This window comes from Saccostrea echinata, unplaced genomic scaffold (assembly GCF_033153115.1).
Source record: "Saccostrea echinata isolate AGI-Se365-2 ecotype Australia unplaced genomic scaffold, CSIRO_AGI_Sech_v1 ptg000016l, whole genome shotgun sequence".
NCBI lineage: Eukaryota > Metazoa > Mollusca > Bivalvia > Ostreida > Ostreidae > Saccostrea > Saccostrea echinata.
Genome location: NW_026889765.1, coordinates 24,956,917 through 25,029,005, shown reverse-complemented (window position 1 = coordinate 25,029,005; position 72,089 = coordinate 24,956,917). Strand labels below are relative to the sequence as shown.

Genomic DNA, 72,089 nt, shown 5'->3' with positions numbered 1-72,089 from the left:
ACATTGTTGCCTCAGAGAAATCTTAGTGATTATCATTTCTAAAAGTTCATCTTTTCAATGAAAGGAAGAGAGAGATCGTTGCTGACCAAAAGAAAAACCAGAAGAACTATTTAGAATACTTGTATTTGTGTGTGCAAATCATTATTTTACACTGTTGCTTGAGACTAAGCATCATTAATTTGCAGTTTTTGCTCTTTATGCATCATAAACTATTGGATGAAGTAGTTATCAAATTCTGCTATAAACAATTACACAGTGTTATCAACAGCTGTCACATAAAATTACAAAATTTCGGATTTTTTGTTGCGATTAGGAATATGGTGATACTCGTGTACGTGATCATAAGCCATATAATAAAATTCAAAGAATTATTACCATTTAAAATAATTGTATATATATCCACTTATTCTTTTAAATATATATTTTCTTGAGGTTTTTGTCATCTTGCAAGAGTTATTGACAACTTACATGTAACCATATAACAGGAAACGTTCTTTTATGTTGTTTGTGTATAGGATGTAGGCTCTAATTTTCCCTTTTATTTCTGTTATTGATATATAACAAAAATTGGCTTACTCTTCATTGAATATTCAAATATTGCAAATTAGAGTATTAGACATGAATGGTATTACATAAATTTGAGAGGCGATATCGGTCCTAAATGAAAAAAATACAGTTCTATTATGTATTTGTATTATCATTATCTTACATCTATATATATGGAATATATACAGCATGAGAAAAATGGATTCTTACTGTTCAGTCTGCCCAAATTCATTCATCTATTTAATGTGCATGTACGTAATTCATTCTTGAGCACATTGAAATTTTGACATGCAATTTTGTATTTATTCCTCTTTAACGTTTAGGCGTTAAACTTCAAAGGATTCAGGCTAGAACCTATCCATGAATAACTTACGTATTACCCGGGTCCTCCAATTACTGAATGGCTTAGATATGAATTCCAGTCATATTAGACTCTGTTGAAAAGAAAACATAAAGAATAACTTCTAAAAATTCTCCAGAAGACTTAAAGTATATGTCGAACATCACGGTACAAGCACGCAACTATTTTGAAATCAAATCAACATCGATACACCAAGTTCGAAATAAAACATTCAAATCCTACACACAGCTACCTTTGCTGAATACCTCAGGGATTGTTTTATCAGCAGAAGAAGGCTATCTTCAGCACATTTGGACACACATTAATCATAGCCTCGCTGGGGCATATTGTAGAAGCCCGAACTAAGCGGTTAGTCATTAAAACAATACTCGGTACTTTTATATCTCGTAGTCTTAAAATAGAAAAATTCAGAATATTCAATTTTGCACGGTAAAAAGGAAAGGTTATTTTAATTTTTTTTAGATATTGAGAATAGATGGTCATAAATTTGAGAAATTCCATTTCTTAGAGAGAAAAAACTGAACATATCTGATATTCTAAACAGTTGCATCAAATCAGAGGCTGCATGAAATAAAGAAGTGTTTTCAGAGATTTATATTCTTAGCACCTGCATTGCAAAGTTTACATGTAGATTAATTTTTTATAGCATTCTAAATTAAGGATATTCATCATAAAAAAAATAATAATAATTACAATTCATGATCTTTGTCTTTAGCTAGGTTTGTTAATTTTAATTCTCAAGAATTTTTAGGAAATGTCACTTCAAATTACAATTTCATCAATTATCAACTAAACATCCTTTACAATAAATTCATTTCGGTAAAATAAATCATTCATTTCTTTTCGACTTTGGCTAATCGTCAATTTCTTCGAAATTGGCAGTGGATGATGTTAGTCGTTTAAAAGAGTGTTGTCTATTTTTTTTAAATGATGTAATGGTATAGTTATTCTTAAATTTATCTTTAATTGTGTATTTTGTATCATCTTTATTACTAGCAAATGTCAGGTAATTCTTCAAGAAATCCTGATAAACTAATTAAAAAAATCGTACGTGATAAATGCATTGGCAATTCCAAGCATTTATGAAACACTTCAAAAAATCGAAACACACATGTTGTATAAGTGGTAGCAAGATCATCTCTTTGAATAATCCTGCGTGACATTGAGTGGATCATATACCTTATAAAAAGAAATGAACGGAATGAAATGATACGGACTCAAAAGTTTAATCAAAATGATTAAGCTGAGTATCCTGTCCATAACTGTATTTCTATTGTTTACAATATACTGTAACAAGAATAGTGTGGCAGGTAAAAGTACATATGATAGCATTATTACATGTATTGTGGACTCTGTAATTTGCAAATTTGTTTGATTTATTCATAAGAGAAAATAGTTCTTTGCAATTATTCTAAGCAATGTGAAAGGAACATTTCATTTGGGAGCAGTAAGCTAATATGAATCAGATATGCTACCACCGATTTTTTAGAGAGCAGTATGGTTACAAACACAAAACTGATGTAGGATATTTACAAATAAAAGTCTTCACTTCACTTCAACATAACTTTCCTGTAGCAACCCCCTGAAAAGCAATATAATAATTTCTTTTTGCTTAAAAAAATATCTTTAGGAGATGATTCTCCTTGCTGGCGATTGAACGGGCGGTGCCAGTATACCAGTGAAAAATGCCATAAGTACAATAGCGCCCCCTTGTGTGGTGGACCTAACAACAGACAGTGCTGTGTCAGTGGTAAGAATGTTTGTATAACAGTGGTAGTTACCATTGGTAAATTCTATCTTAAAATTTGACTAGTTATATTTTTCTCTAGTACTGTCATTAGCAACAAATAAATATATATATCGTCGTCATGAAATTTTTCATTTTTATAATTTCCATAGGTGTAACTTTATGTTATAATAATGTCATTTTACTGATCTGATAGATGATCATCTACAACAACTATTATTCAGCTATTTACAGAACAGTATTAATTTTACCTAAAACAAGCTGTTGTAGAGACTTGTAGAATATACATGCGTGTTTTTATATGGCGTGCTTCCATTAAATTAATTGTCTTGAAACTTTTTAGTATATAAATTATGGAGTGCATAACCCTTGCTTTCCTTAGGAGCAGACCGACTCTGCTGGAACAAGTACCGCTTTGGATTTTGTCAAAATACCAGTGGACGCTGTCCTGGTGGTTAAAGTGTATGATGGCGCGAACTTGTGCGAACTCTAGACAGTGCTGTAGAAGTATCATCTAAACATTAATGAACTGTATAAACTGGCTAATAAAATGTTGAAAGCTCCAGATTTATATTAAGTCTTACAAATAAAGATAAAAGAAAAGAAAGGTCATGGAACATTTGAATATTTTAAAAAAGAAAATGTACTATTGTTTCCCTCAAACTTCTGATGAAGTTAAGTTTTAGATTTTTGTAAATTATATTGTTCGGAAGTTATGTCCACTATCAGAGGGTCATTAGATCTTACAAAGAGTTTTAATGTAGTGACATCAGTGTACCAAGTAACTTCCGATTAAGAGAACTTAATGTCTCCAATTGCTGGTTCAAATTAAGGTACAACTATCATTTGCTCCATCTGAAAAAGGGAAAATTGTTACAATCAATTTTTGAGTCTCCTCAAAATTTCCTCTTAACGTAACACCTGTTCAAAAGCTTCGATGATATCGATCCAGCGTAAAAATGTTTATATATATATATATATATATATATATATATATATATATATATATATATATATATATATATATATATATATATATATATATATATATATATAAACAGTACCAACCAGACCCAACCTGACACCCAAGCAGTCCCAGAAAGCAGTCCCCCGGACTGCTTTGGGACTGCTGCTCTGGGACTGCTCTGTGACCGCTCTGGGACTAACCTAGCAATCCCAGGGACTGCTTTCTAGGACTGCTTTGTTCAATGAAAATTATTCTGAGTGACAGCCCCGCCCCTTTTGTATTCTGAATTTGCAGGTTTCATTTTGAACAGTAGTTTTATTTACTTTCAGCAGAGAAGTTGTATAAGTAAAGTAAATTAACAAGGATTTTCCAAAAAATTAACAAGAACATTTAGCTACTGAAGGATATACGTCAAGCGCCGATTTTGCACCATTGCATTGTAAAATGAATTAGAAAAATTAATTAAATGTTGGTAATAATAAAAAGGTTGTTTTGCCAGTTAAAAAAAAAACAGAAGTCAGAAAATGATTTTTTAATCTGTGTATTTAACGTAAATGCAGGTGTTTGAAACTTAACAATTTATTTAATTAATTAAAGCTGTTAAATTATGTACTGAAAGTTTACATTATTCTATGTCCTAAAGGAAGAAACAATCACGGCATTAAAGTTTTCAAAGTTTTTAAAGTATTCAAAGCTATATGCTGTACTGGAATGTTATTATTTTAAAAGTGTAAAGTCAGCTAAGATAAAAAATTCAATGCCGATTTTTTTACTGCTTCAAAATAAAACCTAGTAATTAATTCAAATAAAGACAATCTTTTTCTATGAAATAATCTTCCGTCATATAAACAACGTAAGCAATTATTCGTTGATTTTTCTCTCGGATTAATTTTAAGTTTTACTAAATATAAAATTATATTTCTAAATAAATATGGTTGAAAATATCGAAAGAATGAATCGTTTAAACGTCCAAATCTGGTCCCCGGATAATTTACAAAAAAAATAAATTAAAGATTTTCTACATATTTTTGCCTCAATCTTTCCATCAAACATTGTAGTTTATTATTTTCAATTTCAATTTTTACTTCCATGTACTGTAATTTGGTATTTATTTGATTAATATAGCAGAGGTACGTTGTTTACATAAATTTCTCATAGACTTTAGGCCACACCCCCATTTTCCAAGCCAATTTTTTATATGAGCAGCAGGGATGTTTCAAGTTATCGGAAATACGGTCAATGTAAAGAGTTTATCTAGTCACTTACATTCATGAAAGAAATTGAAACAGTCTTGCGCTCATTTATTATTTCACAAAAAGGTGCAAAATCACAGGTGCTTGTCTCCATAGTAAAGGCACCTTGTTTACAAATTTCAACCGGCATATGATCTCATGAATAACAAAGCACTGAACACGTGACTCAAATCTATTCACTTTCGCGCTTTGATCACACCTATGCGACATCGTGTACGGATGTGTGCGAGCTATCGATGATCAAATCATTTTCAAATGGGTAATTAAAATTCTGGGAGAAATTTTTTTTGATTAAGATGTGTTAAGATTTTTGATTTACTTGTTACTAAACGCTATTTCAGTCGATTTTGTTTGATTTTATTTTCGGTATCCATCACTATTGTAGGCCTGTTGCATAGAGAGTTTGTTAAAATCAAAAAGTACACGAGTGGATTTCAACAATTATGAATTCCTAAATGAGGAAGATCATATTAACTTGTCTGGCATGAATAAACAGGATTTTGTTCAAAGCAATGCAATCTGGACTGTACAAGGAACACTGACACTGATGTTTCATTATCCACCAGCGATGATACTGACGTTCAACTGACGTTTTAATTTTCATTTTCTTAACGATTTATTTTTTGTACACACAGTGTAGTTTTTATCATAATTCAACCGCCTACGTGTTTTTGTTGAAGCACTCGGATTTAAATAATATATATATGCTCTGAAATAAATTCAAATTATACACATAAATAAAATTAGATTAAACGGATTAATTTTTTTTAACGTATGAAAAATAGTGTATCCTGCGTTATACGCTCGGTTTACAGATTCTATTGTGTATTTAATGTATAAACATATTTTTAACGAAATTTTAGTAAATCAAATATAACTCGTAAGATAAGCAGAAAAAAGCCTGCCAAATAATTTAATTAAGAATCTATGCTTATATTTTCTCGGTCTCTAGCAAGAAATAAGAGGGTTTTTACGTGTCAGCTATTCATAAAACTTAGTACATCTCGAACACACACTAATGTATTCACACTAATCGCTCACTTGATAGACGCTCCGCCTTCTCATTCAAATAATACAATGACCTACATAGCTGTAATGACTAAGCCGGGATTTTACAGTGAAGTATACGATTTTATCAAATCAATATCATGAGATTGTCTATATTGAAAGTTTCTTTCCCAAAAAATCTTTTATGAGTATCTATAAGACTATGCTTGAAGATTTTAGCTATACTATGAGAATGTTATGATTTGAAAAGGTAAAATTCTGCATTTAAAAAGGGACGAGAAAGCAGTGTTATGAAGATTCATTCTTTATTTCTTATTTCTTTTTGTGTACGTTTGACGAAAAACAAGATACACTTAACAACTGCATTGTCTCGCCGATCAAAAGCCGTACACGGTGTATAAAATGTGTAAACACCTGGCTAGTTTTCAATAGCCTATGGGCATGAATAGCAGACGGCCCACGCGTGTTATTTTGGTATCTGTGTTATACATCACTGACCATGCTGGTCAACAATCTTATGACATTTATTTCGTTCTTTAGACTGCAAAACCATTGTTTTAAAAATTATGGTATAAATGTATTTCAGGATTATTTAATTTCTAAAATATCTGAGATTGTCACTTGCATGATTTACATGTGCACACATCTGGTGTAAGGGCTCAGGAAATATTTTAGTGAAATTGTTTTACATTGCGTAAAGATTCTTACAAAAATGATATCGACAAGTCAATGAAAATGATAGCCAGAATATACAGTGTATTAGTAAGCAAAATTTGATTAAGAATTAACTGTCATCAGATTCATGATACACATGTGTATTTTCTCAAGATTCAACGTCAATAGAAACGTAATCCATGTATAAGGAGTAATAATTGTAGGATATATTTCAAAGTCATTAAATTTTAGTCTAAAAATAAGCCGTTATTTTGTTTTAACACATGATTAAATTTTTATAAAAATATAAGGGAACCATTACATGTATCAATAAATAAAATTTAATAAACAATGATTTAATTTGGTTTCAAATTAATATGCTACAGATCTACTCGGAATGTGAATATTTCTTCCTCTATCACCAAGACCTTTTTTCTGTAAAAGAAAAGAGTATACTTATATTCATAATAAATGTGATGATTTAAGTTTTCTATCATCAAATCCTCTTATTTAATTAAAAAAACGTTTTGAAATAGGTTGACTGATTGTATATTATTTTACTTCCAAATCGATTTTTTTTCACTCGCACAGATACGTCACCGTGCACATACATGTACCTTTAAAGAGGTTCAAAAATTAATGTACTCTCTAACTAATATATAACTTTCCATTTGTGGTAACATTTTTATATCTCCAAATTGCAATTAAGGGTAATTTCGATCAGAAATGTTGTGTATTCAAATTTATGGAAACCATATTTTGCTAAGAATGAAAGGGGTAATGTACTTAACAATACAGAGTTGTTGTATACTGAAAAACTGACCCAATTGAAATAAAAAATGTTCTTACGCTTTGTTCTCTTGATTTCTTTTTATATGCTGGTGCATGATGAAAAATAAAGAATTGAAATCAAAATGCTTTCCTAGAGTTCCATTCAAAGAATTCAGTCAACTTTGCCATGAATTATAGATTATTAAAACGGCGACGCGTATATAAATAAAACATATGAAAGGATGAAATTGGATTATTGTTTGAGAAGAATGCATTGATCAATAAGATAAGGCTTTCAGTGTCTTGCATTTTTGTAAGACAGCCTGTTACTCGCTTTATTAATCTATTTGAACATCAAATGAACGTAAACAAGATATTATTTTACTGAAAAATTGTTTCTATATAAAGATTAGTATTCGCCTTTACTTTTGCCGTTAATTTTTACATTTTTATTATTTCTTATCATATTCATATTATAGTTTTATATCTTTTATTTATTTATAAATGACTTCTTGTATTGACCTTCCTAGTCCGGGATAGAGAAAAAAGAAAGAAAACTCCTCCCATATTAACATGAAGGTAAAGAATGATAGAAATGCTAATCATGTATCTGCAAACACTGAAACAATTTTAAAAAAGATTTATCCTCTTTGATTTATATTTAAAGCTTTAAACAAAACTCTAATTCAACTTTACATACATGGACTCTGAATTAAATAAAGTTAAGTCCGTATTACAAAGGGATGATTGCATACATGATTACTTAATTGTTTTTAGTTTTTCAGAGTAGAGTTTAATATATAAACTTTAAACGCCCATAACTAGCACCCGAATGCGCTAGCATCTGGTGCTAGTATCCAGGTAAGTATTTGAAATTTGGGAGTTCTGAGAGCTAGCTGTTAGCAAAATTGCGACATTCTCAGTTTTCTCGACGATTTTTTGTACAATCATGCATGAAATATTCTGAAAAATTTCAACTGCATTTTAAGATATGGACATTCGCATGACTCTGATGAGGTATTGGCTATCATATTTTCTTGTTTACAAAAACGCTATGATTGTGTAACAATCAACTGAATTTTCACCTAAGCTTCTGAAATTTGTCTTTCTATGCTTAGTTGAAACCGGAAAAAAGACTTTCTTTGTATTAAGCTTAATTTGATTGAAAAAAAAATCCTTAAATAAATAAATTTATAATTCAATAATAAAAATAATAACTAAATATTTGTAATATAAGACAAAATATAATAGTGGCACTAAATGTTCCTTTTCAAAATAGGAAAATAATTAGGTTTACTAAGGGTAGCCACATCTCTAAAACTGTACATGTATTGACACTGTGGATGAAATCGTAAGTGTATCTTTATCATATCAAAAATTAACGATAGAATATCTATCCAAACTGTGTTTTATGACTCTAAATTGCTATTATGTTTTTATAATCCATAAGTTTTAAGATACTTAAGTCGACTGAGACATATATTTCAGATACAATTATTCTAAGATTCTATAAGCTTATATTTGTTCATTTATATTTACGTATGTAGTTTTGTGTGTGTGTGTGTGGGGGGGGGGGGGGTGGTCACAGTACACACAAACGTTATAATTTTTGGAATATTGGAAACATTCTAACTTGTGTTTTACACTAAACATGTACATGTTTCAATATCACTCAATGTAATTTAATTATCATAAAATTGATATTGTTTTTCAAATTTCCAAATAAATCATACCATTTGTGTATTAAACAAGTGATTTAGAGGAGCTGTGTATTTTTGATTTTGTTTAGTGGTTTCTTCGCCAATTCGATCGCGAAATGACAGCGAAATTTAGCACTTCGCTTAAGTCTCGCGCAACGTTAAATTTGAAATGATGGAGAACCCTGGCTCCGGGGCAATAAAATTTCACTTTCCCCTTATACATTCCTTTAATAAACATATGATAAAAGTGAGACTGAGATCAAAAGTGAGCTCATCTAACTTTTATGGCCCTGGACGTTGACGCGTTGCGGCGAACAAGAATTCAACCTGGGCCTCCCAATCACTAGGCTGTCATGACCGGTCGAGAAATCTTTCATCTTAGTCCCCGAACAACGTTATCTTAGAGAAATCTTAATGAATTTCATTTCATAAATAAAAAAGAAAACAAATTGATTTTGCGATGAAGGCAGTGTTAAAAATTTCCCTACAACCTACTGTATCAGATTACTGTTGACCAAAAGAATAACTAAAAGGACTATTTAGAAGGATATGTGTGTACAAATCATTACTTTGCAATGATGCTGGAGACATAGCTTCATCAGTTTACAGTTTTTGTTATTTCTGCATTATTATCTATTTGATGAAGTAGATATTGAATTTTGCTTTAAACAATTGCACTGTGTTATCAACAGCTGTAACGTGGAATTTAGAATATGTTGATACTGGTGTACGTGATAATAAGCCATATTCTGAAAGTCAAACAATTATTTTTGTTTTTTCGCCATTAATAAAAATAATTTGTATAAGCTTTTCAACATATTCTTATATTTCTAGAAGTTTTAGTCGTTTTGCTAGTGGTTGTTATTTCTTAACAGTATAAAGTAAACGTATTTATTAATGTCGCTAGTACGGTATATAGGATATAGGGTCCACTTATTTTTTTTTTTCTGTTATTGATGGATGAAACTGAATTGTCATGCACTGAATTAAATTTCAAATATTAGAGTACCCTGACAGTAGTGGTACAACATAAAATTTAGAGGTAATTCGGGCCTGAAAGAAAACAAGTTACATCTTAAATATGTATTGTTCATCATTCATTAACATCTCTATAAGTGTGAATAAAGATACAATAGGAGAAAAATGGATGTGTAATGTTCAATCTGCCTGAATTCATTCTTCTATTACATGTAACGTATCCTTTAGTCTATTGCAACGTTGATATAAAAATCAGTAGAACAAACTAGTTATTTCTAATTAGGTGTTATACCTCAAAGCTTTCAGGCCAGACATTATCCACGAATAACAACTAGCGCATTCTCCGGGTCCTCCAATCAGTGACTAACTGAAATGAGAATCCCAGTCAAATTAGACTCTTCTAAACAATCTACATTAAGACGAACTTCTAGAAACTTAGAAAAATTCTTCAAACGATTTAAGGTATATGCCAAACATCATGACTCAAGCAGATAAACATTAAGTGAATTCAAGTCAACTGAAAAACGTCGATACACCAAGACTGAAACAAAACACCCAAATCCCTCACACAATTATCTATGCTGGAATACATGTTGAGTTTTATTAGCAGACGATGTTTATCTTCAGCAGTCTTGGACAAACATTAATCATAAGCTCCCTAGAACCTGTTAATGAAACAACTCTGGTTGGTGGGACAAACACCATTTAACGGACCAAATGTAACACTTATTTGTATAATTAAAAGTTGCATTTGTATCCTATAGTGATGTATGTTTCAAAATGCCTTACTTGTTACTAAGAAACTTCATTATTAAAATTTATATCTCTTTGGAATACCTGTGCCTAGTCCCTTAACATACTCTCAAAGTAAAAACTTCAGAATAACACACTCCGAGGGAGAAAAATGGACATATCTGATATTTTAAATAGTCGTATAAAATCACATGTCGAATTTGCAAGGCAAAAAGACGTATTTTGAGAGGTTCAGATCTAACATTAAGGACATTCATTATAAATACCTAAAAAATCATCAACCACTTTCAATATCTACTAGATTTGTAAATTCTAAAGAATTCCTTAAGGAAATTTCCCTTCAAATTAGAATTTCATCAACTATAAACATCCATATCCATCTGAAGTATACCAAAAATAATGTGTAAAAGAATTTTTATCTTCTTTGTTTTGTATTTGATGTAAAAGAATTATAATGGACCTATTTTATTTTTTTTATTAATAAGTAAATTTATTTTCGTCACATAAAACTTTCATTTCCTTTCAACTTCAGCTAATAATTAATTTCTTTCTTTTTTTTTTTTTTTTTCAAAATTGTCAATGAATAATGTTAGTCATTTTTTATAATTGTACTGCCTATTTTTTCTTATGTAAATGATGTACTAGTATTTTTTTTTTTTTGGTTACTATTGTATTGTTATTATTAACAAAGGTACAGGGTTTTCTTTTCACAAAAAGTTACAAAAACCAAAAAACCCTTACGTGATAAACACATTGGCAGATTAAAGCATTTATGAAACACTTCAAAAAAATCGAATCACATATGTTAAATAAGTGGTCACAAGATCATCACTTTGAATAAGCTTGCATGACACTTAGTGGATCATATACCTATATAAATAGAAAGTAATGAAAAGCAATGATATAGACCCAAAGGTTTAACCCAAAATGTTTAATCTTTATATCCTGTCAATAACTGCATTTCTATTGTTTGCAATATACTGTAACAAGAATATCGTGGCAGGTAAAGTAGCTCTGATAATATTTTCAATTTATTGTAGACTTTGTAATTTGTACATGGGTTTGATTAAATCATAAACGGAAACAAACCTTTGCATTTTCTCTAAGAATATGAAAGGGACATTTGATTTGAGTGGTCTGGTAATCTAAATCAGATATGCTACGAGGTTTGGTAATCTAAATAATATATGCTACCAGAAGTCGATTTCTTCAGCCGATTTTTTTTGGAAAACAATATGGTCAGAAGCACAAAGGTAATGTGGGATGCTTACGAGTAAAAATTTTACTGTATTTCACGTAATCTTGCATGAGTGATCCTGAGGAAATGCAATATAACAAATTATCTATTATCATTTTTAAATTTTTTTTAAAGGAGATGATTCCCCTTGCTGGCGATTGAACGGACGATGCCAGTATACCAGTGAGGTATGTGGTCGGTACAACAGCTCCCCTTTGTGTGGTGGTCCTAACAACAGACAATGTTGCGTCAGTGGTAAGAATGCTTAAAAACAATGATGTATAACTTTTTTAAATACTCCATGTCTTAAACTTTGACTATTTGAGATAATTTTCTCCTACTTCGACAACTAATATCTTCAAAACTGTGTTAAAAAATTTCATATACAGTGTACGATCAATGAATTAAATTTTATGGAACTGTCATTTAATCACTTCTTTATCGTTAGCAACGTCCAATAATGCTGTCATCTTATATTGACGTAATTATTGAGTATCTACAACGACTATTAAGTTATTTAAAGAATGACATTCATTTTTATGATACCGGCTTTTGTACACATTTGCTAAATTTTAAAAACCTGTCTATATCTGTATATCTATGCAAACAGGCCAGATTTCCATATACTAGACTCAGTTAAAAACTTGAGTAAATTGTAGTGTGTTATGAAACATTTAGGATTTAAGCTAAAGCATATAAACTTGTTCTTTGTATTAATGATCGAGTTGACAACTTTCATTTTCCTAAGGTGCTGACTATCTCTGTTGGAAGAAGCACATCAGGGGATTTTGTCAAGACACAAGTTCAAGTTGCCCAGGTGGCTATGACGGCGCAAACTTGTGCGGGGGAGGATACTCTAGACAGTGTTGTAGAAGTATCATTTAGACATGCATGACCTTTGTTGTGTAAACTGGGTAATAAATTTTGAAAGCACCAGTTTTCAACCCAATATAGGAAAGATTATAGATAATCATCTGGAATAAGTTAAAAGTGAATATATAAATTCTTTATTACAAAACAAAACAAATCGTCGAACATTGCATATGCTTTTAAAAAAATGTGGCTTTTTTTCGAAATATCGTCAAAAATTGAATATTTCTAGACGCAACATAGCATATTCCAAACTTTTTAAATTGATCGTATCCATAAGAAAATGAGACCATAATTTGCGCAGTCCATAGCCTCTTTACACCTGGAGCTTGCAGCTTAAAACTTTTGACCTGGTGATATTCCTGATTTACGAGAGACCAGGATTAGGTGTAACAATTTAGACTATGTCAATCATTTCATGAAATTTATCCTGTATGTAGAAATCATTTACATCAAACAAGTGAAATATATGCATGTCTGTCTGATCAACTACGTGTAACAAAGTAAAACAAAATATATATGGAGTTTATGTCTCCCAGTGGGATGGATACAGAAAAGCAGGTTATAAGTAGGAAAAATTCTAAACGAGGTAAGCTATTGACAAATAAGTTGATTTTACGAGATGTCCAGTTTGAAGGCAACATTTGACAAATTCTATGGTCAATACAATGACTTTGGTAGCAAATACAATCTTTTCATATCTATAAGTTGAATATTGAACAGACGTTTTTCATCCACCATTTGTTAGGTAAATTATATACGGTTTCTTCAGTTAACACGATCATGACAAGAATTACACGACGGCTGTGACCGCTCGACAGAGAATTCTTACTCCTCTATGGTACCTGATCCCACATATTTTTTGGGAGGTCATTGTTGGCTCTGCTCACAATTTGTATTGTTTAGATTGACTTTTAGGAACGATTCCTGTTTGTAAATATCTTTACATTTCATTAAAATACAAAAATTCCAAGACTTGTTCTGAAGAGCAGTATGGTGCAATCAGAGAATAAAAATCAGCAGTTCACGGTTCCTGGGATCAATCTTACTGACAAGAGGGTGAGGCCCAAAAGTGTAAAACGTGTAGCTCCAAAGCAATAAATAAATAAAAAAAATAAATAAATAAAAATAAAAATAAATAAATAAATAAATAAAAAAAAATAAAATCAGATACACTACAACTGATTTTTTCATTAAGACTTACTAGAGCCGGGACGTCCACAGTCAATCCAATATTTCTTTTAAATCTAGAGGTAGCCACACGAATATGAGCGTCTGTCATACCGGCAAACAATTGATTTACATCCGTATGATTCAAGCTGAAACATTGTTTTTAATAATATAAATAGAATACAACATACCTTACAATTGCACTGCAGACATGGTGAGGACATAGAGCCTAGGGTATAGAGAACCAAATGTAATACCACATACATTTACCTCCTCCCATGAAAATGTTCTCTGAATTTCTTATTCTTTAGATCAATTTCTATATATTATTGCCCGAATCTTTCTATGATACCGGCTTTTGTACATATTTGTTAAATTATTAAAATGTGCCTATCTGTTTTTTTTTAAATATATGTGTTTATTAGACTCTATAAATAAAATATCATTACTTAGTCTATTCAACTTATGGTGGCATATTTCTCCCCCCCCCCCCCACTTGTCTGATAATTATGTGGACTTGTCAGATCTTTTTGTCGTCTTGTCAGATAATTACTGAGTATGTCGACTTGTCAGATCCTTTTGTTGACTTGTCAATTATTTACGTGTTTTAAAATTCAACATGAAAATGTGTCCATGCCCAGTTTATGCCATCAGTTGACAAGTGAACATATTTTTCTGACAGGTCGACATAAATATCTGAAGTCAACATAAAGATCTGACAAATCGATTTATTATATACCCAAGTGTGTATCACTCAATTCTACTGTAGATTTCGTACAATTACGTGACGGTGTGATCCGACTTTCTGGATCACCACACTGTGGTTTTCTGAATCCATATCACTTTCTCTGAAATTGATGACGTAGTACACAGAAACATGACGTTATTTTTCATGTGCATCAAAAAAGTCCGTGACAAAATGCTTTGTTAATGGAAAAATCTTATATAATTCATCTAACAAGTTTTTTTTTAAACTATATTTGTTAGTTGTAAAGGGGGTATATAATAAAATTATCATTATAACAGTAACTTGATCCGAAGAGCCGTATCACGTCTCGTTGACAGGCGCGGATCATCAGATCAAACTCGACGCTTCGCGTCTCGTTTGATCTGATGATCCGCGCCTGTCAACTCGACGTGATACGACTCTTCGGATCAAGTTACTGTTATAATAATGTATATTTATTATATAACAAACTGTTTGTCACTCAATTTTACTGTTGATTTCACGAAATCGCGTGACGGTGTGATCCGACGTTCCGGATCACCACACTATGGTTTTTTGAATCCATATCACCCCTCTCTGAAACTGATGACGTAGTACACCGATAAATGACGTTTTTATTCTCGTTTATCAGAAAGTTCCTTGAAAAATGGTTTGTTTAATGTATAAAAGTTATGTAATTCATCCAAAAAGTTTCCTTTTATTAAATTTTGCTTAGTTGTAGAGGGGTATATAATAAATTTATCATTATAACAGTAACTAGATCCGAAAAGTCGTGTCACGTCTCGTTGACATGCAGGCGCGGATCATCAGATCAACCTTGACGCTTCGCTTTTATAACTAACACAATAGATTTATGAATTTCGTCGAGTACTGATCATGGTAAAATACCAGATGATAAAATAAAATATACAATTCATGTATGACATTTTATTTGTCATTTTATAGTCCAATATGTTGCAGGGATATTATTCATATGGAGAAATGGTCTGCAGTTCATGAATAAGATTGCTTCCACGTTATTTACTTCTCATTTATTTTCATAAGTTCCTACATAAACTCAAAAGTTCATTTCTTTGAACTTTGATATTAAAACCTGCAATTCCTATTCATATACTTTTTTCCTCAAACCTCTATTATACAATTAGTTATTTGTGTATAAGTATATGCGATAAGGAGTTGAAAACTCATGATACTGTTTTTTTTAATAATAAGTAGGTCACACTGATGCAGAGAAATTACCGTTTTCAAATTAAAAAGGCGGTCGTATCTTTTCATAAAATGATAAATTATCTGTATTTTTTTTTTTTTTGTTGAAAAATACTAGGCGCTCTTATGCATCTATAATCGGTGGAAGGACTATTAAATTGCAATAAACACTTACACTTTATCGTCAAAAATGATAAAAACACGAATTTTGTGTAGTATTCTTCAAGTAAAAAAAATAATTTCACGCTTCGAATTTTCAAATAAAAAAAGCGGTAGCAACTTTCAATTTTGTATTAACAATCTTTTCATTTCCTGTAGAAGATACATGTAATATTTAAGGAAAATCAAACCATCGGCGAAAGAACTTTATCCGAAATGAGTAGTCTATAAGAATTTGTGATTTGAATTTTCTTCATATAAAAGTTCATGGAACATGCCGCCACTATCACTTCAAAATGACCAATTTGAATTGAGCAGAATGAACACTATTTCTCCATATGTTAACTTCTGTTATGTATTTTCCCAGAAGTATTACCCACGGTAAGGGTACTAGGTTGGAAACCGCAAGGCTAAAATTAAGAAGATCATTTATTTTATAATACTATTTTCATAAGCCGTGCAAAAACTTATAATGGAAAAATAATTTTCAAGATTTTATATGAATATCAACATTCACAAATTATGAAATTTGTTGATCCACTCCTCTGTTCTTTAACCTTATTTTTAACAAGAAAGTGACGTCACACACACGCGCGCACACATACGAACTGCCTAGTAAATGTTTATTATATAAATATGTAGTTTTGCTATATCAAATCCGGTCAAAGTCAGAGCGAGGTAAGGTATGTCGTGATACAGAACTAAATCGTACATTCTGGAAACAAAAGGTATATTTTTGCGTGATTGTTTTTGTATAAATATCCAACGAGAATATATAACTGTAATGACCTCTTAGTTTTTTCTCGTACATGAATTTGGAAATTGTTTCTTTTCTTTTGTTAATCAATGATGTCATTTTCACTATTAAGCTACAATGAATATAATAAAAACGCATTTTAATGATTTTGTCTTAATGATTTCCTTAAATATGCTCCTTTAATTGAACCACATGTCTGTAACATATTTATCCAATTCCTAATTGTTTTGATTTTAGATCACATTTTTGAGTAAGCACTTCGTATACTGGAATATGACAGATCCTATGATTACCTGGACTTCTTTCTTCTTTCTGAAAGGTGTTTTTTCAAGTTTGGAAAATGGAACAATCGTAGGGTGAAACTTCTGGCGAATATTGTTGGTGTGACAAAACATTAACTTTTTGTTTATCCCCAGAACTTCTTTGCTGTTCAGGACGTGTGGTTTTGGACTTTGTCATGAAGAAAATTAATGTTGTAGATTCCTGATTCTGGTTCCTTCTTTTCATAAAACTTGATTTTTTAGCAATAATTTTGCTTTCTAGACTCGAACAGAAATTAATCGGCCTCCCCAAATAAGAATCTGAACAATAAGACCACTAACTATCGAAGAAAATGACATATAAATCTTTCTTTTGCTCTTGCAATTCTTTGCTCTTCTGAGACCCTTGCTGTTTTGGTCACATGCATCTTGTTGTAAAGGATCATTCTCTATAAGGCCGTTTTGCGGCCTACAATGACTTCAAATTTTCAAATAGTATTTTTTCCCTTAAAAACTGCATGAGTCAGTAGGCTAATGTTCCAATTTAATGATAAATGTTGATTGGTTAATGATACAAAAGTATTTGTTATGATATAGGGTCACAAAGTAAGGTACTATCGGTCCGTATTAGCATTAGGGTAATGGGAAAACTCAAGAGGGTTGGTGTGTTAGGTATCTCCTACACATGTCATAACCACCTTTAACCAACACCAAAATTTGCATGTAAACTTCTTATAAACATAAAAAGTGACTACCAAATTATCAACTTGGTTAAAGGTGGTTATGACATGTAAATAAAAACTTTTCGCTTCATTTTTACGATATTTGCAGGAAAAGCTAACTACTCACAATGAAGGATATCAGCTTATGTAGATTATTTCTTATTATAAACTTTCACTTAGAGTACATGTTTCTATTGATTTACTAAGAATTAATATAAGCCATGCATGTTTACTCAAAAAAGGTAAACTTTTTACTTAAAAAATCTAAAATCAAAGGACTGAAATGACTGGTTGTTATGAAATTACGTGAAGATAAGTCTCATTGAACTATCTGCTAGAAATAAAGAAATTTTTTATAGACTATAAGGCATGAATATAAGTTACTTATTATAATTATTATTATTTATAAGGAAAGTTTAGTATATCTATGCTACTTCTTTGTATTTGTATTTCCTTAGGAGTACTGCATATTTGTTATTAGTTCTAGAAATGATAAAAGCTATTTTTGTTGTAGCGGGTAGATGCATTTGCTATGTGTGTTATAAACTTAATTTTTCTATGGGTACACATGTACTTTTATAGATAAAGAATTACTGATGGGATGGTTTCATAATGGAAATTCTCGCCTCGACCTTTTAGAAGGACACTTTTCCTTATGAGTGACATAGGATCCATGTATTTTGTTAACTGGGTGTTAAGAGGACTCAGTCTATTCATCACACTTCTTTGGTAGCATCAATATAAGTTATGAGAACAGTAGTTCTGTCTTAGAAAATAAAACGCTAAGGACGAAAGGGGTTCCTAGATGTCACGTGATTAATAATTGAATGTTGCTTTAAGTCATTTTAGAATTTTTCACCCAGATAAAGAGATCATCCACTTAAGGTGAAGTGTCACAATTTTGATTTATGCATGGTTTCAGTATTGACCAACACCTACCGTGGGACAGGACCTCCTTCTTTAAGATAATATCCAAAAGACCCATGACTTTTACTTTCAATGCTGAGGACTTAGTAAAGGCACTGTCACTACCCGTGTTAAACACCTTAGTTCTTGACGCAGCATGGAAAGAGAATTTAATCCTCAGGTTTCAAGAGTGCAAAAGGAGTGTCATCTCTTACGGTCCATTTTGTACCTGGGATGTTGTAGAACTCTGTTAGTCCATGGATATACTAAAACTTCTGATATGCGTAGTGGAAGGAACTGTTGAAAATCTACTCCATTTTATGGAGTGCCGTGGGGGGGGGGGGGACTCGACTTTATACATACATTTGTGTATTATAGTTTTAGATAGCATTTAAAATTAAAAATATTGTTTTACATGCGTAATTAAATTGAATCAAAGCAACTCTTACGATGTTATTTCATTTTACGTCGATATATATATTTTTAATACAACCGTTCTGAGTTTTATGTACTGACTATTAACAGGTACTTGCATTAATATTTTCATCCTGTTAATTAATGAATTCTTTTTTTTTTGCAAATGTAGACTATATTTTATAAATTACAACTTAATTTTGATTTAATCACAACAAAATTCATCCAATGCTTTCAATACATTTGATACACAACTTTTATAGTTTTATAGTTCAATAGAAACATAGAAATCTCATTTCTTCCATGGGCATTTTATGCGTAAAATAGGTACCACATTTATAGAAACAATACACAATTACAATATAAACATATATGACATAATACTTTTAATTAAATGCTAATTAAACATTTTTCAACATCATACGAGGTGCATTTTGTAAAGATTTACATTCAAAATATGCAAAATGTGAATGCATCAAAATTCTTGCCATAAAAAAATATGTTTAACCTTAAATTAAACAATCTTTGCACTTATTACTTAAGTCTGATATGTTTCCGACATAAATAAACAATTTTTGATCATTTACATCTAGAAACATGCATAGAAACTTGATGTAAATAGACCTACCCTCAATTTTTCTTTACTTGACGGCCGTTTGTGATCTTTAAATCACGCAACTTAGGTGATCGATGTTGAAAAACAAACATCAAAATCATGGAATACAATGATTAAAGTTACATAAAATCACATTTTTAAGTGATTTTATCGTAGGCCGGAAAATGGCCTTATAGAGAATCATCCTTTCCTTTGGGGTTCAAAACAATGGAGTCAGGCTTCATTATCTGTTAGAATTTCAGACAAACGTGGATAACTACAATTTCTGATTTTTAAAAATAATTATTTGGATTTTGTTACACGCTGTCTTTTTCACTCATTTGTCAAAACATAGGGTGAGCAATGAGTTGTAAGTCCTTGTCGCCAAGGACGGTACCCATTTTGTATGCCCATTTTATCATTTTTGATCATTGAAATAAACCTGCTCAAATGTCCATAAAACAAACATTGGTTGATGTAAATATCAGGTATTTCAGTTAATATTTCTTTTGCATTCTTAACAAGTTTTACATGAAGCGTATAACTTCACTCTTGTTAACCAATTCTTTACCATTCATTTTAATGCAGTGTCTCGAATAGCCCTTGTTTTTCAGCTTCTCACAATGAAACTATATGATGAAGCGTGGTCACATAAACGGTTATCAATTTATTAAAGATTCGATCATGAGAGAAAGGCAAGGTTAATGTGAAATATTTTCTATGTTGTACGTTATAGAGTTCAGGACATAATTTACTGAACAGCCCTCGTAAATATTGCAAAATTTGAAAATATAGAATTTTTAGTCGTAGGTTTTTCAAAATTTTTATTTGTTAAAAATAATATAAACCCAATTATTTCTATGCAGTCTGAAATAATAATCTTGCTTTGTCAATTTTAATATCATTTCATGTTTTTAAATGTTGAAATGCCTGTTAAATACTGCTAAGTTTAGAAATGACAGAACTGCTTTAAATGCTTATACTATATGAGTAATAAACAAATTTTGAATTTTTTATGGGAAAAGTTGGGGGGGGGGGGCTGTGTTTATTTGGGTGAACTTGGGTAACAACATTTGTGAACCATTGCCAGCTTAGCAGTGTACATTCTTGTAAGGTTATTCAACAATAAGTATTTTTATTTGTTCTTTAAAAAAAAAAATTGCCAACAGGCAATTATATATGTAACTGTTCTTTGAATCTAAAAAAAATATTAAAACAATAAACTCCTTTTTAAAAGAGTTTTTCTTGATACTTTTAAATCAGAATAATTTCAAAGAGTAAATGACCGAACGAATATGCATCATCATATTTTTATTACAGGAATGAACATTTAGTTCACAACAGAATACTGAAAACATTAGAGGTAAATAATTTGCTTAAAGTTACAATTAAACATTTTCCAAACAATGCAACAAAATTACACAATAGATAAGTAACAGTGGTTATTAGTTACATAAGTAATAGTGATTAATAAATTGATACTTAAATATGTAACAGTGGTAATTACATCTAGTTACATAAGTAACAGCGGCTATTAGTTACGTAAAGTAACGGATTATTACATAGATTAATAACAGTGGTTATTTGTAACATAAGTAACAGTGTTATTAGTAACATAAGTAACAGTGGTTATTACTTACATAAGTTACAGTTATTAGATTTGTAGCAGTGGCTATTAGATAGATAGTAAGCATGGTTGTTGGATAGATAATTAATAGTGGTTATTAAATAGATAATTAACTGTAGTTATTAGATAGATAGGTAACAGTGGTTATTTGATAGATAAGCAACAGTGGTTATTAGTTACATAAGTAACAGTGGTTATTAGTAACTTAAGTAATACAATGTAGTGTTTTTAGTTACATAAGTATCGGTGGTTATTAGATAGATATATAACAGTGGTTATTAGTTACATAAGAAACGGTGGTTATTAGTTACATTAGTAACAGTGGTTATATGATATATAAGTAACAGTGGTTATATGTAATATAAGTAATAGTGATTATAGGTAATATAAGTAACAGTGTTTATGTAATGGATAAATAACGAGATGGTGTTGAATAGTTTAGAGAAAACATTCCCTCCGGGGGCCGAAGGCCCGAGGAGGGGATGTTTTCTCTAAACTATTCAACACTATCGAGTTATTTATCTTACTTAAAAAACTTCCCTACTGTGGACCCCAAAGAAACATTTACCCATTCATATATCCAACTTTGCTGTAATACAATAGGATCTAGCCCATTTAGATATCCAACAGTGACACAATACAATAGCCTAATCGAAGACCCCTTTTATTCATGGACTAGTGAGCATGAAACTGCATGGTGTTAATGTCATTTCAAAGCTTTCCATTGTACTGAACAGTCATGAAATCAGATGAAGAATAGTTTTGAATCCAAAGTAAAATTAGAGTGGTTCAGATAGTGTTCTGAATACTTTGACCTGAAAGCAGAAGAAAACTACCAAATTTTGATAAAAGGTTGGAAATCTATCATTACATATATGATAATGATTTGTTGGGGAAAAATGTTTGAATCTTATGGAGTTTCACTCGGACAATACTTCTAGTAGTGCTAAAACAGATGAAAAGATTGTCGGTGTTATGCGGAACCTGCTTTAAAAATATTCCATATCAAGATCTGCAATAAAAAAGGTATCAAAAATAGATGGGCTGTCAATTTATTAAATTGTTTTGGGAAGTATGCTGGAAAAGTATGAGAACAGAGATGAACCTCGAATAATCTGAGAGGATTTGCTGATAACGGACCCCTGAAATCATATTCAGCAACAGGAAGTGATGTGGTTTAAGGTTCAAGGTGAAAATGTATTTAAAAGCGTGTCAAAATGTGATACTTTCAATATTTAAGACCGGAAACATTCTGTTAAAAACCATGGATAAGTATTGGATATTTTATTGACGACAAGAGTCTAACAGTGTGCAAATTCGGAGGAATTGTAATTTTTGTGAGCATTGGAAGTACATTTTAACACGATTCTAATGGTGTGATAAATGCAAAGTGATTAATTCTGTGTGCATTGGACAAATTCTAATAGTGTGACAAATTCGGAGTAATTGTTTTTTATTTGCATTGGAAATATATTTTAAACTCTTTTATCTCTTTTTTTCATTGCTTAATTATGTTTGTATGCACAGTTGGATATTTAAATATCCAACCGATGGGCAGTTGGATATTTGAATATCCAACTGATGGCCAGTTGGATCTTTAAATATCCAACTAGTGCTGGTTGAATCGGTAAGATATACGTAGACTAATAACAATGGGTGACGTCATTGAAGTTTTTTAATAGATAGATAAGTAACAGTGGTTATTAGTGACAAAAATAAAAGTGGGATAGGGGTCATTTTTCCTCGGGGATAATTTGGTAGAAAACTGACCTTTAAAGTTTTTTTCTTCAAAATATTAAGATTTTCACGACAAGAGGTCATTTTTTAACGGCGGTCATTTTTCAACGAAAGTCTGGTTCGGTTCGATTTTATACCGGCGACCTATGTAAAGTTGAACTTCCACACTAGGCAAAATCGTTACGTTCCATTCTTTAATCATTTAATTTCAATATAATAATTAATTCTGATTGGATAAAAAATTCTTTAGATAACTGCATCAATTGAATTTGGAGATCATTTGCACTTAGCAGCCGGAACTACTTTGTCTGAGTACCCTTCACATGTATACTTCTCGCTTCCAGATTACTTTGTGAAAGAAAAATGAAATACTTTTACTCTATTTTCCTGAATTTCAAAACTTGTCCGTTACTTTCCTGAGTTATCTTCTACTTTCGTTTCTATTCGAATTATCCCCCTTTGCTAAAGAAATAAGATCGTCTGCAATGTCAACAATGCAGTTGCGGGAAAGAAGGAAAGAAATCATCATACTTATGTTATATGTTTGTCTTTGAGATAACTGGTATGAACAATAGAACTGTGAAGAAATGTTTTTATGCTACCAAAGCGGGGAAAGCCGTTAATCTGTTAATTCGTAGGAAACGAATGCATGTGAAAAACGAGGACGGAATTCTTTAACTGCTAAACAGCCGGCAACAGACTCTTCTAGATTTTACAGCATGTTGTGTTTTGCATGGACAGGCTGTGATACGTATTTATATGTTCGGTTTGAAATTCAGATGAAGATATGCGCAAATGAAATCCAAAATTTCTGTGACCTAGAAAGAGTTGTTAAGGTTATATTTGAGTAGCTCCCCTTTACATTTACGAATCTAAAGATATTGGCTTACCTGGGGATACCATTGGGATAAAGCAAAAATTAATAACACAACAGGTAATTTTTTTGTGTTAAAACTGTTATTGTTAGAAAAAGCTGGTAATGACAAGACAGTATTTGAAAACGTTGTTTGTTCGTTATATGTTGGACAGTCATTCCTTCTCAAGTTAAATCTCATCATTGAAAGATAAATATTAAATGATTAGAAATAAATCTTATTTTTTCTTTGATCGATGTATCATAGAAAGCTTGGACGTAAAACGTCATCAATCCAATGCGCGTAGATCTGTACATTCAGCCATTTTGAATTTCAGCAACGTTGTTGTGACGTATTCCTACGCACTGTCTTTGATGCTTAAATCAAATATTAAAATGAAAGAAAGTTTCATTTTATTATTTTAATATCATAATTAAATGATAAGAAATGAAAGTAATATTTTTTTCTTTGACTGACGTATCAAACAAAAATTTGGACGGAAAACTTTTTCATCAATGCGCTACGCGCATTTGATACGTCGGTCAAAGAAAAAAATATTACATTCGTTTCTTAATTCTAATATGCAAACAGAACATTTGCCTTTAATCGGCGTTATGCTACTTTGTCCAGTGAAGTCAGACTTCCGCCCTAACAAAAAAATACTATAGTTTACTACGAAATGAAACATATTAATTAAATGAAAGCATATTTACTATGAATTTCAAATTGTTATATCTTATTTTCTCCATACATAAAATACGAATTTTGAAACTAGATGGAAGCATAACTTTACTTCCAAAATTGACACCGTGGAAAAGGAAATTTCAGAAATTTAAACGCTCTAACTCCCGAAAAAAGTCCTTAGATAGTTTTCCATATATAGTAAATCAATGTATAAAAATATTTATTATAGTAAACTATAGCTAACTATATTCTTTTGAATTTTTGTTTGGGTGTGATATGATATGACCAAAAAAAAAAATGATTTCTGTTTCTTTGCAAAAAAGTAAAACGAAGAAAAAAGAAATTATTTAGTCAATTCTTGAGAGACCTTAATTTTGGCTTAAGGAATACTTTAAAATCATTACGTCCAATTTCATGCTTTGCGTCAAATTTTAATTATTGTTTGTTGTTTTGAGATTTTGTCACTCAAATGAAAACACCAAACACTAACGAAGGCCTTTATATTTAAATCTTCACATGGCAGTTTGGGCCTTTGAGCAATGAGAGTTTTTAAATGGTCTAACGCCTACCGTGAGAAGGAGCATCCAAAAAACAATGACTTTCATTCCTTTCGCCAGGCGCTTGGTTACAGAAATGGCACTGCCTAATTTTTAACGACTAAGGTTTGTCGCGGTACCGAGAATGAGATATGAGCCCTAAAATAAGCTACAGATCATGCAACAAGTTACTCATTAAATAAAAGCAGTAAAACATAGCAAGTAAGAACCAAGTGAAAACTCACATTGCCGTTCACAACGATTGCCAAGGTATGGGAAAGGACACAAACATTTCTGAATTTCACCAGAAAGGAAACATGTTCCTCCATTTTGACATGGATTGTAACTGCAGAATGGTAGACGTGGTTGATTGCAGTAAGGACCAGTCCATTCGGGGGGACACCTACATCCCACAGAGTCGTGCCACTTACAACATCGTTCAGAGTCTTTATTAATCAAAACGAAAAAGATTTATAAAATAGAATATGAATTAATCTGATATAATATAACCATTAAAATAAAATAAGACAGAATTACCATGCCAATATGTTCCCTGTTATAAGCTCTAAAAAGTAAAGATGTTAACTGATATAGACATGAGAATACAATACTGAAGAACATCCTTTTTGTGGTAAGACATAAAAAATCTTGGTTGAAGAATTACTAAAACTCAAATCTCTTTACAGTTGTAAAATGTGATCTTTTAATAAAATATATAAAAATATATATGAAGAAAATCAGAGACAATCGTAGTTTACATGTATATGCTTTTATATTCCTTTAATAGGCCTTTTAAAGTCCTTAATGATAAGAACCTGGATGGCATAAAACAAACAACTTATTTTCAATATTATTTGATATTTTTAAAATTTTACTTATGGAATAATTTGAGGCCTAACTATTGCCATAGAGCTACTTCTAAATTTAATCTTCTTTAATTCGCAATGAAAACTAAAGTTTAAGACAACATGATAATAATAATAACATGATTATTGATTAAAATTAAATAATTATGAGTTTAGGTTTTTGAAAGAAATAATTATTTAAGACGATGAAGACAAACATAACTTCTTATAATTATTTATTTTTGAGTATCTTATTAAAATATCATCTATGAAAAGGGAAAGAAAAAATATATTTTGAAATTGTAACGACTAACTTTGACAATATCTGCCTTGAAGGGGGCATTCGCAACGAAGAGATCCTCCCAGCATTATACAGACAAGGATTAGACTTGTGACTACAACAAAGCAAAGCAACAAGATATAGAAAAAGATTTTTATGTCTCTACCGAGGCTTCAATAGAGGAAATTTGTTAAGATCACAGAATTAAAAAAAAAAAAGAACATGATCAGAAGAAAAAATTCAATAATTTTATTTAATTTCATTTAAGTGAAATTACGTTGCAAACTTTTAAAATTCCCTTATGGATACAGATTCACATTAGCTTCTACATGTTTATGCACATAATATTCTTTGTTCTTATTAAATTTATGTGATGAAAAAAAAAATGTAAATTATCAATTGAAAAGGAGATAAATGCAGCATTAATCTCTTTTACATTTTTAGAATTAACATATATATATATATATATATATATATATATATATATATATATATATATATATATATATATATATATATATATATATATATATATATATATCAGCTCTCTCTCTTTTTCTCTTTTTTGAAATATTTATTTATGGATTAAATCTTGAATAATGTTTTTTTAAGAATAAAATTAACTTTTTGATGTAACAATATATTTAAAGTAACTTTAACTTTGAGATGTATGAAATTTAAGAATTTGAATAGAGTACACCTGCTTCCCCTTTCAAGGTATTTGATAACTGTTCTATGGAAAAAAAAGGCATGGATCAAAAGTTCACAACTTGCAAAAAGTAGATCATAAGAGACAGTTTGTCAGTGGAGACACACACAGTGAAAATTTTAAAACTGTACCAAACAAAATACCTACCTCTGACTCCTAGTTGAAAATTGCAGGCGACCAAAAAAGTCACAACAAGAAAAGAAGTAAACATATTGGTTCACAGCTTTAGTTTGAATCTGCACATCACTAGGTACTTGATTTTGCAACTTTGCTTGCATTTAAGCTCCTTATAGGCAGTTCTGAAAGAAAAAATACATCTGATAAATCATGTCATGATAAATTATTGTCAACAGCTTATTCTCTTCAGGGGCAGAAATAAAGTACATAATTGTATATTAGTCAATTATGTAATATGAATTTCATTTCTGAGTTTTTACTTACAATTGCACTCTTTCAACAATTATTTCATCTAAGAATTAAAGTTAACTAAATCTACAAAAAAATATTTGTAATACAATATTCTTCACAGAAAGCACGACTACGCCGGATGAATCGTAAATTGTAAACCAACACGTTACATGTACAATAATACTTTTGTTTGACGACATGAAAAAATACTGTCTATATGAAGGGAAAACTTGATAAACATTTAAAGAAAATATAACCTTAAATAAAATAATGGACAAATTAATAGAAAATCAAATTGATGACAGGAACATGCTTAGCTAAATGTTCAACTCCTCAATAACTTAAGCATTTGGAGAGATTTCCATCAGCAAATCCCAGTCTTCTACTTTAATTCCGTCAAAAATACACCTAAGCAGATTGGAATATATAGTGTTCTGTTACATCCCAAGGTAGATTTCCATATCTACATGTAAATGCAGCTCAATATGCGCAAGAGTCTGGAAAAGGGTCCCAATGAGACATAATGATTGACAGACAAAAAGACATCTCTAGACGAATAAATGAAATGATTTTATGCTGTCCCTTTGATCTTCCTCGATAAGAGACTACATGATTAACTGAGCGTAGTTATAGAGTAGTGAAGTATGACTTTCCATTAAGTTGTACTTTGTCACATGTAGATATTTTTGGTGAAATTTGCATTAATATACGTGTTCCTCAACACCAAACTACATGTGCCATTGATGACACATGCAGTCATAAAATTGACATAAATTTACTGTCAACTGCTCGGCTATCATGCATGTGCCTTTGTACAATATACATCTACATGTAGTACAAAATGAAAACACGCCATTGATGTGTGTATAGATTGATATGATGTCGTATGTATTTTACATATAATTTCCCACTATCAATAAAAATCTTAAATTATGTCCAAACGCCTTAAAATGTCATTGTTTACTGGTAACATTTTTAGACATTGATCGTATATCGTCAATTTCTTAAGATTTAATTTGCCAACAACTTGGCAACAAGGGCATAGATGTTATAAACATAAGCAATATTCTGAATCATCAAATGTTTAGCTTTGTATTTTAAGTTGAAATCTACACATTGCATTTCCTACAGATTTTCCCAACTTTTGCATCCTGAATTTTCCATTACAAACTTACTCTACAATGCTTAATTACAAAAAAAAAAAAATAAATAAATAATTAAAAAAAAAAAAAAAAAAAAAAAAAAAAAAAAAAAAAAACAACAACAAGAGTTTTAAGGGCTTTAACGGTCACCTGAGTATAATACAATTAATACTGTAAAAGATCCATAGAAAAAAAAATCAACTGATAGATGTGTTGCCCAAAAGCAAGAGAAGGGATCAACACCCTCGAGCTCTGTGTAGTTTCTAAAGACCAAGTATACCAACAATCTGTTGGAATTTCCAGAGGCACTAACTATTCTTCCCGTTTGTTACATTTTCAACTGTGAAAAACTGTGATTTATTGATTGAATAAAAGTGATATTCTGGATATTCTCTCAGAATGATAACTATTCTGTCACAGTGTGAACGGATATCAAAGTAAGTAATTAAAAAAATATTTTCTGGTCTGTAATAAGACACTTAACCATCTTGATAGAAATAAACCTGCCAATTTCTTCCCAAATATTAAAATCCATGTTACAATGTTTTCAATCTTACAACTACTAAGCTATGACTTGCAAACTGCTTAACTATGACGTCACATCCTAATGACACTGTTTTTAAAAAAGACAGAGGCAAAGGTAAAATGAAAGGAAATATAATACACAGAAAATTCAATGTTTGTGGTTGTATATTAGGATTTTTTCAATATTTTTACTTGTGCTTCGCAGAATTTATTATTAAAAAACTCAACATTTCCATAAATCGACGACGATTTATCAATAAAAATGGCTATTGGAATTTTTATTCATACTGTATGTCCGTTTGATACTGGCATATTCTATGGAACTCGAAATAAAAGACACCACTGAGCCTGCAATATCTGCTAGAATATCTACTGACTAAAGACATTAATGACAACTAAACTGTAGGAAAAACCGGATAACTTTTCAACTCCCCCAAATTATATGGTTATATTCCACAGTCACCTGCATATGACGTTTGTACCTCCCAAATGATTTGATACTCAAGAGCTAATTCACTTTGAAGCAGGGACAGGCTATCAACAAATTAGGAATGATACATGGCTTTAAAATATCTTGTTTAAAGTATTCTATGATCCTTTAATGACCACTTTTGCATACCTCTCATTATGTCGTATGTTGATTGACATGTTTCTTACCAATTGCTAGAGTATTGCTATAATACTATGACATATTTTCCGTTGAAATCTTGAAAATTGTCAAACTTCAACAACAATCTAGACAGTTAATTTTATTTGAATTTTGAAAAGTGAATGCCAATCAAAGGAAACAAATTAAGTCTTCTTTCTGAAAACGAAAATAAGAATTTTTTAGCATCATGCAATACGTTTTAAAAATATATCTATTTCGATGTTTGATAAATAATAAAATACTAGTATAACGAATGTATGTATCAGAAATTTTTGGAAATGATAATTTATACATGTAAACTGCAATATCTTTTCCATGTAAGTCTTCATTTATCATGCGCAACAGTGAAAATTATAAGTTAATGCATGTACATATAAAAAAAACGTACAATTTTACCAGTCGAAAACTTATCTTCACATCTTTCTGCTTTTAATTCGTCGGAGAAGATGCCCTTTTCCTCAAACAGGACAGCTGTTAGTCTCCCAGCACGGCTCTGGGTATACCTGGAAAACTAAAACCATATCACTCTTAATAGATTTTTGTATGTACAAAAATCCCATTCCCATACTTATCCCGATTAAAAGATTTTTTTATCCGTAAAAGTGTCATACATATCGTTCTTAATATATTCATTTCATTATCAATTTCATATTAAATTTTATGAAAATTGTTCTTATACCTTGTTGTCATAAGACGTAGTGACGTACAAAGGTAAATCAAGAATAATGAGCTTTAATCTTAACTAAACCAAAGTTTTAAATCCGCATTTTTGATTATCTACATTGTATTTTGTGTCGCCTTAATGTCTAGTCGCTGTTTGTCCATTAGTTAAATTCTCATATTTTCGACTTGTTCTTCAGAATCACCAAGACAAAGCTTAGTCCAATTTACTTGCCTCAAAACACTTTTGGATATAAAAGGAATTTGGAATCGGTGATAATGAGGAAATTGAGAAAATGTAATTTTGTCATTTTGAATCTTTTAATAATGAACAAAACAAGAGGCCCAAGGGCCACATCTCTCACCTGAGCACTGTAGCTAGGAAAAAAGGAAAAATCAGTTTAGTATTAAAAAGCTTAAATGCATAAGTGGTCCCAACCTACCCCTAAAAAGGGAGTGGGGGGGGGGGTCATGATTTGAACAAACTTGAATCTACACTATCTGAGGATGCTTCCGTATAAATATGACAAACCGTGGCTTTGCTGTTCTTGAGATTTTTAAAGATTTTTCCTATATATTCCTATGTAAAACTTTGATCGTTCATTGTGGCCCCACCCTACCCCAGGGGGTCATGATTTGAACAAACTTGAATCTACACCACCTGAGGATGCTTCCATATAAATATGACTAATCATAGCTTTGCTGTTCTTGAGAAGAAGATTTTTGAAGATTTTTCCTATATATTCCTATATAAAACTTTGATCGGCCATTGTGGCCCCACCCTACCCCCGGGGGTCATAATTTGAACAAACTTGAATCTACACCACCTGAGGATGCTTCCAAATAAATATGACCAATCATAGCTTTGCTGTTCTTGAGAAGAAGATTTAATTTTGAAGATTTTTCCTATGTACACCTATGTTAAACATTGATTGTCCATTTTGGCCCCACCCTACCCCTGGGGATCATGATTTGAACAAACTTGAATCTACACCACCTGAGGATGCTTCCATATAAATATGACTAATCATAGCTTTGCTGTTCTTGAGAAGAAGATTTTTGAAGATTTTTCCTATATATTCCTATATAAAAATTTGATCGTCCATTGTGGCCCCACCCTACCCCCGGGGGTCATGATTTGAACAAACTTGAATCTACACCACCTGAGGATGCTTCCATATAAATATGACTAATCATAGATTTGCTGTTCTTGAGAAGAAGATTTTTGAAGATTTTTCCTATATATTCCTATGTAAAACTTTGATCGTCCAATGTGGCCCCACCCTACCCCTGGGGGTCATGATTTGAACAAACTTGAATCTACACCACCTGAGGATGCTTCCAAATAAATATGACCAATCATAGCTTTGCTGTTCTTGAGAAGAAGATTTTTGAAGATTTTTCCTATGTACACCTATGTTAAACATTGATCGTCCAATGTGGCCCCACCCTACCCCTGGGGGTCATGATTTGAACAAACTTGAATCTACACCACCTGAGGATGCTTCCAAATAAATATGACCAATCATAGCTTTGCTGTTCTTGAGAAGAAGATTTTTGAAGATTTTTCCTATATATTCCTATATAAAACTTTGATCGTCCATTGTGGCCCCACCCTATCCCCAGGGGTCATGATTTGAACAAACTTGAATCTACACCACCTGACAATAATTCCACATGAGTTTCATCTTTCCTGGCCCACTTGTTCTTGAGAAGAGGATTTTTCAATAATGCCATTAATTTTTTGCTATTTCGTAATTATCTCCCCTTGGAGGAGGGCGTGGCCCTTCATTTGAAAAAACGTGAAACCCCTTCATCCAAGGATACTTCGTGCCAGGTTTGATTAAAATTGGCCCAGTAGTTCTGGAGAAGAAGATGAAAATGTGAAAAGTTTACGACAACAACGACGCCGACGCCGCCGCCGCCGACAGACAACGGACAAATTTTGATCAGAAAAGCTCACTTGAGCCTTCGGCTCAGGTGAGCTAAAAAAAAATGAATTTTATATAAAGCCATGTAGAGCAGATTCATCTCTCATCGAATCATAGGAATGAGACTCAAAGTTTGATAGTGAACATAGGAATATATTTTTCCCTCCCTCTCGAATAGCTATGTAATGAAAAATATCTGTGAAATCACAAATACTCTTGGGCGAAATATATATTTTTGTAAACAAATGAAATATTTTTCACTCTCAAAAGGAAAACTTATCCTACGAAAATAGATGACATTTCACTACGTTAATTTCAAGAAGCAAAGATTCAAGAATTTTTTTTTATTCAAACAGAGACCTGCAAAAGGATGGAACAGTAGCAAAATTTCAAACTGAAAATGTATACATGTCAGAAATTTATGTTCTCAATAGAGAAGGGTCATGATTTAGTAATCTTAAGTAAAGCATCCTCAGATTATAAAGACTGAGGTTTTTTAAGTCAGGGGTTTTCGAAGTAGGATAGGGAATCATCAGGAATTTGAATTTTTTCATATGATCCAATGAAAAAATAAAAAAAAAAAAAACATGATCAAGCCTATTTATATCAATATGTAATCATAATCTGGTGGTGCAGATTCCCGTTTCACAAGTGAGTAAGGTTGGGTATCTGCGTTTCTATGCAAATGATATTTTGAAAACAAATTAAAAGTTAAGATTAATTAAAAAAAAAAGAGGTTACAACCAATTTCCTTTAACATACTTTAACATATTTAGTTCTCACGACAAGGTATATTCAATACCCATTATAATGTCATATTATGACGTCATTGCTCCTCAATAATAGAAGAAAAGCATATTATAAAAACAGCTTCAGCATAGCTAAATAATATATATTTATAGTGCAGAAAAAATGCTATTACAAGAAATAATTTTTTTTAAAGAATTGATGCTATTCTTCACAATGACAACACTTCAATTGTTAATTTTCTTTTCTTTCTTTTTCTTTTCTTTCTTTCTTTTTTTTTTTTTTTTGTTAGTCTTGAGTTGAAACATGATTAAAAATCCGTAGCCTGGATTACATGTACATTTCTTTAAATTTTAGATTGATCAATTCATGCTGCTTAGGTTGGAATTTGACCTCAATTGAGGATCAAAATTTTTCTCTTAGTTAAATGAAGGTATGTGTTTTTAAATTATCAACAAATTTATTTTGATATATTAAGATCTGCTTGTACATTTGAATGTTGAAATTTTATCTATATTGTCTTTAACATGATGTTTATATAATCAAATCAGTTTTTTTCCCAAACCAGAGGTCATAACATGTAAATTTCCTGTATTTGAAGTTTCAATACCAAATTTGAATATTTGGAATAAAAATGAGAAGTATTAAATTATAGTTTCGGAAAAATTAAATAATTACAATCGCAAAACGGCGGGAGATAATCTCCAGCACATTCACATCTGAAATCCCCGTTGTATGGTACACAGGTCCCTCCATTTTTACATAGATCATGCTGATATGGGTCAAAAGGTTTTCCTGAAGTAGAGAGCTAAGATGAAAAGATTTACATATATTCATATATATTTGAAAATTAAACAATTGCATATTGTCTATTTTTACATACATTTTTTTTCAATTTTCTAATAAACGTGGGGAAAAAATGACTATCAAAAGATGATTACAATGTCTGTACATGTACTACTAAATAATATCGCTAATCGTCGTATTCTACATTTATTTTTTCTATCTTCTTGCAGATTTTCTAGAGTCTTTTTAGATTAAAAAAAAAAAAAACAACTAAATACCATTACATTTTTTTAATGAAAATAAGAGATTATATAAAATATTTTCACTGTATATATCAAATGCCGCATTTTGATTAACTTTTAATAGCAGGAGGTATAAGAAGAAAAGTAAGATTTCCTTAAGGTATGCACCAGTTTATCGATTTATATGAAAAAAGCAGAATCAAAATAGCAACATGATTTTTGCAAGACCTGAACATGTCTGTGATAAAACCCGGTAAGTCTGAATTCAAAATGACATGTTGGTGTTGTAATTCAATGTCAAACTTTTTGTCTGAATGTATGTACAAGGTGCAAAAATAAATTTTCTATTTTATGTCTTCTGAAAAAAGAAATGCTTGGCAAGAAAAAAGTTTAATCAAATCAGTTGATCAGGCCCCAGGATCATGAAACAGACTTAGACTTAAGTCCAATTTTCAATCGCCTGTAAAATTTTGATTAATTATTGAATTAATCTCTAAATCTGCAGATAAGAAAGATTTTGACTTAAGATTAAGATGTTTCATGATCCCGGGGCCAGGTCAGAACAATTTTAACAAAAGACAAGTTCAAGTTCATTTATTCACTCAAAACCATGTAAATATGTGGTACATGAGGACAATGAAAAATATTTACAGCATATAAATTCAGGTCAGAGGTACAAGTATATGATATACATGCTCAGAAAAGTGAAAGAGGACAAAGAGAAGAAGAAAAAAGATAAATACATATTACCACTTATACGAGCCTGGTCTCGGATAAGTGAGTTTATTTCAGTAACCCTACTAATATTTATCTATTCCGTATAAGTTATGTACATTCGGATAAATATAGATTTTCACCCTTAGTCACAAGCTATCATTCCGGATAATTGAGGTCCATTCGTATATAGTCTAATAGTAAGTTCTCTTCTACCTCCTTTCTCAAAGAATCGATTAAACGGTAAGGTCATGGAAAATTTTTGGGAGTTAAATTGTGGCAATGTTTTAAATTTTACCCACCCACCCTCCTCTTGTTTTTAGAACAAATACTGCTGCTTTTTGTTATGTCATTGTAGCTGAAGACTGCCTGCTTCGTCCAGCTTCCGCAAAAGCCTATGTCGCGGTGGTGGATTATGGGTGTTCGCATATTCCCTAAGGACAGCTTGCTTGGTCCAGCACCTACATCAGCCTACGTGGCGATGGTGAATTTTGTGTGTTTGCGTATTCCTTAAATACAGCCTGATTGATCCAGCGTCCACATCAGCCTATGTGAAGGTGGTGAAATCTGCGTGTTTGCGTATTCCGTGATGACTGCCTGCTGGGTACAGCGTCCACTTCAACCGATGTCGCGGTGGTAATTCTGTGTGTTTGCGTATTCCGTCGCACCTCAACGCAACTGGAGGAGTGCAACACATATTCTTACGCTCATTCCATTGTTTATCCTATTGCCATGTAAATTGAAATTCAGGATTTGAATTTGTGCATTGGCTTGTAATTGACAAGCAGTTGACTTGATTGATATTGAATTGATTGATTGATTGAATTTGATTGATTGATTGATTGATTGAACTTGATTGATAATTGAATTGGTGACGTTCATGCACTTGTGACCTACCCAGTGCATGATCCGCCCGATTTGGGTCGTCACATTTGTTGTATTGATTGTTGATTGTGGGGCAGCCCTGTGGTAGCCCCAGCAAATTGATCACCGCGGCCAGAAGCGCCAAATTAAACAAGCAAAATAAAATCTGTTGTTTGTTTATTAATAGGGAATCTGCAATAATGTAGATATAATAATGGTATAAAAGAGAAAAAAGTCATGGAGGACAGACTAAATCATATGTATAAATTACAAATTTTTTTTATCAGTGTCTTAGCATCTTGTTTTGTCATCAATTGAGAAAATTTAAGTATATTTGGTCTAGTAAAGAACATACGATAATCATAAGAATGTAAATTAAAGTTTAATCTTACCTTTTGCACCAAAATGATAATTGTTGGAGGCTAAATATATTATAGTAAATAAAAACAAAATTGGCATTTTAGTCCAATGTGCGTCGAACAATTATCTTATTTAAATGTCAAACTACTTTGATTTACAGGGATAAAGACTTGCTTTTTTAAAGGAATATTCCATTTGACGTTTTACTTAAATAATGAATTGCATACAACAGCTTTTTTCAACTGGAGCACAGAAAAAGTACTTTAAAGTACAAAATATATCATGGAAATCAATTTTGTTTTCCTTTAACTCCTGTGCAAAAATTTATGAATATTATCAAACCTATTTTGAAACATTTAAAGCAAAAATGTTTAGAAAAGAGTAAAAACTAGAAATCTACATAGTTGAGAGAGAGATAGAGAGAGAGAGAGAGAGAGAGAGAATGCTAGTGGTAGATCTACGTCTTTCTAGAAATAAGGAATTTAAAGTTCATCCTCAAATGTAATGACTAACATTAAATACATTCAGGTAATTTCGAACAGCCTTACTACCCTTATTTTGAGCATAAACACTGAAAATTTGTTTATACTGATAATATGTAAAATGAATAATAATGCAAATTATATGAAAATGCATTATGATAGATTTTTAGAAGATGACAAATTTTGATTACTTCAATGGTCCTTATTGTAAATTGAAAAGCAGGTTCTGCATCAGAGATGTTGTAAAATTAAATATAAATGTGTGCAATGATTTTCTATAACACTTCCGTTCAATGTCTGCTAAGCTGAGTATGAATCAGTTTCCGGTCGTTTTCGTCGTTTTACTTCTAGGTTCTTTCTCTTTAATTAAAGGTAAGATATTTGTAATTAACAAACGTTTGTCATTTTTCTCACCTCTAAAGCTTATATTTTTGAAGAAAACATGGCTATTTTAATGAAATTAAGGATTTTTGGAATTGATAACTATCCTTGCAAACGACATAAACCTCTAAAGATTTCAATGGAACCTTTATCAATAAATGAATCATTTAAATTAACCATAATTCATTGACATCAAATGCAACGGATTTTTCTAGCTTTGCATCATCTTTTGGGCTCAGAATTAACTTTAACTAAAAATTGTGGATTCCGATGATTTTCTAATGCATATATTTAAGCGTTCAACATGTCATAACACTGACATCTAAGCTGACAAATTGAATGAAATAAACCAATGTCAATATGAGTTTTTCTGCACCACTGCAATACATGTATATATTTGAATAAGTACAAAGGAAGTAAATTACGGAAAGATTAATAATAATGAACATTGTTTGAGTTAAATACGGATAAAGTCGAATACGTTTATTTTTTGTTGAAATCTTAAATTTTATTCCATGTAATTGAAAATTTAAAGGATTTTAATCACGTCTCAAAACTCTTTGATATATCAAATATATCCTGATAAAATCATTCATTTGAATTTCTTTGGTAAAAAATTAATATATTTGATGTTTCAGTTTCCAAGTTAACTTTGAATTTTCAAGATTGTACGTTTTATTATCATAAGTGTCACCGATCGATGTCATAAAATCAATGCTATATAATTTGATAGATATTTTAATTATCAACAATTCTATGCAATGATATTCTTACGATCATCCATTCCAGAATTGATGTTTCAGTTCCACACGACCCGCTATCCTATTGGTGGAGATTTGTACTGAAAGAAGCCTGAATTACAACCTTTTTATCACTTTATTTACGAATGTTTTCAAACTAATTCAAAAATTGTAAGCGATAAATATATGTAACAAGAATATAACTGAGTTAATTTTTGAAGAAATTTTGAAACGGGATAAAACCCTCAAATTACACACGAATAATCCATTAAAATGGGTTTTGTTTACCTCTATAAGGCGATGACTCTGCCTGTTGGACCATGAATGGTAGATGTCAATACACATCGGAAACTTGTTTTCAATGTAAAGCAGGATATATATTGTGCTGGGCCAGCTAACAGACGATGTTGTGTTCTTGGTAAACAGATACAATTATATTCTTTATTGGAGACGATAAGGAACGGAGCAATTAATCTTATCTTAAAATCGTTATTAAAAATATTTCTAAACAGTTTTGGACTCCGTGATGAAGATTTCTCCGTATCAAAGAATGAAAGTGTACAAAATTAGAATAAACATTTAAATATGGGTCATTGTTAATAGAAATAAGATGAAGATAATAGAAAAAAAAGTGTTTTCAGGAGGGGATCTCCGATGCTGAAACAGGGGTGGTACCTGCCAAAATGACTGGAACTCCTGCTGTGGCAGATATCTGAGAGGGTTGTGTGGAGGAGGTCTATCACGCCAATGTTGTGTATACTAGTAATCGCAGATAACTTTCTCCCCATTTTTTGAAAATAAAATAAGAATAAATTGAGTTTTCTTTTTTTCAGCTTTCAAGTAAAAAACTGTCTAATAAATCATGAAATCATGTTCCTCATGAAAGATAACGATAAAGGGGAAAAATCGATTCAATACTTGATATGCGCATAATGTACATTTTAATAAAATAGGATTCGGACGTATTTAAGGCAGACGAAACAAACCTTTTTTTAAAAATCATGAAAGCAGGAAATAAATCTACATGTATGTTTGTATAAGTTAAAAAAAAAAATAAATAACAGCAATAAGTTTAGTTTGATTTTTATTTGATGTTTCTCATCTTTTTAAATGTTCCTCTACAATATGATTAGATTTATTAGGATGATAGAAAAAATGAAGAATTTGAATATCATAGAGAGTCTTAAAATTCATGAAGTTTTAAATGGTTCAAACATATATACAAATCCATGCATCCATTTGTTTGTAAATATTATACATCTTTTAGAAAAAAAATTGTCTTTGTCTTTAGAAGGAAAAAAAAAAGAAAAAGAAAAAAAGACGCACTTTTCTGTGAACGATTCAGCTTGTAGTATCTGTGCGACTGTCCCGTGGTACGACTTACTGATGAGGCTACGTCAAATGGCGGGACAGTCGCACGGACCTCTTTCACCGCCAAGATGTCAAGCACACCAGACGTGGTACAGAGACGGTGAGTCAGCACGGGCCAGAACCCACTACAGAGTGTATTTGTATATTTGTAAATAGTGATAATAAATATTGTTATAAGTACTATACACTCGGTAGTTACTTTACTGGCGCCCAACTCGCGGGGCCCGGTGCTAGATTCCCGTACTGCTGTCAGGAAAAATTTTTTTTTTGGCATTGTTTTTAGCCGCCATTTTTGGTGCTTAGAGCAGGTGTGATAGTTGCAAATTGTTTTTTGATTCTGATGCAATAATTTTTTGAATCAACTGGAATTAATTTGTGTATATATTTATTGCAGGTGATTTAGTGATTTTGTAGACTGTGATTTTATTTGAAAACTATTTTGTACTATTTATTATGAATATGTCCCTGGAGGAAGCCGTGTCGGCTTTAGGTCTGGGTAGTGACCCGGCTATCACGCGGTCAGACAATATCACCCCTCACACTCCGGGTAGGGTGGGGGGATACCCCGGGGAGGGGGGTTATTCACCATACGCTTATAGCGGGAGTGAGCATTTTGCCTCCCGTCACACACCTTTTGCTCAGTCAATGTCAGGCCACATGGGAGGGGGGTTGCCCCTGGGGGGTCCCTCTACACCTATGCCCGGCCTGCACTCGGGCATCCCCTGTGGGGAGGGTAGTGTATTTCATGGAGAGTCAGGAAAAGAGGTAAGGTTTGCCCAGCCTCAATTTGGCTCACCAGGGATGATGTCAAGTGACTCCCTGGTGTCCTCTCTAGGTAGCCTGTGTAGGTGTAGCTCACCTGGTAGCACTGTGGGTTGTACCCACCCTAAACAAGAATATAGTGAGGCCCCTTCAAATTCAGGGTTAGAGCATCCATATTCTTTAGGGCATGTGCATTCAGTTAGTAGCCACCCTGTCCTTGTGGGAGACACAGCTAACCTGGGGGGCCCTGCTACTATGGGTTATAGACCAAGCCGCTTGGGTGAGGTTGTACCACACCCACTTGACCCCGCCCTTCCGTCCCATACACCGTGTGTTAGTCAGCAATCTGAGAGGCCTGTGAGGCCCGCACAGCTCACCTCCGAGTATGATCGTCACCATGTGAGGCCCGTAGATCCTGTAGGGCTCACCTGGGACCCTGCACCCATACAGAGCCAACCTAGACTAGCAGATTTTGGTGCGCCCTCTCTCCCTGGGGATGATTTGCAACCCCGGAGCTCAATGCCACGCACTATATCTGCCCCAGCCCCTGTAAATGTTGGAGTGTCACCAGCAATGGTTCATTCACAAGTAAATGCTTTAGACACTGGTGTGACTGCTGCAAGACCCCACCCTATACCTTGTATGCTAGTTCCTCAAGCAAACCTTACCATGCGCCCCAATCAGTGTACATCAATCCTGGGGGTAGGCATGCCCAACCCCCAGTACCCGACCACGCCCATTCTGTGTTGTATCGAGACGAGAGTACTCCAGCCACACTCCATGGTATGGCTATGCCCAGTGCACTGCAGCACCATAGTGTTCCTGTGTCAATGACTTGTAGTCCTGCCCATCCCAATACCCCAGCCTGCCATTTTGGAAGGGAGGGGGAGAGGATAGCACATGTTCAACCTAACATGTATGGGGCAGCCCATCCGGGATACTATGCTAGTCAGTCAGTCCCGGCTAACCAGGCTTGCAACTTTAGTACACCAATACATTATGGCTCACCTGGTTACCAGGGCACCACACCATACCCAGGTAGGGCAGCCACTGGGGGTAAGCCCCGGTATAAGGACCTTAGGTATGATGGTAAGACCAACTGGAAGGCATTTTTGCACAAGTTCGTTAGGTTATCTCGCAGCCAGCTATGGACAGAGGAGGAGCAGCACGACCAGTTTTGTTTTTCCCTTGAAGGGGCAGCCAGTGAATACTACACCTTGCTGTTAGAAACCAATAGCCAGCTCCGCCTAGGTGAGATCTTGCAGAGATTTGAGAAGCGTTTTGGCTCCTCTGCCCCCGATCTCACTCATCAACTCAACTTCCAGGCTGCCAATCAGAATCCAGGAGAGTCACTTCGTCAGTGGGCAGACAGGGTGCTGACCTTGGCGACGCGAGCCTTCCCTTGTGTGCCGGACGTGCACACACACGCCATACCTAGGCTGTGTTATGGAGCCGAGGACCGAGACGCTGGCCTTTATGCACTCGATGGGCATCCCAGGACCGTGGATGAAGCCGTGGAGCGAATGCAGTACAACCAGCACTCCCGGCTACATAGGCCTAAGACCAAGAAAGAGCTGCGGAAGGTGATCTCCGATGAGGATGCCGAACAGGACGATCCCGGGATGGTAAATGTTGCTGCTGGGGAGGAGCTGGAAGCCCTCCGGAGCAGAATGGAAAAGTTGGAACAAGCTGTTAAGCAGACAGGATCTGCCCCCCTCCCTAAACCCCAGTGGACTGGTACCCTGCCACCCAGATTGGCAGAGCGAGACCCGAAGCCCGCTGTTTGTTTTAAGTGTGGAGAGGTGGGGCATTTTCGTAGAGATTGCCCCACCCAAGCTGCTGGGAAGTTAGTAGCTACTGATGGGCCGCGGGGCGGAGCCCGGATGAAGGGACCACTTGGTGAGAGGTATCGTAGGCCAGAGTCCCAGGAGAGGGGACCTAGAAGTGGAAGGCCTGGATCCCAGGGAGGGCCCTCCCAGGCAGTTCGATTTATGAACCCAGAGCAGTCCCCAGAGAGGACAGACTCGGAGAGTAAGGAGCAGGGGGCTAGTCAACCCCCCTCCTGTATGCGGCGTAGGCGCAAGCGGCGCAGGCTAAGGGTCCGCTTTGAGACGCCCCAATCGCCGGAGCTATTCTCAGCTGAGGAGGAAGAGGCATCCTTGGACGAGGAAGTGGGGAAGCTTGTGGCCCCCCACTCCACTCCGGAGCCACTTGGACCAGCTCGGGATAGGACTAGGAAGTTCCAGGGCTTTGGGAGAACCAAGCCTGGTGGCTCTGGTCAGAGGTCACCAGAGGATGAGGGGAATGAGTCCACTATACCTATTGGACAGCTGCGCCCATCTACAGGGTTTTCTGTTAGTTTACTTGTGCAAGGCACACGGGTGAGTGCTGTGGTTGACACGGGGGCTGAGGTCAGTGTTTTGTCGACTCAGGTTTATGACCAGCTAGAGCCCAAGCCCCCGATACGAAGACATGTTACTATGACTCAGGCGGGTAAGGACACCAAGTTGAAAGGTTTCATAGTGGGACCCGTGGCAGTGAGCATAGGTACACAGACTCACGAGGTTGACCTTTATGTCGCCCCCTTGCAGGACCCCATGTTGCTGGGCATGGAGTTTCTTCATGCCCGGAAGGCTCAATTAAATTTAGAGCATGGGACTTTGACCTTGGGAGGGGAGACAATTAAAATGAACTTCGGCAGAGCTGAGGAGATTCCGGAGGCCAGGGTGACTTTGGCCCGGAAGGTACGAGTTCCAGCTGGCTCTGTTGTTTTATGCCCCTGTCGCCTGGATCAGAAGCTGGATGATTTTGTGGTGGTCCCTGGAATTGATATGCAGTCTGATGTGCTTCTTATGCCCCATACATACCATGTGGGAGGGGACAGTGCAGTAATCTGTGTAGTGAACGCTTCAGATCGGGATGTGACCTTGATGGGGGGTAGCCTTGTTGGTACTGCAGTGGAAGCTGATCCACACCAGCCTGTGCCCTACCTGGTGCGGACAGTAGGCAGCCTGGATGACGGGGATCGGGGGGCAGGAGCCACATCCCCTGAGGTGCCTGAATTTCTGCAGGATTTGTTAGAGCGCTCCTCGGTGGAACTCAGTTTAGAAGAGAGGGCCTTGCTGGCCAGTCTGCTCTCAGAATTTCAAGATGTATTTGCCCGGAGTGAGTTTGACTTCGGGAACTTCACCGCATTAGAACACGAAATAGATACCGGAGACGCACCCCCTGTAAAGGAGCGGATGAGACGTACTCCCATGTTCTTTGCTGGTGAGGAGGAATCCCACCTAAAGAAAATGCTGGAGGCTGGTGTGATACAGCCCTCTATGTCTGAATGGGCCTCAGCTCCAGTTCTGATTAGGAAGAAAGACGGTCAGGTTAGATGGTGCCTGGACTACCGCCGTTTGAACAAGGTGACTCGGAAGGATGTATTCCCCCTGCCTTTGATAGATGAGTGCTTGGACACCCTTACAGGGAATGTGTGGTTTTCGAAGCTCGACGCCAACTCTGCCTTCCATCAGATAAAGATCCGTCCCCAGGATAGGAAGAAGACAGCATTTTTTGACGAAGTATGGTCTGTTTGAGTTTGTGCGCATGGGGTTTGGTCTATGTGATGCCCCGGCTACCTTTTTTAGGGCGATGAACCTTGTACTCAGAGGTCTCACTTGGAGTATTGTTTTGGCCTTCTTAGATGATGCCCTGGTTTTAGGTCGGGACTTCCTGGATCACCTGGAGAACTTGCGATCTGTGTTCATGCGTTTCCGGGAGTACGACTTAAAGTTTAAGCCGAAGAAATGTGAACTTTTCCAAACCAAGGTTGAATTCCTGGGGCGGCGGGTAAGCAAGGAAGGCATTGAGATGGGAGATGATTACATTGCTGCAGTCAAGGACTGGGCTGTCCCCAGCAACGCAAAGGAGGTAGAGAGGTTCCTTGGGTTTGCTGACTATCACCGGGGATTCATTGCGGGTTATGCTGAGTGGGCACTGCCCCTCTACAAGATCACAGGCAAGAAACCCTTCGTCTGGGGCCCGGAGCAGCAAGCAGCTTTTGATGGTTTAAAGAGGGCCCTTACATCTCCGCCTGTCCTGGCCCTCCCTATTCCCGATGGAGAGTTTATACTTGACACCGACGCCTCCAATGAAGCCATAGGGGCCGAACTCTCCCAGTTACAGGATGGCCAGGAGAGACCCATATCTTATGGAAGCCTCAGTCTATCCCCGGAGCAGCGCAAGTACTGCACAACCCGGAAGGAGCTGCTAGTAGTTATCCGCTTTACCCGCTTGTTTCGCCATTACTTGCTGGGGAGGAGATTTATTGTGAAGACAGACCATCATAGTCTTATTTGGCTCCTTAACTTTAGAAACCCCCAGGATCAACTCGCCAGATGGATGGAAGAGCTCAGCCAGTATGACATGGAGATACAGCATCGCCCAGGGCGACGCCATGTCAACGCGGATGCCCTGTCCCGGTTGCCTTCTAGTGCCATCTGTGCTGGAGCTGATGTCACCATACACCCCAGCGACTTACCTTGCGGCGGATGCCCGAAGTGTGTTAAGGCTCACCAGACCTGGAATGTCTTTGCAGAAGAAGTTGACAATGTGGCGCCCTTGGCCAGTCCTGGAAGCTGGATATATACGCCTAGCTCGGAGGTAGAAACTTTGGGGGAGACAGTTTTAGAGTCTGAGGGCAATTCTGAGGAAGCCAGTGACTTGCCCTCTCCTCCTGGACCAGCCCAACCTTCAGCTAGTGAGGTGGCCTATGGTTATGTTTCTGGGGGATTGTTAGGTCGCATTGGTCATTACTCTCCCCCGGAAGTTGACTTTGAAGATGAGGAGTCAGTAGAGGGGCCCTTCCGGACCCAGATTCGCCTCACTAAGCTCCCCCACTTTGTGGCAGTAGTGGGGCCACCCCCTGATGATTCTGGTAGCCCGTTGTCATTTGTGGGTTTGACCCCAGAGGAAATGAGTTTATGCCAGTCAAGGGACTCGGAAATCTGTCAATTTCTTGACTGGTTGGACGATGATGTAGCGCCAGAGGAAGGTGTGATGTTCCTTGCGAGTCCCGCAGTTAAAAACTATTGGCTCCATAGGGCGGCCTTCACCTTAGACCAGGACAAGGTCCTTTGGAAAGAGGTGGGGGAGGGGAGTGTGAAGACTAGACTTTTAGTTGTCCCTGAGGAGTTGAGGAAGGAGGTTCTACGCCTGTGCCATGACGTCCCAGCAGCAGGCCACCAGGGCATTGATAGAACCAAGGCACGCCTGCGTGATAGATTCTTCTGGTATGGCATGATTAGGGAGGCAGAACAGTTCGTGAGCACCTGTGGTCCTTGCAGCAGGAATAAGCATCCTCAGCGCCATGCCCGGGCAGAGATGATTAAGTACCATGCTGGCGCCCCTATGGAGAGAGTCCATCTTGATTTTCTGGGGCCCCTACCCCGGACTAAACAGGGTAATGAATATGTACTTGTCATGGTCGATCAGTTCACTAAGTGGGTGGAGTGTGTCCCTCTGCCCACTCAGACTGCTGAGGCAACAGCTACTGCTGCGGTCGATCAGTTCTTTGCTCGCTTTGGCTGTCCCTTCCAGATCTTCACCGACCAGGGTAGGAACTTTGAAAGTAAGCTCTTCACAGCAGTGTGCGACTTGTTGCTGCTGAATATCCCTGCTGATCTGATGTATGCCCCACCTCAGAGGGACCCGGCTGTTGACCTTGAGGGCTACGTAGTGAATTTGGAGAAGACCATCCAGTCAGCTTATGAGACAGCCCGGAGACGTCTCCGGACCTCAGAGGAGCGAATGAAGAGGGACTATGACTTGAAGGTCTGTGCCAGAACTTACCATGAGGGTGACCTAGTTTATGTCCTTGACACAGCTACTGTCAAGGGGAAATGCAGGAAGTTGAGCCCTTCCTGGAAGGGACCAGGTATTATCTTGAAAAAGTTGAGCTCCCACCTTTACCGAGTGAAGACCAAGCTCTCGGTGATGGTTGTCAACCATGATCGCCTGAAAAAGTGTGTAGATCGGGACATACCGTTATGGCTGTCCCGGTATCAGGAGAAGTTCAGAGCCCAGTCCCAGGAAGGTGGTGAGTTAAGTAGTGTCCCATTGTCCCCAGGGGAGAAAACTCCCTCGAGTGAGGTCCCTGGACCTTCCCAGTTGAGCTCGTCCTCAGACAGCCCTCCCCGTATACCGAGAAAACGGGGGCGCCCACGTAAAGTGCGGTCGCCCTCTACCGAGTCTGCTAAGTCGTCAGATGGGGATCTGACAGACTCTGAGCTCTATTGTTTCTGTCGTAGACCGGACGATGGGGGGCTAATGATTCAATGCGACCAGTGTGACAGTTGGTTTCACGGGGTTTGTGTGGGGGTCACTTCAGAGGAGGCTTCCTCCCTGGATCAGTATATCTGCCCAGATTGTATGGGGGAACCCCTGGTGGCTAACATTGGTGCTTTTCTATTTTCTAGTTCCCCTGTGGACGGCCAATTTGACGACCCTTCAGATGAAGACTCCTCGCCAGTGAGAGGCTGGAGGAGGGAGCGCCCTCCCTCCGACTATATCCAGAGAGGCCAGGAGGAAGAGAACGAGAGGCCCCGTACGTTATCCCCTGAAAGGAGGGTGCCTTCACCCTCTGGGAGCCCTGAGGGGCATAGCATAGATTGTGTGGCGGAGCCCCACGTCGAGGAACATCCCCGACTTCTCTCGCCACCACTTTTATTGGAGAGGATGGATGAGGAGCGGTATCGCTTCCGACCGGCTGGATCTGAGGGGACCCCGGACATGCCTCTTCCCAGACACCAGCCAGCTTCCCCTAGGGGCAAGGCTAGGGGGGCTAGGAGGGATCACAATCCCTCACCCTGCCCTCTCCTGTGTGGGGTGATGACCCGCAAACTCAGAGATCACATGTTGCGGTCCCATCTCCCCGCTGTGTTTAGACGCGGGGTGCCACCCACCCCAGAGGCGTCTGCCATTAGGATGGAGGCCCTCAAGTGGCTTACCCACCAGACACTGGGAGAAGATTCCTTCGTACAGGACTTAGCAGATCAACTCCGGGGGAAAGATGTCTTCCCGGACAGGAATAGCCTGGCCACTCAGGACTTAGTCCTGGCCATGGATGCCCTCTGTCATCACGTCGGGGAATCTCCCCCGGCCGTATATTCATTGACTGGACCGCTGCACCCAGCTTTGTTGTTGCATTGGAGGGCCCAATCATATATCCTGCAGCGCCTATCTGGCCGCCTTCGTTGGGCGTATACCAATGCGTTTAATGGGCGCAGGGTTGGAGGTCGCCGGGTGACTAGTTTTGGGATGGGCTTGCCCCCTGGTGTCCCTGGTGGACCCTCTGATCGATGTGTGTGGCGCATGCCCACCCCCTCTACAGAACTGGTTCCTGTCCAGCTCCTGGATGTTGTAGAGGACGAGACCTCCTCTGTTGAGGAGGTTCCCTTCCATGAAAGTGATGAGATATCCTCTGTTGAGGAAGTTCCCTGCCGAGAGGATGACTCGGCTCCATTCAGGCCCCCACCTGGGACAGTCACCGGTGGGGTTGTAACCATGGATATGCCCCAATTTTGGCCCGGGGCTAGACGGGTAACCCTGGCAGTTGTTCAGGAGTGGTGAGTGGGTCAGCTGGCTTTGACCCGCTCTAGCGTACCCTGCCAGGCCAGACTCTTTATCTGGGAACTATCCCGGACCTAGGGCCTGGAAGTGTTTAATTGGGAGCGATCCCAGACCCCTTTTCCCAGGAGTTATCTTGGGTGTGTTTTGTCTGGGGCTCACCCCGGCACTAGTCGTCCCTGGGCAGTCCGCCCGGATGGGCGTTAACAGCGCCCCTTTGTTGGAGATGGTTCCGGACCCTCCCTCGCACTGTGGACTCCCGCCTTTCAAGGAAAACGGGGGGGGAGTGTAGTGTCTGTGCGACTGTCCCGTGGTACGACTTACTGATGAGGCTACGTCAGATGGCGGGACAGTCGCACGGACCTCTTTCACCGCCAAGATGTCAAGCACACCAGACGTGGTACAGAGACGGTGAGTCAGCCCGGGCCAGAACCCACTACAGAGTATATTGTATATTTGTATATAGTTGCTAATAAATATTGTTATAAGTACTATACCCCCGGTAGTTACTTTAAGCTTTACAGTTACAAATGTGCTATTGCAACATTTGGTAATTAGTCATCATAAAACTTCGTGAACCAAGTAATTCACAAATAATAGTGCATTTAATACATGTACATTGGTCTAATGATAAATTGCAATTAAGAGCATACATGTCAATTTAGTTCAATGTTATTATCCTTGTTATGATTTTGAACACATATCTTAAAAGAAATGACTGAATTCGCTTGAAAAATTATTGATAATATCAATCTTTATTATTCATCCTACAAACATGAATCAGGCAACGAATACGATGCAATGTAAAAACGCACTGAAAACAAAATCTACATATCAAATAGACATACGTTATTTACTTTCAATGTAACAGCGAGAAAAACCTTTTTTATTACCTCAAGTGATTATTTTATAGAGGTAAAACAGTCGGACTTTAGATTGAACATGTTTTTTTAAAGTGTATATTCCTGGGTTTGATATTGAAACTGAGGTCATTTATTTAAGAGAAGTAGAATTCCAGGTCAAGCTAAAACATATAGCGTATGCTCTTTGTTGTCAACTGAAGGTAATATTTAATGGCTACCAGATTTATCAATGCATGTAGCAGTGGTCACTTATTCAAAATTTAGCTTAAAATATTTTTTAACCATTGGGTATCTATCAATTCATGAAGTCAGATCAAGGTTTTTCATTTTTTCTTGTAAAGCAAGAATGCTACATGGATTATTACTTTTATTTGAATGCTCTGAGTATTTATTTCTAAGACGATAACCAGATTTATCCCTTAAAGATTAATACAGTTACTGAGAATGGCGCTAATCACTATATATACTTTAAAATATTGATACAATTACTGAGAATGGCGCTAATCACTATATATACTTTAAAATACATAAATTCTCCCTTTTAGAAGTTATTTTCAGATGTATGGTCCAATCACAATTTCATACATGAACATTGCATGTATACGCTAGGCCTTTTTGATTCCCACCTTTTCAGAGAAGATGAAGTCCCATCTCATTCCTCCCTTAATCATTGTGTTTGGTCTGATGATATAAATCTATTTAATCATCTGAATTGCCTACGGATTTTTCCGTTTTCACAATAATGAAAAGGAACACCCGGCAAATTTAATTTTTTTCTGCCATTTTCATTCTTTCAGTTTTAGAAATCGCCATGGCTTATACACCGATGAAGAATATTTATTTATTGACTTTGCTTTGTGTATTAGACAATCCTGACTTTTGAGTTTTTTCACAATTTTGACAGATAACTATTAACTGAAGGATGCTTTTGTACTTGAGTTTCCCCAGCTCTGATATGGTTTTACAAATTTTTGCGAATGCTTTGCTAACAAAAGATAAAAAGTGGTTTCTAGAGTACGAATATGTCATGCAAATTGCATGTTAACTGTTAATGTAGTTTAAAATTAATGACAGTTCCACCAATATGAGTTGTGAAATTCTTTAGAATTCCATCGGGTACATTGTACAGTGTATGATACGACTGATATAAGAAAACATTCTATTAAGCCAAAAACTTTTATTGATATCCGTAATGATCAAACTATTTGAACATACGATATTCAACTTTAATAACATCAGAAACCTTATAATTCTATTCCTCGGAAGATGCAGCAGGTATTCAATTGAAGGTCATTTTACTAAATATTAAGTTATTTCATATTTTTATCCTGGTAAGGCTGGTTGATATTAATTCTACGTTGAACATCACTTAAAAACTTCAAAACGTAGGAAGGAGGAAGAAAAATTAAATTTCAAAGAGATTAAGTATTTACTTATGTACAGGAATCAAAACATTGTAAATATCTGTGCATCATTTAAGCTCACTGTTTCATCACCATACTGGATCATGATCTTAGCATCATTCACAAAAACAATTGTTCACCTAACAATAAATAATACACGTAATGATAAATAAAAAATTTCTCAAAATTTCAATTTTATCTGCCATTTCTTAATTTCTTTAGTTTAATAGATGCGTTTTAAGTGATTCTTTTAAAAGTGCAAATACTTTTATTATCATTATCAATGACAGAAAATGTCCTGATTTATTCTCTCTCCTTTGATTTGAGATCATGCTGAGCACGTGCCATATATTCTTTCTCCACTTTTTCTATCTTTTCTTTGAATTCGTCTTTTAATTCTTCCCCACATATTCTCATAACTGCCTAAAAACAGAATTAGTATTTAACATTATATATTTCCTTCATCATACAGTGTTAGTGCTGCTTGATAAAGTTTATTAATAAATTGGTGTTTGATAATAAAAGTGCAAGCAACTATTTTCAGGAAATTCTTTTCATACAGAAGTATATACATATTTAATGTGTAATTATGAAGAGACCGTAAACTATAAATGATAAAATTGTTGTATACGTTTAAATGATAATTTCAACTGACATGCTTTATATCCAAGGACTTCATTTCAAATTCTTGTTGACCCATTTTTTTCACAGCTGCATGTGAAACAAAGTTCCTGTGAAGATATAATCGCTGTATGTCATCCCCGGTGGTAGTATGTCCAGGTAGTGGGGGTTTAGGACCGTAACCTTGGGTTGGTTTTCCAAAAGAGAAAACTCCCTTACCATTACCATTCCGTAAAAGTTTGTACATAATGGCCAAATCAAAATGTTTAGATGAGCAGTCTCCGTTTTCATCTGGAAAAAAAAACACACATAATAGATTTGCAAACTAATAACCAATCTTATAAGTTTATGATAAACGTAATGACTTTAACTTTTCTATCGTCAACGTTTCTTATTTATGTACATGTAGTTATAAATAAATACCATTATCACTCGCATATAGGGTTTATATCTAAAAGTCGATTTGATACGGAGTACGTTTGCGCTTACTATTCACTACATACATCATTTTCCTTTAAATACATTCTGTATTCAAGAAATGCATGATTTTTAGAGAAACATGTGAAATTGTTTTCCCTTAAAAACATTTTTCCTTGGCTTCGGTCAGAATAACAATTTCATTTGTTACCCTAAAACATATAATATTTTTATACTGTTAAAGCAGGACAAAATGGGTTTTCAATAGACTTTCTCCTCCATGGATTTCCTCCTTTCTCGCAAATTAAATTCCTTGCATTTACTTATCCTGAACATCCTACTTTTTTGTACTTTTTATTCATATCTGGAAGTATTAAATCTTGCATTCACTTTTAAATTTGTTTTCTTGTTTTTAGGTTTTGTTATTGCTGGAGTCCGATGACATACTATTGTACTGGTAATTACTTTTATCGGACTGCTGTAGGTAAACATTTGGATTGCAAGAACAGCTAAAGAACAGACATCACAGAAACGTTTTAATATGTGCGAAAGCTGAAATATTACAAAAGCCAGTCACTCTGTAAATAAAATATATATAGTACGTACTCTGACTTTAGAAAAGACTATTCTTTATTTGTACAAACACTTATACCTGCAGCTGGATATAAATCTTCGAGCTGAGTCCTGTTCAAATGATAGTCTCCCCTTTTTATCCACTCTTTATTTGCAATCAAGAAGTTTTTAAGATCATTTGGAGGAAGCTTTTGGTCGAATAATATCCTTAATGCATCAGTGCTCACATCACAAAGCTCTCGAAAGCAATGGAAATTAAGAATGTTATTATCTTTATCATCTTCTTTACCAATCCTGTGTACATGGCTCTATATCATAAATAAATTTAGATTGAATAAATTTATACATAGTTACATATCTTAATAAGAGAGAGAGAGAGAGAGAGAGAGAGAGAGCGTACCATCTTTTCCCATGGCTGCAATATTTTTATCAAGTCAATAACGTGGGCTTCGTGGAAAGGACAACTTGGACATTGTACAGTCCGTTCCCGTTTTAGTAACTCTTTAAGATTCTTTTCGGAAATTAAAGAAGCAGCAATTCTTTCCTTCGAAAATAATGTTTCTCTGCATTTAAAAGCAATTGAATATTTCAGGTCTGAATGAAATATAGCTATTTTTCTGAGGTACTTTTCTACACTGTCTTTAATCTTGCAGCCAATGCCTTCAGTTTCTAATGAAACACCAAGAAGAAGAATCTGCAAATGAATAGCGTTGTCTTCGGAACCAATCAAAATATCCAATCCTCCTCTTGTTAGAATAGTTGCATCTTGGTACAAGCAGAAATCATTAGCATCTTTGCGAGTTTTCCACTTCCCATCAACAACTAAAGAGCTAATGAGTCTATAATAAACATCATCAGGAAGGATTTCAAATTGAAAACAAACCGTAGATGTTGACAAAATATTTTTCAATTTTTCTGGGAAGAATTGTTTTGAATTCAAACTGGGTATATACAATTCTTTCCCTGATTTGCTTAAAGAAAAGCAAAACCGATTCTTTCCAAATAAAATATTAATGGTCTTAAATGACTATCAATATTTTCATCGTCCAATATGTTCTTAACAAGCTCTTCATTTAGAATTCCAATATCCTCGAATTTGTTCCATGCCTCCCCATGACTCATTGACTCACGCTCTGCCAATAAAATTCTAGAAAAGACCCCTATGAACCACTGAACGTCAGTAATAATAAAATCTCTCGTTTTTTCCTCCTTAAAAAATAAAATTTGCTTTGTGTCATGGAAATGGTGCAACATTTTGGAGAAAGCATTTTTTGACATTTGGATTTCTGTTGGCATGTTCGACATTTCATTGTATAACTTTTTTACAGTAACAATTTTTTCCTGATTTCGCATTTTTTGGAGTAAGTGTTCATATACTACGTAAGCTGATGGAATAGGCTTTTTCCAAATTGTGGAAAGGTCAACAATGCGTTGTTTTAATTTTTCTATACCGATTGTTGAATTAGGTCCAATGGTCACCATATTTTCTCTACTCAGCTGAGTTTTATCTTTTGTCAGGTGATTTTGAAGACTTTTCGGCCATTTTGAAATCTCCCTCAGTAGCTTTTTCTTGAATTTAACAATCTAAACAGAAACCAAAGAAATTATAATATCATATGTAAAATTTGATAAAGGAGTTTTCACTTAAGTAAAGGAGCGTGGTCAACGTTGTTACCGAAGCCCGTTCACATATACAAGCGAGTTAATAAAACATGCTAGGCATGTACTAGAAAAATGCATATACATTTTCAATATTTTTGGTTTCACTAATTTTATAAAGTTGAGAATTTGCATTCAATATTATTGACATATATAGAATAGACATAGATTTTAATCTATATAAAACATTTTTTTTTCAGTTAAAGACATAATACATAATAGATGTTGGCTCAACAAAGCGAAATGTAGTTCGGGACGTTTGTGTAATTGCTTAGGAATTGTGCGTCGTTTCTCTAGAATTTGAACCATTTGACTAGTGCTGAAGCAGATATTGGACATTATACTTGAGTAGCCGTTAGTAACCGTGGCACCCATCTCATCTCATACATATCATACCCATCTCATACATACTAGAGTGATCAAAGGATCGCAACTTTAATTCTTTGTAAAGATAATTTCTCAACCCCGATCAGGATCTCAACTTTTCGAATAGTTAATGTTCTTCGTATGATGACTTTTCAGTATGGCACCACTTTTTTTCTGCAAAGCGCCTCTTTTATAGGATGATCAATGCAGCTATACTAATTTGCAAGTTATTAACCTGTGTCCGAAAACCGTTTGTTTCGTTCTATCGTTTCCATCTCATTTTTATGGACAGGAAACGTACCCCACTCAATACTGTACTGAATGTTTAAATGCCATTTCTGTATGCAAATATCATTACAACCTCATTACCGGTATATTATGCCAAAATAAGAAAAATATCATTTCCTTACCATGTCCAAAATTATGTAATTATGCCCCCGGATCGAAAGATCCTGGGGGTATATTGTTTTTGTTCTGTCTGTCTGTTTGTCTGTTCATCTGTTTATCTGTTTGTCTGTCTGTCTGTTGTGAACTTTAACCTTGCCCATAACTTTTGATTGGTTGGAGCTATGACTTTCATATTTCACATGTGTAGTCCTTGTAACAAGACCTTTCTTTGGGTACCATCATATTTGACCTTTTGACCTTGATGTTTTACTTACATTTGACCCACTTTTGCAAAAATTTATGAGACTTTAACCTTGGCCATAACTTCTGAACAGTTGGTGCTTGGGGTTTCAACCTTCAGATGTGTATTCTTTGTGACAAGGCCTTCCTTTGGATAAAAACAACTTTGACCTTTCGACCTTGACCTTGGAGTTTGACCTACTTTTGAAAAACTTTAACCTTGGCCTTAACTTTTGAAAAGTTGGTGCTTGGGGTTTCAATCTTCACATGTGTATTCCTTATGACAAGACCTTCCTTTGGATACCAGCCACTTTGACCTTTTGACCTTGACCTAAGAGTTTGACCTACTTTTGAAAAACTTTAACCTTGGCCATAACTTTTGAATGATTGATGCTAGGGCTTTCATACTTCACATATGTAATCCTTGTGATATCACCTTCCTTTGGATACCAACCACTTTGACCCTTTGACCTTGACATAGGAGTTTGTCCTACTTTTGAAAACTTCACATACTTCACATATGTAATCCTTGTGACAAGACCTTCCTTTTGATACCAAGCACTTTAACCCTTTGACCTTGGCATAGGAGTTTGACCTACTTTCGAAAAACTTTAACCTTGGCCATAACTTTTGAATGGTTGGTACTAGGGCTTTCATACTTTACATATGTAATCCTTGTGACAAGACCTTCCTTTGGATAACAACAACTTTGACCTTGACCTTGATGTTTTACTTACTTTTGAAAAACTTTCACCTTCGCCATAACTTTTGAACAGTTGCAGCCAGGGCTTTCAAATTTAACATATTTCATCTTTTGGCCTGGATTTTGACTTGCATTTGAGAAACTTTAACCTTCGCCATAAGCTGCCATACGGGGGCATCAGTGTTTCACAAACACATCTTGTTTTAATAATGTTGTTTATGAAATATATAGAAATATCGCGTTTTCTGGTACAACCCTCGTATATTCTTAGATGACTGTGTTTGGAACAAAATTATATCTTTAATAAACTCACATAAAAGGTGGTAAATTACTGCCCTGCATTGAATTTCATTAAAATAATTTCAAGACATAGCTTACAAAACAAATATTTATTACAAAAACAGTTTAAAGAAAGAATTTCAAGTTTTTTTTATTATATTTATTTGACTTGAAATGTATAATTATAAGAAAACATTTTTTCTATTTTTTTCTATTGATAATGTAAAACAATCCAAAAGAGAGATAGTTAAAAATGTGCGGCCACAGAAGAGGGAGTCTTACGCAGCTATGTTAAGGCTGTCCGAAGGCTTAATATGCATTAGATATATACTATTTTATTTTGAACTATGTTTTGATTTCGGTTTGTACATGTAATCTATGTATACATACACAGTTAAGTTTTAAAGAGAGTTGAATAAGGTATTATAAAAAAGCATTTTTGTGATGTCACATGACTGTGTTGATCACGTGACGGTCACTTATAAATTTCCTTAAATGTTGCACAAAAATCGAATCGGCACAAGTGAAAAACAAAATTATTGTGAACGACTTGTTACATAAATCAATTAAACATATTCTCGGGTATATATAAAGTGCTGGGGGCAAGTCTGAATTTTAATTCTTAAGAAAATACTTCATGAGAAATTCAACTTACTCACATACAAGGGGTCATTTTCCACTCTTCATCGCAATTTATATAAAATGGGATAAATTACATACAATCCCCCAGCAAAATTCAGTTAGAGGACATATTTCTCTAGTAGATTCACACAGAATATCTTCAATTAATCCTTATTATTCACTTGTGCCAGTCGTATATATATATGATTTATTAATTCTATATCTGTCTGCGGACGTGTAAGGGGGAGCGTTTCACATTCTTTTTTTTTTTTGTAATTGTTTGAGTACGCACATGTTAGACAAGACAAAAGGAATAACGATATTATACTGCAAATATTCACCATCACAACATCCTTAAAACAACAATGCAGATATTTGAATTAAACATCGACGTAAAAAATTCTACATGTGATGTGAAAGGAATGTAAAAATTATGACACTTTCCCCGAAAAGTCCGCTCAAGTATGCAGTAACTTGACGTCATATGCCATTATGACGTCATACCTAGGTAGTTCAGAGAAGTAACTACGGCTGGTACACTGTGACATTCTTCGGACAGCCTTATCCTAGCAGCGTAACCATAGTTACAATTACTATTACTTCTTAATTTCGTTACAGAATCAAGCAGTGTCAGTAGTGTTTCAGACTCATTTTTTGTTTAATAAATCCTCTACTCATATCAATTTAAATATCCTCCATAAACAGAAGTTTTGTTCGAGAAGACTTTGTCTTAAAATAAGAGTAAGGATATAAAATAATGCAAAAGTAAACTAATATTTAAATGTAAATGAAAAACGGTCTTTGCTTTCTGAATTTTCTGAAGTTTTGAATTGTAAAACAATGTACCAAAAACGTTTCACTTACGTCATGTTCAGATGACACAGCCTCTACGTGCGTTAATGCAAGGATAATTGGAATTTCATTGCCACCATGGATATGAACAGACTCTACTTTCTTTTTGATGATATCTAAAATAATGAAAATATTATTAAAAATATGAAATTAAATCTGTATGTCATGTTATGTTTAGAAGCCATTTGCTAAAAATTATGTTCTAATCATTTAATTCTAATTATATTGAGAAAAATCAACGTTTCTGCTTGGTTGAAAGATATCTTTGAAACCTGGCTCAATAAAATGTTCAAAAATTAGCCGAAACTACATTTTTTAGCATAATGGTCCAGCAGAATATGTCCCTTTAAATGGAATGCTTTTGAAGTTATCTTCCGGAATTTCTGAACTTATCCGATGTTCCAAGGTTAAACACAATTAATATTTCTTATGGAATCATACCATTTTAAAATTACACATTTCTAAAATGTTTGTTTTTAAGATAAATGGTAAGTGTATGAACAAAGAACTGTTAAGAAAATATTATTTAGGGTGAGTTAACCATGCATCGGACACATACCTTGCTTCGGACAACTTTAAGCAATAAACTTTCATTGAACCTGAGTCTCCCGTGTTTTTACTTGTTTCTATCTTAAAGGTTAAGATTTAAACTTTTTAATAATGCCGATTTTTATTTTCATGTTGTGATAAAAATACCAAGAATGGCCTTGAAATTACTTCATATTTTGCATCATCAAAGGGGAGTAACCAGAATTTTACGATTTTGCAATTTTTAGAGTTGTCGTTCTTTTAAATAGACTTCAACGGAACGAGTCTGACCTAGGTAAAATTTGTCAATGATTGATACATGTAATTTTAAAGAAATTTTTCAAAAATTTCACTTCAATGTTTGTAAAAATATTTTTTAGATTTGTTTCTTACTAGTATGTTTAGTTCACCGTACATCGGACACAAATATACCATGCATCAGACACTTTCCGATGCAAAGGTAATCACTTCCATTTTCATATAAAACCCAAATGACAGCTATTTTTACGGGAAAAGAAAATAAAAACTCTAAATTTTCAGTGAAAATACAAGTTATCGATATATGACGACGAAAGTGGACTCAATTTTTTAAACTAGATGATGATAACCCACGAGACAAAGGTGCGAGTTGCCATATTATTAGTATTGTAAAGCCTTTCTAAGGCGATGTGATGCAACTAAAATCTCTTTAATTTGTGGATCGAAATAGTCATGCAAATTTAACTAGAAGGTTAATTTTAAATAAAAGAGAAAAATGTTTCGATATCACTAATTTTAAAGCACCGAGGTCAAGATATGATATTTTTTCTGGTTTAAATACCGTATGTCCGGTGCATGGTGAATACTGTTCGATCCATGGTGAATTCTGAATTATTTCGAAAAAATTGGTTTTTAGTGATATTTTCTTAATTAATAGCTCACGATTGTGTCTAGAATTTATATTTTAACCACATACTACATTTTAAGTTCCATTTTGATAATATTAGGCCGGTAGCGATATCGCTAGAACTTGTTGAAGTGCAAGGGTGTCAGATGCATGGTGAATTCACCCTATATTACCAATGCCGGGAAGTACCGTTAATGGTATGGTAAGGAGGCATAAGAAAAATGACAGAAAATGAAGACTAAATCCTTTTTATACATGTAGTATCAAACAATGAACAAGATACGTTAACACATTTAACAGTCAGATGTAATGATTGGACAAATAAGTTGTTGATACAAGGGTATCAATAGTCTCTTTCGAAGTCAAAAAATCGCCAATTCTATGACATTAGCATTAGTCATTCCAATTGTTAGTCCATTCGCACGGAATTGGCTTTTTCCGTTTACCCAATCATGAAAAGGAGCACACTTTAGGGGGGGGGGGGAGGGGAGGGGATGAATGCTTACACCTCAATGGCACAAAATCATATTGACGTTTTTAGAGGCGCATGTTTGCTCTGCTCCCAATTTGTATTGTTCCAGTGGACGTTTGAGCTTGATTACTGTTCGTTATCTTCATATTTTGTGGACAGGTTTTGACATGTGTTTATAAATATTGAAAGAGATTTTAGTTGGAGTGTGTCGTTGACATTTGGCAACTTAATAAAAGTTGTTAATGTTATTTAAGGGGATGAAGGACACATGGTCACATGACTCTGTTTAACTACGTCACAGTCTCCGTTTATATAAGTGCAAAACGTGTAAAGCATCAGTTCTTGTATGATTTTTTGACATTTTTTTTCTTTAATTACCATCTAATATTTAAAAAAATGAAAAGTTTAACATTCTTGCAAACATTAACAAATTATGAAAAAGATTGATCCACTCCTCTGTTTCCCTAAACTGCGTGTCCAATTCGTCGGTGACGTCATACACGATCTGTTAGTACAGCAAGACCATACGCGGTGAATACAGGGGCGGTATTATTATGTAAAAACAGGTCATAATCAGTATATGATGAAATATTTTGAGAAACGGGGAACACAAAAATTATTTTTGCATGGCCGATGACGGAAATCTTATGTAGGTATATCTTATTTAGCTTACGTGTGACGTCATAGATGGTTTTTCCCGTACTCGAGAAATGTAAACATGACAAGTTTTTGTTCTGCTTATGTCGGCTTTAACGATGCCCTGTGCAGTATTGAGGTCAGCTTCACCATTCGAAATTTTCACAGTTAATCAATGATTAGAAGGACTTGCATTTCAACGTAAATCTAAAAATATTGAATGATAGAATTTTTTGTAAATTACGTTTTTTGTTGTTTAAGTTGTCTTAAAAAGTTCGTAATTTTCCCTATCACGATGCAGTGTGATAGAAGTAACTTGCTTTTTCGAATTTGAACCCTATTCAAACTCTAAAATATTTAAAAAGATACATGTTCACTTACATATTTTTTATATATGCTTTAAAAATCCCATTATGGTCAGAGTAAAGAGCCTGGAAACGTGGAGAATTAAAACGCCACTTAGATACTGTAGGGCATACGCGGGTATGTTAAGGCTACACCCAGAGATATCCTACTTGCCTTTACAATATGACGTCATAGTAAGCTGTATGACGTGATCTTTACAAATAATGATCTCTTAATATCTATATTTAAAGTTTAATTTCAGGTCCAAGAAATGAATGGAATAATTCAAAAACATAATATAAAATAAATCTTGTCGTTTTGGGGTGGTATAAATAGCTAAGTATTTATCACGGGGGTTAAATACCAAACCCATGACGTCATAACTATTGATCAAATATTTGCCGAGTGAAAATGAAACTTGACGAGAATTCATGTAAACAAATATATGAAATGGGAGTTTTAAAGCATATACCGTGGATATTATGTGTGGTTCATAAGGAATTAAAGATTATGAATCAAGTACGCTTATATATTCTTATCATGTTTTCTTGTAATGAACACAGGCAGTGCTTTGAAATCCCAATCAGCCTTTCCTCTGTCGCTCTATAACAAAAAAGATGCAAAAGTTCAACACTACGCCGCATACTGTGAAACATAATTTTTGTATGTATCGAAAGCTTATATTCTATAGTACTTGGAAAGTGCTGCTAGAATCGTGTGGTTAACATAAATTGATGACAATTCCTTGACCGTATGTATAAAATGTAAAAATTTTGGTAAGGTTTCATGCAAAACTTTGGAAAATTTTTTTCTGTGTTTGGAGAGTAGGATTCTAGCAGCACTTTTCATGGTCCAGTGATGTTTTTACATAGTCATTTTCACAAAAAGAAATGAATTATCCCCGTAGTAGTGTTGAACTTTTCACTTTTTCATTAAGGCAATTTTTCTATTTATAGACGTCACGTGATGACGTCGTAGTGGGGTGCTTCTTTTAGCCTAAGACTCAATGACGTCTATACAATGAATAATAATAGTAAATGTTTTATCTATGACTTTTCCGATTTATCAATGTTAAATTTTACAAAAAAAGTCTAAATTCGCCGAAATATGATCTGTGTACTGCCTTAACGTACCCGCGTAGTATTTGTCGATCAATATCTCTAAAATAAGGTAAGAAACCTAATGATATAACTGCTTTAAGATATGTGGGACCTACTTAATTAGAAATATGCAAAATATAAACAAAATTGAAGGACAAGTATTTTTTCAGCTAAAGGTCCTTCTTCCCCTTAAGGCAGTTTCCCTATTAGGTTAAATACATATAACCTTTAAAAATAACCATCTTACCGGAAAAAAAATCGAACTACAATAGATGTACAGAGGTATATAGCAAAAACTGATGATTCATAGGGTAAGTCATTTTAGTGTTATTGTTAGAAATAACAGATAATGATTTGTGAAAATTACATGTTCGTTATGTACTACTCAACATACGAATAATATGCCTCAAGATCAAAATCTGAGAACAGAATTAAGTCAAAATTTATATTTTCAATATCTTGATTTAATTCAAATTATATATTTGAAAAGTAGCAAGTATTTGAAATATTCATACATGTAAGCAAACATTCAATGAAAGAGCCAGGTACGTTAGTAGTGAAAATCGGCCCTTCTTTGAAAATTTAAAATAATTATAAAGAAATGAGTTGAAGATGTACACTTTATAAATATATCAACAATTTTTATCTAACTTTTGTAGTTTAGTTGCAATAGCCCTCTAAAAATGGAATGTATTTTATTGCATTTAACCGCTTTGAGCACTATGACGTCATTATTGCTGTCAATTTAGAACATTTAAATAACAACTTAATTTAATGTATCAATGTATGATATACGTAAAAAATCTTACATTAAAATGTTTACATTGCATAGTTTATTTACTTCAAAGAAAATATTGCTCAAAAAAGAATGTTTTAAAGAATAAATGACCTCCATAGTATCGATATACCTGAATATCATAACTGCAGTCAAAATTGCTTGCATAATGTGCAGTCTGTTTTTCTCCACAAATAAATTTATTTTTTCAGGAATGTTTAAAAAAAAAATAGATAGAGAATGCAAAAAGATCCTTGAAATGAAGCTTTTATTAACAAACAAGAATGGTAAACGAGGAAATATAACTTACTTTAGTATTAATTTTGACCTATTTGCACTAAGGTTCAAATTATATTTTTTTAAATACCGAAAATCGCCCATTTTGAGATTAATCAATGCAATTTTAAAACAGTATTAAATTATTCATGCAAAAGAGATCAATGGGCAGCAAAATAATAAGGAATTATATCACCAGGATGTAATAATAACTCAGGCTCGAAGTATTGGGGGGGGGGGGGGCTGTCCCTTTTTTTTTAACATTACATTCTCTATCGAAAATGTCCATTGAAGGGCTAGTAGCTTCCTTCCCCCACTTTTTGTTGCAGGGTTATGTGGTGATGTATGAAAAAAAATGATGTGGAAAAAGTTGAGAAGTTGGACCTCCCTCCCACAAAATGGGATTTTCAAGTTCGACCCCCCCCCCCCCAACGCCTCCGCATTTCAAAACCGATACTACGTGCCTGCAACTTAAGAAATATCTAGTAAAATTCATTGACTTCAGAATCCTGAAATTCTGAGTTACTCCAAGGTTTTGTTTAAAGTAAAAATATATCCTATTGCGCTAAGAAAGGGAGGAAGGGGGGGGGGGTGAAAGTAAGCTACTGGTATATCAAAGAACAAAAAAAAAAAATCAAAGTTGACCCTAAGGTTCCTTGTGAACTGAACGTCAAAGTTAACTTTTTATTTGTCAAAATTCATACATATAGTACAGACTGGATCTAAATTACATATCTTTGAGTCAGAGTCAGGCTCCAGGTGACATGCCTTCATCATTTTCACCAGCCTTTTCTTTAAGTTTACGATGACCTTGCAAATTGATCTTTGAATTTGGAGCACAGACAAAGGTGTCAACTAACAAAGAATAAATTAAAATCATTTTCCTAATTTACCAACAGGGAACTTGCAAAGCCATACAAAACAGCTGATGTAAATTCAAATAATAGTAGTGATAAAATTTAATTTAATTTGTCTAATGGGGAATTCAGACAATACTTTTCTTCCAAAACTTTGTGAAATTTATGATGAATTGCTTTGTCAAATGAGCTAAAAAATATTTCGATTATTCCCAGTAATTTTAACAATCATTAATTATGTCTCTGACGCCGTTTTTACCATATCAACACATAACTTTATGATTGGACGTTGTTCTATTTTCATGGGCATTACTTGTGATTTTTCTGAACATATCCATCATCCCTCCAATAATCGATATTAAAAATATCAGAAAATGAAGATGGTCGACTCATCTCATAAATGACATATTTAATTTTTATTAAGCTTTGACTTGGTTTATAATAAGATAGGTATATTTTTTCAACCCTTCATAAAAAGGTTGTAACATTTCAACCCTTGGCCATACGCACTTATCTGCGACCTTAAAGATGTCTATTTTTTTTTTTTTTTTTTTTTTTTTTTTTTGTTTTGTTTTGTTTTTGTTTTTTTTTTTTTGTTTTTTTTTTTTTTTTGTTTTTTTGTTTTTTACAAAAAAGTTATTACGTTGGATTGTCTTAAGTTGGATGCAAAGTACAGCGATAAGGTTACCAGTGTCTCGAAACGCAGGGTTTTTCAAAATGACTGTAAGCATAAGGTCAAACAAACATGACTTTTAATAACGCATCAACCAGCGTCATGTTGAATTCATTCCTCTCGTTGTTTCAGCTTTAGAACCTGACTGTTGATCATTTGGGGACAAACAACAACAAGAAATTAAGATCTGAAAATAATTCTCCTGAGTCTTTATATTGTAACGCTAAAATGTTCAATACCCAAAAGACAATACTAGTATCTTCCTGGAACGTATGTCACCTGAGTTGGTGAAGGGGGATTTCAGAGGCAAGGGTCGGGGGGGGGTTACCTTGAAACCCCTGGCCAAGTAGTTCAATTTCCCGATTTTCGAGATTTTAAGTATGATATATAAGCTTATAAAAAGCCTAAGTGCGACCCTCCCCCTACACAAACACATGCAACTTATTTTTATACCTCATTATAATTATTCTATACAACGCGTTATCTGATTGGTTCTAAATTGTCCCGTAACGGGCCATAAAACTTCATATTTCCCTGTCATCGTCATGCTTTTCATCATATTTAACCTCCTAGGAAAACCAAGTGTATTTTCTCACAATACTTATAAATCGTTCGTTGACGAAACTCCCGAAAACAGCAGACATCACAAAATTTAAAATAGTAGCATTGAATGCAATGACAAAATTGGCGGTCTTCTTCAATAAGAATACTTCTATTAAAAAAAAAAAAAAAAAAAAAAAAAAAAAAAAAAAAAAAGCAAAGAAATCTTAATGCGAAGTGTCCAAGGGACTTCGGTTAAGTGTTCCAGTAACTTTTTGAAATTTTGTGTTTATTTTAAAAGACCTTGCTTGTTTCGGTATATTAAGAATCTATTGCATGAATGTTAAGGAAACATGAAGATTTATTCAACCAAAAAAATTCGTCTAATTGTTCTTCGCTGAATAAATCTTCATATTTTCCTCACGTCATGCAATAATTGTATAGTATCAAATTGTATACATGTATATCTCATAGGAAGATTTTTTTAATTATTAATATTATTTGATTTAGTAAGAATCAATGAATTTTTTGGAGAGTTTTTCCTGTCACAAAAGGGAGGGTGTAAAATAAATGACTTAGAAAAAAATTATAGATATATAAAACAAATTTTAAAGAAATATTTTCAGTATCTTAGAATTTCACAAAAATATATGAAGCTGTCCCATTCATAAGTTTTTTATTATAATGAGAATCATGTTAGTCGAATATTATTTTATTAATATTCTCATCTTAACTTCTCTGAAGGAAAACGTAATAGTTATATGTAATTTCCCCCATTCTTCTTTCTCCCCCTTGAATTTAACGGCATTGCTTCAGTTTTCAGGGACATAAATAACATATATACTTATGCTTCTACTGTTCTCAATTATCATTTCAATTATTTCTTAGAAGACAAAAAAAAAAAAAAAAAAAAAAAAAAAAAAAAAAGTGGTGTATGTTTTTTTTTTGTTTCTAGTTGATGGTATATAAATTTAATTCATTGGAAGATTATCATACTTTAAATATACTAAGTATAAGTATGTACTAATTAAGCTTTTGGAGAAAGGGTGTAAGTGCTATAATATTAAAATAATTCATCTGTGCATTGAAACATCTAAACTTTCGAGCATTTTTACAGATAATAAAAAGTCGTTAATTTGAGATTTTTTTAATAACTAAAATGAATCATCTGACTACAGTTTTCTCTTACTATGAGAAATTCTCAATTATTTTTTATCAAAATGTTTGATAAAACAATGTATTGTTTGCAGTAAAATATCGAACGAAAGACTGAAATGTGAAAAAATTTTGGCGCGTCACTGTACGTTGTCAATGTAAACAACGAGGACGTCTATATTTAGAGTTCGATGTACAACCTAGAGACGTTAGGTTTTTGCCCTAAAATTAACATAAGATGCCTTTTTATAAACTTAACAACCAAAAAACATCTCAGTTAAACCTTTTTACTACAGACCTTCAGAAATTTAGACGTTTTATGTGTACATTTGCCTGTGTTTTGCTTGTTCCCGAATTGTTGCCTGGAATGAAAACGAAAGTTAAAAAGGTGGTAGCGGATACGAATTTTTTTACAACTGAGTTATTAAAATAATGCATTTTATCATTTAGATATCTATAAAATAATGATGTGTTCAATTGTTATTTATTTTCTACGAATATAATCAAATTACCAAGCTAATATTCCATTCCCCTCACGTCAAGATCCGTATAGCAGACGACTGATAATATCAGAATTTGTAAAAATTCAATGTGGCCACAGCCCACGGCCAGAACGAAACCTGTATAAATCAATCCCTTTTATGTTATTGTATTTCTGGTTAAAATATCTTCGTGGCCGATGCTTGTGGCCACATCGAATTTTCCCAAAAACCGGGTGAAAAGTGAAGAAAATTGCTTGTTTTCCGGAAACGGCATAGGTTTGGATATTACATAGCAGCATAAGAAGCTTGGATCCGCCCAAACATTTACATATACAAGGACTTAGGATCATAAACTTTATAAATATACATGGTTAGTGAGGATACGCAAACTTTATTTTTTATGCATTTTGCAGGGCCTGTTGACATTAGCTAACGTACCTAGCTCTTTGGTCTTTTTTCTTGATTATTTCAAAAGGTGTACAGATTTAAAATTTTGACTTAAGTCAGCTCCCATTTTATGCTCATGGGGTTAGGTTGAACATGATACTTTTGAAAATATCGGACACATTTGCCAATCATTGTTGATATATGGGCTTTATCTTCCATGTCAATTAAAAAATATCGTTCTTAAGTCATATTGCTAACCAATGTTCAATTAATTAAGTCAGGAAGCAATGATATTTGAAAACGCGTATATTTTCTAACTTGTCGAAGTGATGATGTACAACCAAATATGGCTGAAAATGTGCAGTCGTGGTGTATTATTTAGAATTTACATAGTCTGTTTGTCATTTGATACAAAAGAAACAAATCTCACTTTAATTTTTCAAATTATAGCGCAAGTGATAAATATATCATTTTGAAAACTTTTAAACATAGGTTCTACCTAAAAACGAATATTTTTTTAGACAGTTTGTGACAAATCTTATTAAACGCAGGTCAAGCTAACGGAACATTCCGTGGTCAAATTTAGTATAAAAACAAAGGTCTAACAATTGGTATGAAACATGTCAGCCAAAATACATCCCAATGATAAGTAATACTTGCTAACAAGGTCATTACAACGACCATAGAATTTATGAAATGCTGACTTCAAACGAGGTTGTTGAAATCCCTGTAAAATAAACAATCTTTCAGTATAATGCACAATAACCAACCCTTCTGTTTTCGACTGCATTTTCCTATTATATCGTCTAGATCCTTGGATATATCCACTTCTATTATAGCTATACCCCTAGGTCCGAGACATGCTGCATGGCATGGATAAATCCTTTCCTCGCATGCAATATCAACAACAGTGATCTTTGTAGAAAGAGTGTCTTCAATGATCATGGATTTTGGAAGTAAATGAAAAATGTTGCATTCTCCATAATTTTCCTCGAAAGTCTTCTTGATGACACTTGAAGGAAATGCACAGAAAATGGTATCATTTTGGAAAGGAAAGTCAATTCGAATGTTGTTTCTTTTATGTTCATGATATATTTTCCTGATCCACGCGTCACTTTCATTTGTACCATTTTTTGATGAACATTTGTGGTCAGAACTTACAGGTACGATTTCCTTATTAACTTGCCTCTTTGTTGCTGTTGCCTTATTTGCTGTCTCAGTATCGGCAAAAGATATGGTATTGTTTCCATTTGAATTCTCTGTTAAAAAAGTAAAAACTTCAAATATACTTCCCTAGAGAATGAGTTAATATTCCTTTTTAAGAAAATTCTTTTTGAAAAATATTTCAAATAAAACTACTTTGAGTAATACAATAAATAGCCATTTAAAAGAAAAGTTTGAATTTAAAGTGTCCTTTGATTTTTGAAGAAACAGGAGCCTTTGGGCCACAACGCTCACTTGATTCATATTGATCCTGCTGTTCTTCTGAAGATTTTGCTTATCGTCAGAGAAAGGTTTTTAATGTTTTCTGTTTATTAACCATTTAAATATTTATCCTCTCTTAATGCCCCATCCTTTTCCTCCTGTATACATGATTTGAATAAACGTGAATTTGCATTACCTAAGGATGCCACCTATATATGATATTAATATGACTAGTCACAGTCCTGTTCTTCTTCTTCTTCAGGAGATTTTGAAAGAATCTTGGTCGATACAATGACCTTGCCAGCAAGTACAATCTATCATGAAGTCGAATGCTGACTGACGTTTTTCATACTAATTGTTAGGGCATTATTTAAACACTGAATTGTCTTTTGATTTTTCCGTTCGCCCGATCATGACAATGGGCACATGGTGGATGTTACCGGTCGACAGGGATGCTAACTCCTCCTTGACACCTGATCCCACCTCTGAAGTTTTTCAGAGGTCCGTGTTTGCTCTGCTCCTGATTTGTATTGTACATTGGAATTTTGAGAGCGATTACTGTTCGTTATCTCCATATTTCATTACAATGTATTCCTTAGTGAGTCTTGGATTCCCATTATAGCCCAACCTACGAAGACAGTGACTTGAACAAACTTTAATCAACGCTATATAAGAAAGTTTTCACTTGACTTTTTTTTCTCTTTTCCAATAGGTTTGGGAAAAAGATTCATTTAATTTTTTGTACATCTACCTATTTCTTGCTTTTCATTCATTAAATGCCCATTCAAGAAGACTTGGCCCCCTTTCTTAAAAAATCAAAAACAAAACAATATTCCCTTGGTATTTTCCCCTATATATTCCTATGTTAATCTTGGATTGCCCATTGTGGTTCCAACCTACCCCTACCCCCGTTGGTTATTATTTAAACAAATTTGAACCTACACTTCTGGAGGATGTCTCCTTATATACAGTATATGACTATTTATGCATATTAATATAAAGTATTATGGCTTTGCTGCTTTTGTGATGATTTTTAAAAGATTTTACCTGTATATTCTGAGAAAAACTTTGTTTGCACATTGTATCCCCACCGTTCCCACGGTGGTCATGATTTGAACAAATTTTTAATCTAACCTACCTTAAGATGATTGCATATAAATATGAATAATCATGACTTATTAGTATGTGTTCTTGAGAAGAAAATTTTCAAAGAATATTTTCATATACTTTATGTTAAACTCAGATCCTCCTATGTGACTCCAGCCTACCCCCTTGGGTCATTATTTTAAAAAAAAATTGAATCCTCTCTACGATGGGTTATCAAAAAATTCGTGGACTATAGCTAGCGCCATAAAATTAAAACCGCTTTAGGTAGATCTTTGTAATTTAAACATTTAGTTAGCATTATCTTTTCTATCTATAGAATAAACCAAAAATCGTAAGTTTTATTTTTTAATAAATTGTTAATGTTTTTGTAAGCATTGGTATGTCCAGGCGGCGCAATCTCAAATATGACTTTTTTTCTACCTGACTGTAACTGAGAAAAACTGTATTGATATGAACATTTTTGTCAAAAAAATCTTAATAATTCAGGCATGTGGCACAACACAATTGTTCCGTAAAATCTGCAATTTTTACCCCATTCTGTAATTTGTATCAAATTTTATCGTAAATTTAATATGGAGTATCCAAACAATTAAGGGCTTTAAAATTACGTCAGAAAGGGAGAGGGATTTCTCTTTCCAACATTCTATAAAGTTCCGCACCTGGAAAACTAGTATAGACCCAGGGAATATTTAAAAAGGCTACAGAAAAATTAAATGTATACAGAGTACTCCTTCTAAATACTCAAAACGATTCAGATAGATGAAAGATGCACAGTTAATGTCGATTTGTAGTCAGGGTGTCAAAAGTCAGTCAAGTCGAAAAGTGACGTTAATCATGTGTTTTAGAAAATGAACGTCAACAAGCTAAGTATTCTTGCATAATCAAGTGAGGATTCTTCCATATGTATAGATCAATTTACAATATAACATGCATTGAAAGCAGGTGTTCATGACATTGTATGGTCAAAAAAACAAGACGGGCTTAGTCCTTACTTATCCCAGGTAATCTCATCAAGATAAGTGTACATGTATGAGGTAGAGAGAGCGATCATTGAGAAACAGTGAAGTTGTCTGACGTCATGAAACTATACAGTGACTGTGCGTGGTGACCACATAATGTCTTTTTTATTTTAGAATAATTTGGTAAATTATCAAAGTATTAAGCTAAAATTTTCTACATTTCTTAAACTTTTGTTAAATTATGTTCCTTATAAATTTTGTAAGCACAGACTGCATAGTATTAATTTTATTGCATCAGTCCACGAACATTTTGATACCCTCATGACTAATCATGACTTTGATGTCCCTTTGATATCTTTTAAAGACTTCTCCTACATTCCTATGACAAACTTTTTTCCTATTATAATGTGTCCACCCAACCCAAAGAGGTCATGATTTGAACAAACTTCAATCTTCACAACCTGAGGATGATTCCATATAAATAATATAAATTATATATAACTGATCATGATTTGAGAAGATTTTTAAAGATATTTCCTATATATTCCTATGTATAATGTTGATCTCCTTTTCTGGTGCGACCCTACCCCAAGGAGTTATGATTTGAATAAATAAGAATCCACACTACTTGAGGATACTCTGTATTAATTTAACTAAATATGGCATTGCTGTTCTTGTGAAAAAGATTTTTTTCAAGATTTTTTATATGTATTCTTATGTTATTCTATCCTATCCTGTATTCCTATCCTTGATCCCTGTAGTGGCCACATAGACCCTTCCACAAAGCTAATGATTTGTATAAACTACACTACCTGAGGATGCTTCTATATTAATATGACAAATCATGACTTTGTTTGTTTTTTTTTTTTATCTCTTTACTCCCTTATGTAACTTTGACACCTGTTATGGCCCCACCCTACCCCCTGGGGCCATGCTTTGAACAAACTTGAATCTACATTACCTGAGGATGCTTCTATATACCTATGCCTAATTATATCTTTGTCGCTTTGTTATTCTTGAGAAGAAGACATTTTCAAAATATTTGTTATATGTTCCTAAGTAAAAACTTTCATTCCCAGTTGTAGATCCATCCTACTCCCAAGGGCCATGATTTGAAGAATTTTCAATTGCACTACTTGAGGATGCTTTTGTATAAACACATGTATGACAAATAATGGCTCAGCTGTTCTTGAGAAAGAATTTTATAATATGTAAAAAAAAAAAAAAATATCTCATGTTGTGTCCCCGTCCTTACCCCAGGGGATGATTATTTGAACAAACTTGAATCTGCAGTAGATAATGTAGCTTTTACAATAGTTTCATTTTTTCTAGCTTTATGGTTCTTAAAAAGAAGTTTTTTAAAAAATATACAACGATATTTTTACGAATTTTTCCCCTTAGAAGATTGCGTGGCACATCCTGTGAATAAACTTAAATTCTTAAATAAAATTCCTTCCCCCGAGGATGATATGTTGCAAGTTTAATTGACATTGGCACAGAAGTTCTGGAGAAGAATTCGAAAATGTGAAAATTTCATAGATAAAACACGACACACGACAGACAGAGACAGACAGAAAAACAAATAGACACCGGACACCTTTAGATCAGAAAAGCGTACTTGAGCATTAGACTCAGATAAGCTGAAAAAATAAAACTGGTCTTAGTCAACAGTGATGTGAATGCCATTCATTCTATACATATATCATTCTACAGTTGAGAAAGTTAACTACAATAATGCAGCGAAAGGCTTGTATTGAAGTCGTAGGATTGGGAAAAGGATACATGATGATATCTTCAAAACCCTTCGCTGTAGCCTAGTGGTATGGCGTTCGCTTCGTGGTCGGGAGGTATCGTGTTCTATTCTCTATCCCAGTGTCAAATCATACCCAAGACTTTACATAGGTACTGACTGTTCATTTGCCAAGCGCCCGGCACTAGAAGTGAAATTCACGGGTCTTTCGAATGAGACCTTAAAAACCGAGGCCCCGTGTCACGACAAAGAACCCTCACTTCTTAATGACCTTGATTCCCAAGAAAAGTTCTTAATTCGAAGCCCTTTGCCTTTAAATGGTGACATCTCATATGAGTGAAAAATTCTCGAACGGGACGTTTAACAACAATAAATAGATAAATCAACCTATCAATGTACTTCATATATTGGAGTTTTATTGACCAACCTTTTTCTTTTTTACTTTTACTTGATCCCATTTGATCGGCTTCGACCAATCGCTTTATTCCATTGAGACATATCTTGCAAATGAAACTATTTGCGCGCAATTGACGCCCTGCAGGCAGTTCTTTGGTTACTATGCACTGACAACTTCTTGTTAGTCTTTAATAGCATATTAAGTACTGGGGAGCATTATTTTGAAGTATTTAGGTATACTTACATGATCTTGCCATATGTTTGTGAATTGAACTGTCCTTAATAGAAGGCGTTTTAAAAATAAACCATTGAAGTTCATCTATGATTTTTTTGAAGATGTCGTCCGAAACACAAATATAAACAGTATCACCAGCAATACTGTGCTTTTGCTCGTAATTAATTGGTCTCAAATATCGCGCCTTAGAGCCTTTTGACATCTTTCCAATAAGCCTTTTTTCATTATTTGTGTTTTGAAACTCCTGAAGGGAAGCCAAATGCATAAACTTGTCTGGAAATTTTATATGTCCTTCGTGGATAACCTCAGGAAGATTTTCAGTAATCCACAATCTTAATTCTTCCTTCAGTGGCATATCTATCCTGCTTTGAGGCGATTGTAGTAGCCGAAAGAAAAGTTCCTTAACATCATTGGGTTTTTCTTTGAATATATGGAGTCTCAATCCTATCAAGGAAATTATTCTAATTTTTTTATACTGATCAAAATTTTATGTTATCAATATCATAATTAATATTGTCATTTTCTACAGATGAGTAAATATTGAAAATATTAGTCTAACTTACTTGTTTGATCCACTTCCCTTTTTAATGATGGAAGGTTTTTCCTTTCTTCGCGTAATACAACTTTCACTTGTACGGCTATGATGACCCTTTCAATGCACTCAGGTTGAAGAGTGGACAATAGTCTATTTATTATCTAAATAATAATAA

At 34.4% G+C, this 72,089-nt stretch overlaps 1 protein-coding gene and 1 long non-coding RNA gene across 2 annotated transcripts; one reads left to right on the top strand and one right to left on the bottom strand.

Moving 5' to 3' along the window:
• Positions 1-11,665: 11,665 nt before the first annotated feature.
• On the top strand, positions 11,666-12,860 carry LOC133188247 (uncharacterized). The gene is made up of 3 exons (XM_061323624.1): positions 11,666-11,741; positions 12,111-12,230; positions 12,724-12,860. Exons 1-3 carry the CDS (start codon positions 11,666-11,668, stop codon positions 12,858-12,860), a joined length of 333 nt encoding a protein of 110 aa, XP_061179608.1.
• Positions 12,861-29,844: 16,984 nt separating this feature from the next.
• Positions 29,845-36,167, bottom strand: LOC133189048 (uncharacterized). Its single transcript, XR_009721391.1, has 4 exons — positions 36,094-36,167; positions 33,774-33,890; positions 30,146-30,268; positions 29,845-29,913 (listed from the first exon to the last, which is right to left on the bottom strand). It is a non-coding gene; the product is annotated as an uncharacterized LOC133189048 (long non-coding RNA).
• Positions 36,168-72,089: the final 35,922 nt, after the last annotated feature.

What these genes read in the sequence shown, in the direction of transcription:
- LOC133188247 (XM_061323624.1), top strand. Translation starts at nt 11,666, where the DNA reads ATGTTTAATCTTTATATCCTGTCAATAACTGCATTTCTATTGTTTGCA. An exon ending in TAACAAGAATATCGTGGCAG is followed by an intron (nt 11,742 to 12,110) that starts GTAAAGTAGCTC and finishes TTTTTTTTAAAG; the next exon opens with GAGATGATTCCCCTTGCTGG. An exon ending in CAGACAATGTTGCGTCAGTG is followed by an intron (nt 12,231 to 12,723) that starts GTAAGAATGCTT and finishes CATTTTCCTAAG; the next exon opens with GTGCTGACTATCTCTGTTGG.